The 72,089-nt window shown below is 42.0% G+C and overlaps 1 long non-coding RNA gene across 1 annotated transcript; it reads right to left on the bottom strand.

The window, feature by feature from the left end:
• Nucleotides 1-20,954: 20,954 nt before the first annotated feature.
• LOC132152346 (uncharacterized) lies at nt 20,955-47,223 on the bottom strand. Its single transcript, XR_009436492.1, has 3 exons — nt 47,146-47,223; nt 22,030-22,059; nt 20,955-21,041 (listed from the first exon to the last, which is right to left on the bottom strand). It is a non-coding gene; the product is annotated as an uncharacterized LOC132152346 (long non-coding RNA).
• Between the last annotated feature and the right edge of the window lie 24,866 nt (nt 47,224-72,089).

The following is a 72,089-nucleotide window of genomic DNA, read 5'->3' as shown; positions in this document are numbered from 1 at the left end:
AACATAGCTTGAGGCGCACTCCATTGAAAGTGTATATGCACTCAGTTGAAAGTGTATAGGTGGCGCTATCGAGACATTTTGCCACACCCAATGGAATATTGGCCTTCAGATCTGTTCAGGCCAGGACCCTTATCACACATGTGAAGTTTGGGCAAGATCGGACATTTTATGCCTGAGTTATACCATCTTTTATTCCCATGGCGACACATCAAACTTCGTCACGGCGCCATGGTCAAGCCTTTTAACGAAAAACTCAAGATCTTCACAACTAAACATCACACAGGTCTTTAGATTAGACTGACCACAAAAATAATATTGATGTCATAAAATTTCTAGGAGTAGTTTGTCGCAGTGTAAAATATTTCACTTCCTGTTGCCAATAGGTGGCGCTATGACTATAACTGAATATTGGCATGTAGATCTGTTCAGGTCAAGAGTCTTATCCAACATGTGAAGTTTGGGGCAGATTGGACATTGTATGTCTGAGTTACAGCAACTTCCATTTTCATGGCGAAACATCGAAATTTGTCAGGCCACCATGGACACGCCCTTTAACAAAACCTCAAGTCCTTCGCAATTTAACATCACAAATGGCTTTAGATTACACTGACCAAGTTTGGTGTTCATCTGGATAAATCTCTAGGAGGAGTTCGTTAAAGTACAACCCCTGAAAATGGCAAAAACAACACCAATTTTTCAGGGAAATTTCAAAATAACCGACTTCCTGTTGGGATTAGGATTTCGTACCAAGATACTTTTTTGTAGGTATTGGTGTGTTACATGTGTGTACCAATTCTTGTACATGTACATGAAACATAGCTCGAGGTGCACTCTGTTGAAAGTGTATAGGTGGCGCTATCGAGCCATTTTGCCACACCCGATGGAATATTGGCTTTCAGATCTGTTCAGGCAAGGACATTTATCACACATGTGAAGTTTGGGCAAGATCGGACATTTTATGCCTGATTTATAACATCTTTTATTCCCCTGGCGAGACTTTGAATTTTGTCACGGCGCCATGGACACGCCCCTTAATGAAAACTCAAGATCTTCACAATTTAACATTGCACAGGCCTTTAGATTAGACTGACCATAAAAAAGACATTGATGTCAAAAAATTTCTAGGAGTAGTCTGTCGAAGTGTAAAAATATGTCACTTCCTGTTGCCTATAGGTGGCGCTATGACTATAACTGAATATGGGCATGTAAATATGTTCAGGTCAGGAGTCTTATTAAACATGTGAAGTTTTGGGCACATTGGACATTGTATGTCTGAGTTATAGCAACTTCATTTTTCATGGCGAATCATCGAAATTCACCAGGCCGCCACGGACATGCCCTTTAACGAAAACTCAAAATCTTCGCAATTTAACATCGCAAAGGCCTTTAGATTAGGCATACCAAATTTGGTGTTGATCTGAATAAGTTTCTAGGAGGAGTTCGTTAAAATACAACTCATGAAAAATGGCAAAAATGACACAAAATTTGCTCATAATAATAAAAATAACTGACTTCCTGTTGGGTTTAGAATTTTGCTCTAAGAGACTTTTTTGTAGGTATTGGAGAGTTACATGTGTGTACCGATTTTCATACATGTACGTGAAACATAGCTCGAGGCGCACACCGTTGAACATGTATAGGTGGCGCTGTCGAGCCATTTTGCCACACCCACTTCTGAAACCCATATCAGATGTACATTTTCGCTGGTTCTGAGGTGTGTGCAAAGTTTCATGACTTTTTGAGTATGTTTAGGCCCTCAAAAATGCGATTCATCCTGGAGAAGAAGATTAATAATAATTAAAGCTGCAAGCAGTGATGAACGGGCCCTCGCACCCGGGCTCACTGGCAGCGAGTGGCTTTAGTAAATAGGTGAACGGTGAGAAATATGCGTTTAAACTCATAAATATAAGTAGAATATATCAATGTTTATTCCATATATGTGCCAATCTTCCTGTTGCCAGCAGGTGGCGCTATCATTATAATGGAATATTGGCCTTCAGATGTGTGGGGAAGATCAAACATTTTATGCCTGAGTTACAACAACTTCTCTTGCTGTGGCGAGACATCAAATTTTGTCATGGCGCCATGGACACGCCCTTTAACAAAAACTGAAGATCTCCACAATTTAACATTGCACAGGCCTTTAGATTAGACTGACCACAAAAAATACATTAATGTCAAAAGATTTCTAGGAGTAGTTTGTCGCAGCGTAAAACATGTCACTTCCTGTTGCCATCAGGTGGCGCTATGACTATAACTGAATATGGGCATGTAGATCTGTTAAGGGCAGAAGTCTTATCTAACATGTGTAGTTTGGGGCAGATTGGACATTGTATGTCTGAGTTACAGCAACTGCCTTTTTCATGGCGAAACATCGAAATTTGTCAAGCCGCCATGGACACGCCCTTTAACGAAACCTCAAGATCTTCGCAATTTAACATCGCAAAGGCCTTTAGAATTAACTGACCAAGTTTGGAGTTGATCTAAATAAATCTCTAGGAGGAGTTTGTTAAAGTACAACCCCTGAAAATGGCAAAAACAACGCCAATTTTGCAGAGAAAATTCTAAATAACCGACTTCCTGTTGGGAGTCGGATTTCGTACCAAGAGACTTTTTTGTAGGTATTGGTGTGTTACATGTGTGTACCGATTTTTGTACATGTACGTGAAACATAGCTTGAGGCGCACTCCGTTGAAAGTGTATATGCACTCAGTTGAAAATGTATAGGTGGCGCTATCGAGCCATTTTGTCACACCCAATGGAATATTGGCCTTCAGATCTGTTCAGGCCAGGACCCTTGTCACGCATGTGAAGTTTGGGCAAGATCGGACATTTTATGCCTGAGTTATAACATCTTTTATTCCCATGGCGACACATCGAACTTCGTCACGGCGCCATGAACACGCCTTTTAACGACAACTCAAGATCTTCACAACTAAACATCACACAGGTCTTTAGATTAGACTGACCACAAAAATAACATTGATGTCATAAAATTTCTAGGAGTAGTTTGTCGCAGTGTAAAATATTTAACTTCCTTTTGCCAATAGGTGGCGCTATGACTATAACTGAATATTGGCATTTAGATCTGTTCAGGTCAAAAGTCTTATCCAACATGTGAAGTTTGGGGCAGATTGGACATTGTATGTCTAAGTTACAACAACTTCCTTTTTCATGGTGAAACATCGAAATTTGTCAGGCTGCCATGGACATGCACTTTAACGAAACCTCAAGATCTTCACAATTTAACATTGCAAAGGCCTTTAGATTTAACTGGCCAAGTTGGATGTTGATCTGAATACATCTCTAGGAGGAGTTTGTTAAAGTACAACCCCTGAAAATGGCAAAAACAACGCCAACTTTGCAGAGAAAATTCTAAATAACCGACTTCCTGTTGGGATTCGGATTTCGTACCAAGAGACTTTTTTGTAGATATTGGTGTGGTACATGTGTGTGCCGATTTTTGTACATGTACGTGAAACATAGCTCGAGGTGCACTCCGTTGAATGTGTATAAGCACTCAGTTGAAAGTCTATAGGTGGCGCTATCGAGCCATTTTGCCACACCCAATGGAATATTGTCTTTCAGATCTGTTCAGGCCAGGACCCTTATCACACATGTGAAGTTTGGGCAAGATCGGACATTTTATGCCTGAGTTATAACATCTTTTATTCCCATGGCGACACATCAAACTTCGTCACGGCGCCATGGACACGCCTTTTAACGAAAACTCAAGATCTTCACAACTAATCATCACACAGGTCTTTAGATTAGACTGACCACAAAAATAACATTGATATCATAAAGTTTCTAGGAGTAGTTTGTCGCAGTGTAAAATATTTCACTTCCTGTTGCCAATAGGTGGCACTATGACTATAACTGAATATGGGCAAGTAAATATGTTCAAGTCAGGAGTCTTAATAAACATGTGAAGTTTTGGGCACATTGGACATTGTATGTCTGAGTTATAGCAACTTCCTTTTTCATGGCAAAACATCGAAATTTGTCAGGCCGCCATGGACACGCCCTTTAACGAAACCTCAAGTCCTTCGCAATTTAACATCGCAAAGGCCTTTAGATTAGGCATACCAACTTTGGTGTTGATCTGAATGAATCTCTAGGAGGAGTTCGTTAAAATACAACGCATGGAAATGACAAAAATGACACAAAATTTGCTCATAAAATTAAAAATAACCGACTTTCTGTTGGGTTTCGGATTTCGTACCAAGAGACTTTTTTGTAGGTATTGGTGTGTTACATGTGTGTACCAATTTTTGTACATGTACGTGAAACATATATCGAGGCGCACTCCGTTGAACATGTATAGGTGGCGCTATCGAGCCATTTTGCCACACCCGATGGAATATTGGCCTTCAGATCTGTTCAGGCCAGGACTTTTATCAAACATGTGAAGTTTGGGGAAGATCTGACATTTTATGCCTGAGTTATAACATCTTTTATTCCCATGGCGAGACTTTGAATTTTGTCACGGCGCCATGGACACGCCCCTTAACGAAAACTCAAGATCTTCACAACTTAACATCGCACAGGCCTTTAGATTAGACTGACCACAAAAAAGACATTGATGTCATAAAATTTCTAGGAGTAGTTAGTCGCAGTGTAAAATATGTCACTTCCTGTAGCCTATAGGTGGCGCTATGACTATAACTGAATATGTGCATGTCAATCTGTTCAGGTCAGGATTCTTATTAAACATGTGAAGTTTGGGGCAGATTGGACATTGTATGTCCGAGTTATAGCAACTTCATTTTTCATGGCGAATCATCGAAATTCGCCAGGCCGCCACGGACACGCCCTTTAACGAAAACTCAAAATCTTCGCAATTTAACATCGCAAAGGCCTTTAGATTAGGCATACCAACTTTGGTGTTGATCTGAATTAATCTCTAGGAGGAGTTCGTTAAAATACGACGCGTGGAAATGACAAAAATGACACAAAATTTGCTCATATAATTAAAAATAACCGACTTCCTGTTGGGTTTCGGATTTTGCTCCAAGAGACTTTTTTGTAGGTATTGGAGAGATACATGTGTATACCAATTTTCATACATGTACGTGAAACGTAGCTCGAGGCGCACACCGTTGGACGTGTATAGGTAGCGCTGTCGAGCCATTTTGCCACACCCACTTCTGAAACCCATATCAGACGTAAATTTTCGCCAGTTCTGAGGTGTGTGCAAAGTTTCATGACTTTTCGAGCATGTTTAGGCTCTCAAAAATGCGATTCATCTTAGAGAAGAAGAATAATAATAATAATAATAATAATAATAATAATAATAATAATAATAATAAACGGAGCAATTCCAAGAGGGTCCTCACACCATCGGTGCTCGGGCCCTAATAATTAAAGCTGCAAGCAGCGATGAACGGGCCCTCGCACCCGGGCTCACCGGCAGCGAGTGGCTTTAGTAAATAGGTGAACGGTGAGAAATATGCATTTAAACTCATAAATATAAGTGGAATATATCAAAGTTTATTCCATATATGTGCCAATCTTTCTGTTGCCAGCAGGTGGCGCTATCATTATAATGGAATATTGGCCTTCAGATGTGTTCAGGGCTGCACTCTTATCGAACATGTGAAGTTTGGGGAAGATCAAACATTTTATGCCTAAGTTACAACAACTTCTCTTGCTGTGGCGAGACATCAAATTTTGTCATTTTTGACATGGGCACGCTCTTTAACAAAAACTCAAGATTACCACAATTTAACATTACACAGGCCTTTAGATTAGACTGACCACAAACAAATACATTAATGTCAAAAGATTTCTAGGAGTAGTTTGTCGCAGCGTAAAACATGTCACTTCCTGTTGCCAGCAGGTGGCACTATGACTATAACTGAATATGGGCATGTAGATCTGTTAAGGGCAGAAGTCTTATCTAACATGTGAAGTTTGGGGCAGATTGGACATTGTATGTCTGAGTTACAGCAACTTCCTTTTCATGGCGAAACATCGAAAATTGCCAGGCCGCCATGGACACGCCCTTTAACGAAACCTCAAGATCTTCGCAATTTAACATCGCAAAGGCCTTTAGATTTAACTGACCAAGTTTGGTGTTGATCTGAATAAATCTCTAGGAGGAGTTTGTTAAAGTACAACCCCTGAAAATGGCAAAAACAACGCCAATTTTGCAGAGAAAATTCTAAATAACCGACTTCCTGTTGGGATTCGGATTTCATACCAAGAGACTTTTTTGTAGGTATTGGTGTGTTACATGTATGTACCGATTTTTGTACATGAACGTGATACATAGCTTGAGGCGCACTCCGTTGAAAGTGTATATGCACTCAGTTGAAAGTGTATATGTGGCGCTATCGAGCCATTTTGACACACCCAATGGAATATTGGCCTTCAGATCTGTTCAGGCCAGGACCCTTATCACACATGTGAAGTTTGGGCAAGATCGGACATTTTATGCCTGAGTTATAACATCTTTTATTCCCCTGGCGAGACTTTGAATTTTGTCACGGCGCCATGGACACGCCCCTTAACGAAAACTCAAGATCTTCACAACTTAACATCGCACAGGCCTTTAGATTAGATTGACCACAAAAAAGACATTGATGTCAAAAAATTTCTAGGAGTAGTGTGTCGAAGTGTAAAATATGTCACTTCCTGTTGCCTATAGGTGGCGCTATGACTATAACTAAATATGGGCATGTAAATATGTTCAGGGTCGGAGTCTCATCAAACATGTGAAGTGTGGGGCAGATTGGACATTGTATGTCTGAGTTATAGCAACTTCATTTTTCATGGCGAATCATCGAAATTCGCCAGGCCGCCACGGACACGCCCTTTAACAAAAACTCAAAATCTTCACAATTTAACATCGCAAAGGCCTTTAGATTAGGCATACCAACTTTGGTGTTGATCTGAATGAATCTCTAGGAGGAGTTCGTTAAAATACAACGCATGGAAATGACAAAAATGACACAAAATTTGCTCATAGAATTAAAAATAACCGACTTCCTGTTGGGTTTCGGATTTTGCTCCAAGAGACTTTTTTGTAGGTATTGGAGAGATACATGTGTATACTGATTTTCATACATGTACATGAAACGTAGCTCGAGGCGCACACCGTTGAAAGTGTATAGGTAGCGCTATCGAGCCATTTTGCCACACCCGATGGAATATTGGCCTACAGATCTGTTCAGGCCAGGACTTTTATCAAACATGTGAAGTTTGGGGAAGATCGGACATTTTATGCCTGAGTTATATCATCTTTTATTCCCCTGGCGAGACTTTGAATTTTGTCACGGCGCCATGGACACGCCCCTTAACGAAAACTCAAGATCTTCACATCTTAACATCGCACAGGCCTTTAGATTAGACTGACCACAAAAAAGACATTGATGTCAAAAAATTTCTAGGAGTAGTCTGTCGAAGTGTAAAATATGTCACTTCCTGTTGCCTATAGGTGGCGCTATGACTATAACTAAATATGGGCATCTAAATATGTTCAGGGTCGGAGTCTCATCAAACATGTGAAGTGTGGGGCAGATTGGACATTGTATGTCTGAGTTATAGCAACTTCATTTTTCATGGCGAATCATCGAAATTCGCCAGGCCGCCACGGACACGCCCTTTAACGAAAACTCAAAATCTTCGCAATTTAACATCGCAAAGGCCTTTAGATTAGGCATACCAACTTTGGTGTTGATCTGAATTAATCTCTAGGAGGAGTTCGTTAAAATACAACGCATGGAAATGACGAAAATGACACAAAATTTGCTCATAAAATTAAAAATAACTGACTTCCTGTTGGGTTTCGGATTTTGCTCCAAGAGACTTTTTTGTAGGTATTGGAGAGATACATGTGTATACCAATTTTCATACATATACGTGAAACGTAGCTCGAGGCGCACACGGTTGAACGTGTATAGGTGGCGCTGTCGAGCCATTTTGCCACACCCACTTCTGAAACCCATATCAGACGTAAATTTTCGCCAGTTCTGAGGTGTGTGCAAAGTTTCATGACTTTTCGAGCATGTTTAGGCTCTCAAAAATGCGATTCATCTTAGAGAATAATAATAATAATAATAATAATAATAATAATAATAATAATAATAATAATAATAATAATAATAATAATAATAATAATAAACGGAGCAATTCCAAGAGGGTCCTCACACCATCGGTGCTCGGGCCCTAATTAAAGCTGCAAGCAGCGATGAACGGGCCCTCGCACCCGGGCTCACCGGCAGCGAGTGGCTTTAGTAAATAGGTGAACGCTGAGAAATATGCATTTAAACTCATAAATATATGTAGAATATATCAATGTTTATTCTATATATGTTCCAATCTTCCTGTTGCCAGCAGGTGGCGCTATCATTATAATGGAATATTGGCCTTCAGATGTGTTCAGGGCTGCACTCTTATCGAACATGTGAAGTTTGGGGAAGATCAAACATTTTATGCCTGAGTTACAACAACTTCTCTTGTTGTGGCGAGACATCAAATTTTGTCATTTTTGCCATGGACACGCTCTTTAACAAACACTCAAGATTGCCACAATTTAACATTACACAGGCCTTTATATTAGACTGACCACAAAAATAAATTAATGTCAAAAAATCTCTAGGAGTAGTTTATCTCAGCGTAAAATATGTCACTTCCTGTTGCCAGCAGGTGGCGCTATGACTATAAATGAATATGGGCATGTAGATCTGTTAAGGGCAGAAGTCTTATCTAACATGTGAAGTTTGGGGCAGATTGGACATTGTATGTCTGAGTTACAGCAACTTCCTTTTCATGGCGAAACATCGAAATTTGCCAGGCCGCCATGGACACGCCCTTTAACGAAACCTCAAGATCTTCGCAATTTAACATCGCAAAGGCCTTTAGATTTAACTGACCAAGTTTGGTGTTGATCTGAATAAATCTCTAGGAGGAGTTTGTTAAAGTACAACCCCTGAAAATGGCAAAAACAACGCCAATTTTGCAGAGAAAATTCTAAATAACCGACTTCTTGTTGGGATTCGGATTTCATACCAATAGACTTTTTTGTAGGTATTGGTGTGTTACATGTGTGTACCGATTTTTGTACATGTACATGCCTGAGTTATAACATCTTTTATTCCCATGGCGACACATCAAAATTCGTCACGGCGCCATGGCCACGCCTTTTAACGAAAACTCAAGATCTTCACAACTTAACATCACACAGGTCTTTAGATTAGACTGACCACAAAAATAACATTGATGACATAAAATTTCTAGGAGTAGTTTGTCGCAGTGTAAAACATTTCACTTCCTGTTGCCAATAGGTGGCGCTATGACTATAACTGAATATTGGCATGTAGATCTTTTCAGGTCAAAAATCTTATCCAACATGTGAAGTTTGGGGCAGATTGGACATTGTATGTCTGAGTTACAGCAACTTCCTTTTTCATGGCGAAATGTTGAAATTTGTCAGGCCACCATGGACACGCCCTTTAACGAAACCTCAAGTCCTTCGCAATTTAACATCGCAAATGGCTTTAGATTACACTGACCAAGTTTGGTGTTCATCTGAATAAATCTCTAGGAGGAGTTCGTTAAAGTACAACCCCTGAAAATGGCAAAAACAACACCAATTTTGCAGGGAAAATTCAAAATAACCGACTTCCTGTTGGGATTAGGATTTCGTACCAAGAGACTTTTTTGTAGGTATTGGTGTGTTACATGTATGTACCAATTTTTGTACATGTACGTGAAACATAGCTCGAGGTGCACTCTGTTGAAAGTGTATAGGTGGCGCTATCGAGCCATTTTGCCACACCCGATGGAATATTGGCCTTCAGATCTGTTCAGGCCAGGACTTTTATCACACATGTGAAGTTTGGGGAAGATCGGACATTTTATGCCTGAGTTATAACATCTTTTATTCCCATGGCGAGACTTTGAATATTGTCACGGCGCCATGGACACGCCCCTTAACGAAAACTCAAGATCTTCACAATTTAACATTGCACAGGCCTTTAGATTATACTGACCATAAAAAAGACATTAATGTCAAAAAATTTCTAAGAGTAGTCTGTCGAAGTGTAATAATAATTACACGGGCCCTAATAATAATAATAATAATAATAATAATAATAATAATAATAATAATAATAAACAAAGCAGATACAAGAGGGTCCTCGCACCTCGGTGCTCGGGCCCTAAATAAAGCTGCAAGCAGCCATGAACGGGCCCTCGCACCCGGGCTCACCGGCAGCGAGTGGCTTTAGTAAATAGGTGAACGGTGAGAAATATGCATTTAAACTCATAAATTTAAGTAGAATATATCAATGTTTATTCCATATATCTTCCTGTTGCCAGCAGGTGGCGCTATCATTATAATGGAATATTGGCCTTCAGATGTGTTCAGGGCTGCACTCTTATCTAACATGTGAAGTTTGGGGAAGATCAAACATTTTATGCCTGAGTTACAACAACTTCTCTTGCTGTGGCGAGACATCAAATTTTGTCATGGCGCCATGGACACGCCCTTTAACAACAACTGAAGATCTCCGCAATTTAACATTGCACAGGCCTTTAGATTAGACTGACCACAAAAAAATACATTCATGTCAAAAGATTTCTAGGAGTAGTTTGTCGCAGCGTAAAACATGTCACTTCCTGTTGCCAGCAGGTGGCGCTATGACTATAAATGAATATGGGCATGTAGATCTGTTAAGGGCAGAAGTCTTATCTAACATGTGAAGTTTGGGGCAGATTGGACATTGTATGTCTGAGTTACAGCAACTTCCTTTTCATGGCGAAACATCGAAATTTGCCAGGCCGCCATGGACACGCCCTTTAACGAAATCTCAAGATCTTCGCAATTTAACATCGCAAAGGCCTTTAGATTTAACTGACCAAGTTTGATGCTGATCTGAATAAATCTCTAAGAGGAGTTCGTTAAAGTACAACCCCTGAAAATGCCAAAAACAACACCAATTTTGCAGAGAACATTCTAAATAACTGACTTCCTGTTTGGATTCGGATTTCGTACCAAGAGACTTTTTCGTAGATATTGGTGTGTTACATGTGTGTACCGATTTTTGTACATGTACGTGAAACATAGCTTGAGGCGCACTCCATTGAAAGTGTATATGCACTCCATTGAAAGTGTATAGGTGGCGCTATCGAGCCATTTTGCCACACCCAATGGAATATTGGCCTTCAGATCTGTTCAGGCCAGGACCCTTATCACACATGTGAAGTTTGGGCAAGATCGGACATTTTATGCCTGAGTTATAACATCTTTTATTCCCATGGCGACACATCGAACTTCGTCACGGCGCCATGGACACGCCTTTTAACGAACACTCAAGATCTTCACAACTAAACATCACACAGGTCTTTAGATTACACTGACCACAAAAATAACATTGATGTCATAAAATTTCAAGGAGTAGTTTGTCGCAGCGTAAAACTTGTCACTTCCTGTTGCCAGCAGGTGGCGCTATGACTATAACTGAATATGGGCATGTAGATCTGTTAAGGGCAGAAGTCTTATCTAACATGTGAAGTTTGGGGCAGATTGGACATTGTATGTCTGAGTTACAGCAACTTCCTTTTTCATGGCGAAACATCGAAATTTGTCAGGCCGCTATGGACACGCCCTTTAACGAAAACTCAAAATCTTCGCAATTTAACATCGCAAAGGCCTTTAGATTAGGCATTCCAACTTTGGTGTTGATCTGAATGAATCTCTAGGAGGAGTTCTTTAAAATACAATGCATGGAAATGACAAAAATGACACAAAATTTGCTAATTAAATTAAAAAGAACCGACTTCCTGTTGGGTTTCGGATTTTGCTCCAAGAGACTTTTTTGTAGGTATTGGAGAGATACATGTGTATACTGATTTTCATACATGTACATGAAACGTAGCTCGAGGCGCACACCGTTGAAAGTGTATAGGTGGCGCTATTGAGCCATTTTGCCACACCCGATGGAATATTGGCCTACAGATCTGTTCAGGCCAGGACTTTTATCAAACATGTGAAGTTTGGGGAAGATCGGACATTTTATGCCTGAGTTATAACATCTTTTATTCCCATGGCGAGACTTTGAATTTTGTCACGGCGCCATGGACACGCCCCTTAACGAAAACTCAAGATCTTCACAACTTAACATCGCACAGGCCTTTAGATTAGACTGACCACAAAAAAGACATTGATCTCAAAAAATTTCTAGGAGTAGTGTGTCGAAGTGTAAAATATGTCACTTCCTGTTGCCTATAGGTGGCGCTATGACTATAACTGAATATGGGCATGTAAATATGTTCAGGTTCGGAGTCTCATCAAACATGTGAAGTGTGGGGCAGATTGGACATTGTATGTCTGAGTTATAGCAACTTCATTTTTCATGGCGAATCATCGAAATTCGCCAGGCCGCCACGGACACGCCCTTTAACGAAAACTCAAAATCTTCGCAATTTAACATCGCAAAGGCCTTTAGATTAGGCATACCAACTTTGATGTTGATCTGAATTAATCTCTAGGAGAAGTTCGTTAAAATACAACGCATGGAAATGACAAAAATGACACAAAATTTGCTCATAAAATTAAAAATAACTGACTTCCTGTTGGGTTTCGGATTTTGCTCCAAGAGACTTTTTTGTAGGTATTGGAGAGATACATGTGTATAACAATTTTCATACATGTACGTGAAACGTAGCTCGAGGCGCACACCGTTGAACATGTATAGGTGGCGCTGTCGAGCCATTTTGCCACACCCACTTCTAAAACCCATATCAGACGTAAATTTTCGCCAGTTCTGAGGTGTGTGCAAAGTTTCATGACTTTTCGAGCATGTTTAGGCTCTCAAAAATGCGATTCATCTTAGAGAATAATAATAATAATAATAATAATAATAATAATAATAATAATAGTAATAATAATAATAATAATAATAAACGGAGCAATTCCAAGAGGGTCCTCACACCATCGGTGCTCGGGCCCTAATAATAATTAAAGCTGGAAGCAGCGATGAACGGGCCCTCGCACCCGGGCTCACCGGCAGCGAGTGGCTTTAGTAAATAGGTGAACGATGAGAAATATGCATGTAAACTCATAAATATAAGTAGAATATATCAATGTTTATTCCATATATGTTCCATCTTCCTGTTGCCAGCAGGTGGCGCTATCATTATAATGGAATATTGGCCTTCAGATGCGTTCAGGGCTGCACTCTTATCGAACATGTGAAGTTTGGGGAAGATCAAACATTTTATTCCTGAGTTACAACAACTTCTCTTGCTGTGGCGAGACATCAAATTTTGTCATTTTTGCCATGGACACACTCTTTAACAAAAACTCAAGATTGCCACAATTTAACATTACACAGGCCTTTAGATTAGACTGACCACAAAAATACATTAATGTCAAAAAATCTCTAGGAGTAGTTTGTCTCAGCGTAAAATATGTCACTTCCTGTTGCCAGCAGGTGGCGCTATGACTATAATTGAATATGTGCATGTAGATCTGTTAAGGGCAGAAGTCTTATCTAACATCTGAAGTTTGGGGCAGATTGGACATTGTATGTCTGAGTTACAGCAACTTCCTTTTTCATGGCGAAACATCGAAATTTGTCAGGCCGCAATGGACACTCCCTTTAACGAAATCTCAAGATCTTCCCAATTTAACATCGCAAAGGCCTTTAGATTTAACTGACCAAGTTTGATGCTGATCTGAATAAATCTCTAGGAGGAGTTCGTTAAAGTACAACCCCTGAAAATGCCAAAAACAACACCAATTTTGCAGAGAACATTTTAAATAACTGACTTCCTGTTTGGATTCGGATTTCGTACCAAGAGACTTTTTCGTAGATATTGGTGTGTTACATGTGTGTACCGATTTTTGTACATGTACGTGAACTATAGCTTGAGGCGCACTCCATTGAAAGTGTATATGCACTCAGTTGAAAGTGTATAGGTGGCGCTATCGAGACATTTTGCCACACCCAATGGAATATTGGCCTTCAGATCTGTTCAGGCCAGGACCCTTATCACACATGTGAAGTTTGGGCAAGATCGGACATTTTATGCCTGAGTTATAACATCTTTTATTCCTATGGCGACACATCAAACTTCGTCATGGCGCCATGGTCAAGCCTTTTAACGAAAAACTCAAGATCTTCACAACTAAACATCACACAGGTCTTTAGATTAGACTGACCACAAAAATAATATTGATGTCATAAAATTTCTAGGAGTAGTTTGTCGCAGTGTAAAATATTTCACTTCCTGTTGCCAATAGGTGGGGCTATGACTATAACTGAATATTGGCATGTAGATCTGTTCAGGTCAAGAGTCTTATCCAACATGTGAAGTTTGGGGCAGATTGGACATTGTATGTCTGAGTTACAGCAACTTCCATTTTCATGGCGAAACATCGAAATTTGTCAGGCCACCATGGACACGCCCTTTAACAAAACCTCAAGTCCTTCGCAATTTAACATCGCAAAGGCCTTTAGATTACACTGACCAAGTTTGGTGTTCATCTGAATAAATCTCTAGGAGGAGTTTGTTAAAGTACAACCCCTGAAAATGGCAAAAACAACACCAATTTTGCAGGGAAAATTCAAAATAACCGACTTCCTGTTGGGATTAGGATTTCGTACCAAGATACTTTTTTGTAGGTATTGGTGTGTTACATGTGTGTACCAATTCTTGTACATGTACATGAAACATAGCTCGAGGTGCACTCTGTTGAAAGTGTATAGGTGGCGCTATCGAGCCATTTTGCCACACCCGATGGAATATTGGCTTTCAGATCTGTTCAGGCAAGGACATTTATCACACATGTGAAGTTTGGGCAAGATCGGACATTTTATGCCTGAGTTATAACATCTTTTATTCCCCTGGCGAGACTTTGAATTTTGTCACGGCGCCATGGACACGCCCCTTAACGAAAACTCAAGATCTTAACAATTTAACATTGCACAGGCCTTTAGATTAGACTGACCATAAAAAAGACATTGATGTCAAAAAATTTCTAGGAGTAGTCTGTCGAAGTGTAAAATATGTCACTTCCTGTTGCCTATAGGTGGCGCTATGACTATAACTGAATATGGGCATGTAAATATGTTCAGGTCAGGAGTCATATTAAACATGTGAAGTTTTGGGCACATTGGACATTGTATGTCTGAGTTATAGCAACTGCATTTTTCATGGCGAATCATCGAAATTCACCAGGCCGCCACGGACACGCCCTTTAACAAAAACTCAAAATCTTTGCAATTTAACATCGCAAAGGCCTTTAGATTAGGCATACCAAATTTGGTGTTGATCTGACACAAAATTTGCTCATAATAATAATAAAAATAACTGACTTCCTGTTGGGTTTAGAATTTTGCTCTTAGAGACTTTTTTGTAGGTATTGGAGAGTTACATGTGTGTACCGATTTTCATACATGTACGTGAAACATAGCTCGAGGCGCACACCGTTGAACATGTATAGGTGGCACACCCACTTCTGAAACCCATATCAGATGTACATTTTCACCGGTTCTGAGGTGTGTGCAAAGTTTCATGACTTTTTGAGTATGTTTAGGCCCTCAAAAATGCGATTCATCCTGGAGAAGAAGAATAATAATAATTAAAGCTGCAAGCAGCGATGAACGGGCCCTCGCACCCGGGCTCACCGGCAGCGAGTGGCTTTAGTAAATAGGTGAACGGTGAGAAATATGCGTTTAAACTCATAAATATAAGTAGAATATATCAATGTTTATTCCATATATGTGCCAATCTTCCTGTTGCCAGCAGGTGGCGCTATCATTATAATGGAATATTGGCCTTCAGATGTGTGGGGAAGATCAAACATTTTATGCCTGAGTTACAACAACTTCTCTTGCTGTGGCGAGACATCAAATTTTGTCATGGCGCCATGGACACGCCCTTTAACAAAAACTGAAGATCTCCACAATTTAACATTGCACAGGCCTTTAGATTAGACTGACCACAAAAAATACATTAATGTCAAAAGATTTCTAGGAGTAGTTTGTCGCAGCGTAAAACATGTCACTTCCTGTTGCCATCAGGTGGCGCTATGACTATAACTGAATATGGGCATGTAGATCTGTTAAGGGCAGAAGTCTTATCTAACATGTGTAGTTTGGGGCAGATTGGACATTGTATGTCTGAGTAAACAACGCCAATTTTGCAGAGAAAATTCTAAATAACCGACTTCCTGTTGGGATTCGGATTTCGTACCAAGAGACTTTTTTGTAGATATTGGTGTGGTACATGTGTGTGCCGATATTTGTACATGTACGTGAAACATAGCTCGAGGTGCACTCTGTTGAATGTGTATAAGCACTCAGTTGAAAGTCTATAGGTGGCGCTATCGAGCCATTTTGCCACACCCAATGGAATATTGTCTTTCAGATCTGTTCAGGCCAGGACCCTTATCACACATGTGAAGTTTGGGCAAGATCGGACATTTTATGCCTGAGTTATAACATCTTTTATTCCCATGGCGACACATCAAACTTCGTCACGGCGCCATGGACACGCCTTTTAACGAAAACTCAAGATCTTCACAACTAATCATCACACAGGTCTTTAGATTAGACTGACCACAAAAATAACATTGATATCATAAAGTTTCTAGGAGTAGTTTGTCGCAGTGTAAAATATTTCACTTCCTGTTGCCAATAGGTGGCGCTATGACTATAACTGAATATGGGCAAGTAAATATGTTCAAGTCAGGAGTCTTAATAAACATGTGAAGTTTTGGGCACATTGGACATTGTATGTCTGAGTTATAGCAACTTCCTTTTTCATGGCGAAACATCGAAATTTGTCAGGCCGCCATGGACACGCCCTTTAACGAAACCTCAAGTCCTTCGCAATTTAACATTGCAAAGGCCTTTAGATTAGGCATACCAACTTTGGTGTTGATCTGAATGAATCTCTAGGAGGAGTTTGTTAAAATACAACGCATGGAAATGACAAAAATGACACAAAATTTGCTCATAAAATTAAAAATAACCGACTTTCTGTTGGGTTTCGGATTTCGTACCAAGAGACTTTTTTGTAGGTATTGGTGTGTTACATGTGTGTACCAATTTTTGTACATGTACGTGAAACATAGATCGAGGCGCACTCCGTTGAAAGTGTATAGGTGGCGCTATCGAGCCATTTTGCCACACCCGATGGAATATTGGCCTTCAGATCTGTTCAGGCCAGGACTTTTATCAAACATGTGAAGTTTGGGGAAGATCTGACATTTTATGCCTGAGTTATAACATCTTTTATTCCCATGGCGAGACTTTGAATTTTGTCACGGCGCCATGGACACGCCCCTTAACGAAAACTCAAGATCTTCACAACTTAACATCGCACAGGCCTTTAGATTAGACTGACCACAAAAAAGACATTGATGTCATAAAATTTCTAGGAGTAGTTAGTCGCAGTGTAAAATATGTCACTTCCTGTTGCCAATAGGTGGCGCTATGACTATAACTGAATATGGGCATGTCAATCTGTTCAGGTTCGGAGTCTCATCAAACATGTGAAGTTTGGGGCAGATTGGACATTGTATGTCCGAGTTATAGCAACTTCATTTTTCATGGTGAATCATCGAAATTCGCCAGGCCGCCACGGACACGCCCTTTAACGAAAACTCAAAATCTTCGCAATTTAACATCGCAAAGGCCTTTAGATTAGGCATACCAACTTTGGTGTTGATCTGAATTAATCTCTAGGAGGGGTTCGTTAAAATACAATGCATGGAAATGAACAAAAATGACACAAAATTTGCTCATAAAATTAAAAATAACCGACTTCCTGTTGGGTTTCGGATTTTGCTCCAAGAGACTTTTTTGTAGGTATTGGAGAGATACATGTGTATACCAATTTTCATACATGTACGTGAAACGTAGCTCGAGGAGCACACCGTTGAACGTGTATAGGTGGCACTGTCGAGCCATTTTGCCACACCCACTTCTGAAACCCATATCAGACGTAAATTTTCGCCAGTTCTGAGGTGTGTGCAAAGTTTCATGACTTTTCGAGCTTGTTTAGGCTCTCAAAAATGCGATTCATCTTAGAGAAGAAGAATAATAATAATGCTATGTTGAAAGTGTATAGGTGGCGCTATCGAGCCATTTTGCCACACCCGATGGAATATTGGCCTACAGATGTGTTCAGGCCAGGACTCTTATCACACATGTGAAGTTTGGGGAAGATCGGACATTTTATGCCTGAGTTATAACATATTTTATTCCCTTGGCGAGACATCGAACTTCGTCATGGCGCCATGGACACGCCTTTTAACGAAAACTAAAGATCTTCACAATTTAACATCGCACAGGCCTTTAGATTAGACTGACCACAAAAAGACATTGATGTCATAAAATTTCTAGGAGTAGTTAGTCGCAGTGTAAAATATGTCACTTCCTGTAGCCTATAGGTGGCGCTATGACTATAACTGAATATGGGCATGTCAATCTGTTCAGGTCAGGAGTCTTATTAAACAATGTGTTTTAGACACATTGGACATTGTATGTCTGAGTTATAGCAACTTCATTTTTCATGGCGAATCATCGAAATTCGCCAGGCCGCCACGGACACGCCCTTTAACGAAAACTCAAAATCTTCCTCAACTTCCTGTTGGGTTTCGGATTTTGCTCCAAGAGACTTTTTTGTAGGTATTGGAGAGATACATGTGTATACTGATTTTCATACATGTACATGAAACGTAGCTCGAGGCGCACACCGTTGAAAGTGTATAGGTAGCGCTATTGAGCCATTTTGCCACACCCGATGGAATATTGGCCTACAGATCTGTTCAGGCCAGGACTTTTATCAAACATGTGAAGTTTGGGGAAGATCGGACATTTTATGCCTGAGTTATAACATCTTTTATTCCCCTGGCGAGACTTTGAATTTTGTCACGGCGCCATGGACAAGCCCCTTAACGAAAAATCAAGATCTTCACAACTTAACATCGCACAGGCCTTTAGATTAGACTGACCACAAAAAAGACATTGATGTCAAAAAATTTCTAGGAGTAGTCTGTCGAAGTGTAAAATATGTCACTTCCTGTTGCCTATAGGTGGCGCTATGACTATAACTAAATATGGGCATCTAAATATGTTCAGGGTCGGAGTCTCATCAAACATGTGAAGTGTGGGGCAGATTGGACATTGTATGTTATAGCAACTTCATTTTTCATGGCGAATCATCGAAATTCGCCAGGCCGCCACGGACACGCCCTTTAACGAAACCTCAAGTCCTTTGCAATTTAACATCGCAAAGGGCTTTAGATTACACTGACCAAGTTTGGTGTTCATCTGAATAAATCTCTAGGAGGAGTTCGTTAAAGTACAACCCCTGAAAATGGCAAAAACAACACCAATTTTGCAGGGAAAATTCAAAATAACCGACTTCCTGTTGGGATTAGGATTTCGTACCAAAAGACTTTTTTGTAGGTATTGGTGTGTTACATGTGTGTACCAATTTTTGTACATGTACATGAAACATAGCTCAAGGCGCACTCCGTTGAAAGTGTATAGGAGGCGCTATCGAGTCATTTTGCCACACCCGATGGAATATTGGCCTTCAGATCTGTTCAGGCCAGGACTTTTATGACACATGTGAAGTTTGGGGAAGATCGGACATTTTATGCCTGAGTTATAACATCTTTTATTCCCATGGCGAGACTTTGAATTTTGTCACGGCGCCATGGACACGCACCTTAACGAAAACTCAAGATCTTCACAATTTAACATTGCACAGGCCTTTAGATTAGACTGACCATAAAAAAGACATTGATGTCAAAAAATTTCTAGGAGTAGTCTGTCGAAGTGTAAAATATGTCACTTCCTGTTGCCTATAGGTGGCGCTATGACTATAACTGAATATGGGCATGTAAATATGTTCAGGTCAGGAGTCTTATTAAACATGTGAAGTTTTGGGCACATTGGACATTGTATGTCTGAGTTATAGCAACTTCATTTTTCATGGCGAATCATCGAAATTCACCAGGCCACCACGGACACGCCCTTTAACGAAAACTCAAAATCTTCGCAATTTAACATCGCAAAGGCCTTTAGATTAGGCATACCAACTTTGGTGTTGATCTGAATAAGTCTCTAGGAGGAGTTCGTTAAAATACAACTCATGGAAATGGCAAAAATGACACAAAATTTGCTCATAATATTAAAAATAACCGACTTCCTGTTGGGTTTAGAATTTTGCTCTAAGAGACTTTTTTGTAGGTATTGGAGAGTTACATGTGTGTACCGATTTTCATACATGTACATGAAACATAGCTCGAGGCGCACACCGTTGAACGTGTATAGGTGGCGCTGTCGAGCCATTTTGCCACACCCACTTCTGAAACCCATATCAGATGTAAATTTTCGCCGGTTCTGAGGTGTGTGCAAAGTTTCATGACCTTTGGAGTATGTTTAGGCCTCAAAAATGCGATTCATTTTGGAGAATAATAATAATAATAATAATAATAATAATAATAATAATAATAATAATAATAATAAACGGAGCAATTCCAAGAGGGTCCTCACACCATCGGTGCTCGGGCCCTAATAATAATAAACAAACAAGATACAAGAGGGTTCTCGCACCTCGGTGCTCGGGCCCTAATGACAAAAAAAAAATCACACATTGGTGGGTGAGACTGGTGTCTCTTCCAAAAAGGTGAGATTTTTTTTTATTATTATTCCCAACAGTTAAAAAGTTGTCCACAAAAAAAAAAAAGGCTGGCTGGGCCAGCTCTGGATTCCTTTATGATGAATTGGCCTAAATGTGGGCCGGATCTGGTCCAGTACCATTTTGGATCTGGCCAGCTCATGTATATATATATATATATATATAGCTACGAGAATACCCCCCCCCCCCCCAAAAAAAAAACAAATAAAACGACTTTATTAAACTAATTGTCTCCTTGATTTCACCATGGTGCTATTTTGGAGAGGATCCATGCACTGAACGTCCTCTGCAATGCTGTTTTTGAGGTAAATGTGAGCCCTCCGTCTGACTCCACAGCTTAAAGTCAGTTCCCTCCTTTTCTTTTTTGTCTCTAAAAAAACAAAGCAAAAAAACATGACATGTGGACAAAAATGTTATTGCCATATATACACACACATAAAGTCAAAAGTTTACATACAACTTGCAGAATCTACAAAATGTTGAACATTTTTGACAAAAGAGGGATCATACAAAATGCATCTTATTTTTTATTTAGTACTAGCCTGAATCAGATATTACACATAAAATATATTGTCCACAAGAGAAAAGAGTTACTTATAAAAGTTATATTAGTTACATTATATTAGTTACTTTATAAAAATGACCCCGTTCAATAATTTACATAGACTTGGTACTTAATAACGTGTTGTTAGCTGAATGATTCACAGCGGGGGTGTGGGGGGGGGTTGTGTCTGCCTGCTGTTCTTCAGAAAAACCCTTCAGCTCCCACAAATTCTGTGGTTTTTCTGCATTTGTGTATTTGAACTCTTTCCACTAGTGACTGTATGATATTGAGATCCATCTTTTCACACTGAGGACAACTGAAGGACTCAAACACTACCATACAGAAAGTTGAAACATTCACTGATGCTCCAGAAGGAAACACAATGCATTAAGGGGGTGAAAACTTTTTGAATTTGAAGTGAATTGGTGGGTTTTTGTCAAATGTAAGCCAAAATCATCACAATTAAAAGAACCAAAGACTTAAACTACTTCAGTTTGTGTGCACTGAATGTATTTAATACACAAGTTTAAAATCTGAGTTGAATTACTGAAATAAATGAACTTTTCCATGACATTCTAATTTATTGAGATGCACCTGTATATAGTTCAGGATGCTGAGTGTGAAGTTATTTAAAGGAGCATTTCTACAGAAAGCTGCAAACCACAATCGGTCCTAACAGACATTATGCTTTGAACAGCACTAGTTGTAACATTATCAGGCACTCAATATTATCAATACTCAATTATACATTGTAGCATTCAAATAGTTTTAATAACTTAACCTCCACTGAAATAGAAAAAAGGGGGACTCACCTTACTATTTGACAGTCCCTGCTCTGGAACCTGAACTTGAAACAGATAGTTATATAGTGTTGCTGGACAATTTCTCAATATATTTACTCAATAAAAATGGAGCATACTGTTAGTAGAAATAAAAGCATCTTTTGGCAAAGATTTTATAAATATAAAAATTAAAACATACCAAACAATATAATGTAATACATGTCCCTCTCTGTTTCTATCATTCAGGATGCCCCTGAGAACGTTCTGTCTGCTTAATAAGGGGACTGTCAAAAGTTTGGACACATTACTATTTTTAATATTTTTGAAATATGTCTCTTGCTTATCAAGCCAGCATTTATCTGATCAACTGTAATATTGTTCAAAAAAATTCAAATTCTAAATAATGGTTTTCTATCTTAACATACTTCAAAATATTATTTATTGCTTTGATCAGAGCTCGGTGTTGGAAACGTTGTGCTGCTTATTTTTTTATTAAATTTTTTCAATTATATATATTTTTGGGGGGGGGGGCATGTGATACTTTTTTTTAGGATTTATTGATGAATAAAAAGTTATTTATTCAGCTTTTCCATCACATAAATAATATTTTAATGAAAAATTTAAAAGACTTATCATCAGTTAAAATATTTATTTTCTTTGTGAATATATTGTGAAATGTTATTTATTTCTGTGATCAAATCTGTATTTTCAGCATCATTCCTCCAGTCTTCAGTGTCACATGATCTCAGAAATCATTCTAATATGCTGATTCGCTGCTCAAGAAACATTTCTGATTATTATTATCAATATTTAAAACAGTTATACTCTTTAATATATTCAAAAATCATGATATACGACCATTCAAATGTTTGATATGTGTGTTATTAAATAGAAATGACTGTTTTCATTCAGCATATAGCCATTAAATTGATAGAAGTAAAACATTTATAATCTTGCAAAAATATATTTAAAATAAATTATGTTCTTTTGAACGTTCTGTTCACCAAAGAATCATAAAAATGTTTCCAGGTTTTTCTTTTTTATAAGAACCATAATTGATAACTGAGTACCAAAATAAATCCAGCACTCAACCTGCATTTTGGAGTAATTTCTGAAGGATAATGCTCTGAAGACTCCAGTAATGATGCTGAAAATTTACAGGAACAAACTACATCTTAAAATACATTCAAACAGAAAATAATTATTTAACATTGTAATAATATTTCACAATATTACTTTTAACTTTATATTTGATCAAATAAATGCAAGCAGTCTTAACCCTCTGGAGTCTAAGGGTATTTTTGGGGCCTGGAGAAGTCTAATCTAAGTCTAATCTGTGACAGTGAAGGAAAGTCAGGAAACAGATGCGAGTTAACAGTTTTAATGAAGTGAGATGAACAATAAGACACAAAGGAACAATGAGGCTGAGAAGACGATACTCCGTGGTGGTGGTGAGTAGTCCGGATGATGAAGGTGAGAAGGCAGCAGGAGAGGATGGCACAGGAACTGCAGGGAATAGAGCCGAAGGTAAGTGTCCGTGGCTGAGTGGATGTGCGGAGAGTGGATGAGGTTCTGGGGAAAACACAGACATTCAACGCAGACAACACTAAAGCCAACAAACAGGGTACACGACATTAAACACGATCTCACAAACACAAGACGCGAGACAAGCCAATATATGGGGATGAGTAATGAGTGACAGCTGTTGCTGATGACAATTAATGGAGACGCCCACAAGCTAATCAGTGCAGACGCGAAACACACAAACTTCACCACAAAGTGCAAACACCCCGAGATCACGGTTTACCAACCGTGACATAATCTCACTGTAATCAGCACAAACTGGGCTATAATAATATGTGAGCAGCATGTATGTACATGATTGTGTTTTTGAGAAAAAAAATATTATGTGTGGTTAGTGAAAAACTAAAAATGTTAAAACACTTGAATAAGGCAAAAAAAAAAAAAAAAACCATAAAGAACATTGGTTCCCGGGATTTTTGAGACCTGGAGCTTGTAGCCTAGAATTTTGTCATCTTGTTTACTCACTCACAGAAAACAATATATTGATTTAAAATTTCTAAGACACTTTTTGTTGGTAAAAGTCATATGCGGGTAGGCGTCAACTATCATGAATATCATTGTGACTTACACCTGAGAAGACAAAGGCCTGCATAATGAGCTGCATAATGAGCCTCTCAGTCAGCTGTGTCACTGAGAGGAAGGAGTTACAAGAAAGAATGTGAAGACAAAATAAATCTATATAATCTATATAATTTAAGTTTGTAGTTTATTTAGAATATATTTAATTATCCCACAACATAATTTAATATCCACTAGGGGGAGCAGTTAAACAGTTTACCAGGAACAATCAAAGCTGACTTTCAAACAAATTGTTTGGCATGCTTACTCCAGTCACACAATCCTTCAGAAATACTTTTAACAATCTTATTTTTTACAAAAAAACATTTATTGTTATTATTATTATTATTATTATTATTATTATTATTATTATTATTACCATTATTATTATTATTATTAATATTGAAAAGAGCTGAGAATATTTTTCAGGTTTTTTAGGGGGGATAAATTGTAAGAACACCATTTTTTGTTACATTTGTTACAGTTACATTTATTTGTTACATTTATATTATCTGCATCAAGCTTTTGAATGGTATAGTATTGTATATTGTTATTGAAACTTCAAGCAAACAGTAAAATAAAAGAACTTGAAGAACAGTCTCGCTGCTTTTTCTTCTGTTACGGGCGTATTCAAGCCGCGCGCTTCAGTTTGAATCTGAATAGCGTGTTCAGCGCGGGGGCGTGGTCACATTAGAAGATAATGAAGAGAGACGTGAAAAACGGACATAGCGTTGTTTTCATATGGATTACTTTATCACAGAATATTTCGGCAGCAAAACAGCTTGTTTAGTTTAAAAGTAGACAGGTCAAGCTTTCTATAGATATCTCTCTCATGTATTTTCGTTGAGTATTCACGGAGTTCATTTTAATGACGTGTTTGTAAAAGAAGATCAGCGCAGACAAAGGCTGCAGACAGCACACCTTGTTTGTTATCTTTATTTTATAAGTGCACAAAGTTTTGTTGTTATTATGTCTGTATCCAAAAAAGTACACCCTTTACAGATTCGATTGATGTATTGCTCTTATCTGTACGATTAAAACTGAAAGTGTAATTTAAGTTATTTTCGGGGTTATCAGAAGAAAATGACTCATAACGCGTATCCACGTTAATCGACTCCAGAGGGATTAGCTCACTTCTAAATTAATGAACACATAATTTACTCCCTTTATTTATTGTCTGTCTTTCTTCAGTCAAAAAGAAATTAAGGTTTTTGAGGGAAACATTTCAGGGTTCTCTCTTTATAGTGGACTTCAGTGGGGTCCAAATTGAATCTTCAAAACATGATCCCAGACGAGTAAGAAGGGTCTTATCTAGCGAAATGATCGGTCATTTCCTAAAAAAAAAAAAAAAAGGAATGACAATTATATGGGTTTGTCCTCAAACGCTTGTCTTGCATAGCTCTGCACTATGGAAGCATATGGGTAGCAATATTCAATTTGGGATGTAATATGCAAAATGACAATGCAATATGTAAAATGACAATGCATTTACATTTACATTTATTCATTTAGCAGACGCTTTTATCCAAAGCGACTTACAGATGAGGACAGTGGAAGCAATCAAAAACAACAAAAGAGCAATGATATATAAGTGCTATAACAAGTCTCAGTTAGGTTAACACAGTACATGTAACATGGGATTTTAAATAATATAATAAATAAAAAGAAAACAGAATAAAAAAAGAATAGAGCAAGATGGTGTTAGAGATCTTTTACACACACACACACACACACACACACACACACACACACACATACAATTGCATAATAAATGAAAAGAAAATAGAATACAAAAAGATTGGAAAGGTAGTTATATATATATATATATATATATATATATATATATATATATATATATATATATATATATATATATAGAATAGAATTAGAATAGTGAGTGTTAAAGTTAGAGGGTCAAATAAAGATGGAAGAGATGTGTTTTAAGCTGATTCTTGAAGATGGCTAAGGACTCAGCTGCTCGGATTGAGTTGGGGAGGTCATTCCACCATTAGGGAACATTTAATTTACAATTCCGTAAAAGTGATTTTGTGCTTCTTTGGGATGGCACAATAAAGCGACGTTCAATTGCAGAACGCAAGCTTCTAGAGGGCACATAAGTCTGAAGTAACAAATTTAGGTAAATGGGTGCAGAGCCAGTGGTAGTTTTGGAGGCAAACATCAATGCCTTGAATTTTATACGAGCAGCTATTGGAAGCCAGTGCAAATTGATAAACAGAAGTGTGACGTGTATTCTTTTCTGTATTTCTGTATTTGTACGTGTATTTACATTTCTGTATTTACATTTACATTTTCCAGACTTACCTTCCCAAAAAATCCTATTTAATTTTATTTCATAAATGTAACTATATTTATTTCCACCTCACTGTTATCCAAGGAGACAGAACTGTTTGCACTGTTTTTATCAGTGGGACAATATTTATACAATGCTATAATCTAGAAATAATTTGCAGGTCGCAGCAGCACGAATTATGTGCCCAGCTACATCTGATTCAAATATTATTCTAATTAACAGTGAGCGGTGGTTTCAGACATTACAGTGCTTCACTCGCACTGACTCTTATTCTGCCTGAAAGAATGAAAAGACCGAGCTGAAGGTGGAGCGATTCGACCAATCAGATGAAAGCAGCATTTCAGCTCCGCCCACAAGTGCGATTAAAATATTGAAGCCATAAACCGAAATGATCAAAACGTACACGGACCAAATGTCTTGTCCATGTTCTCTCACTTGAATCCTCTTCTTGAGATTTGAGTCTCTGACCTTCTGCAAGCCCCGCCTTGTTCACGCAGTGATTGACATGATGGGAGGGGGCGCACACGTGATCGGCTCGGAATGCATTTTCAATGTGCACATTGAATTTTGCTACATTCATTGCGGGACATTGAATGAAAATGCAATCGTAAGTGTCTTGACTGGGAGTGTTAATGCATTATAGAAAAATAGCATTTAAATGATCATTTTGCCACAGTTCTCTTTCATCATCTCGTGTTCGAGATCCACCTATGGGAAGGGCATCCGTACCTGACCTCTGCAGAAGCATCCAATTGCACAAAGTCTGGCTAGACAGACAGAAGCGCACAGCCAATGCCAGGTAAGGCCCCGCCCCCTTACCTAGGGGTATAATAATGGCTGCAGCGCTGCTATTCCCCAGTTGACATTCGCTTCTCGTGATCTCTGCATTGACACAGTTCGGTTGGATTATGCTGCTCACCTTCGTGTCTTCAGGAGGACATATCGATTGATCAGCCTCCGCCAGACGTGACTGTCTTCTTCTCAGCCTTCTGCTGTGTTCTGTATTCAGGGCCGCTCGCACACTCGTCGTTTCACCTGCTCCCACAGCTGTCCGCCACGGATTTTTCCGATTTCTTCTCCGGTATGTCGCTTTCTATACCTTCTGCTTCTCCGGGGAATAGCATATGGCCGCGTGTGGAGCACTCATCGCTGCTAAGGATCTTCACCCGTTCTGCGTGGTTTGCTTGGGCCTTAAACACGCTCAAGAAACCTTGGAGAAAACGGAAAATTGCAGTCATTGCCTTATGCTGCCCAAAAAGTTTTTACGACACCGTCTTAAAGTTGCAGCGACCCAGTGCGCCGAGCTCGGCTTTGCTGACTCAGATGGGGGACACGGTGACGACGACGCGCTACCGGGGGACTCCTGGGGCTCCTCCTCATTTGTTTGGGCTGACCAGCCCAATCCTACATTCCCCGAAGAGGACATCTTCGCGGGCAACCTCATGCTCGCCGACGAACCGGCCGGTTCCGGTGATGAGGATGATGTGGCCCTTCTCGGGGTCTCAGAGGATGATGTGGCCCTTCTCGGGGTCTCAGAGGATGAGGAAGCCATCCCGCCCTCTGGCGTTCCCCAGGCTAGCGGCCACGCAGCTCTGCCTCAGTCAATCCTTCTGGAAGTTTGTGAGCGAGCGGCCGCTCGCCTCAACATTGAGTGGCCGGCTCCACAGAGCGCCACCGACCAGGAGAGGGATATTTACGACGGAAAAGTGTTGGGACCTCCTCCTGGTCCGGGGAAACTAACCCTAACCAGGCAGAGATTTTGGACGACTTAGGGCAACAGCTAAAAAAGGGAACTCTTTCGCTACACTTGTGGAAGGAGATCCTCACGGTGAACGACCTCTTCCTTCGTAATGCTCGGCAGGCCGTCTAAGCCTGTGGGCGCTCTATGGCGCTTTCTGTGGTGGGAGAGCGCGCGCTCTGGCTTAACCTGTCAGACCTTCCTGACAGTGAGAAGCGGCGCATCGCGGGCGCGTCGTTGGAGCACGGCCGGGCTCTCTTCGGCCCCGCCGTCGCATTGATGCAACAATGGAGTGACGACAAAAAGAAGGAGGATGAGGCCTTCAAGTTACGGCCGTGGCTGGAAGACCATCTAACCCTACCCCCATCGACTTGAAACGTAAGCGGCCTGCCTGATTTTCGATTGATGGGGGCATCGAGTCCGTGTTCACGGGCCACAAGCCCTTCGGACTCTCTCCCTGTCAGGGTCTCCCGCGGATGGATCGGTTCCTCTCCGTTCGAGGCTGCCCAGCCCATGTGTTTAATGAACGTTGTGTGTTCCCCCCTCACGTTCAGGGGGTCTGTTGTGAGGAAAAGTGCAAAGGCAGTGTCACCACACAGCATACACTCTGTTCCCCTCACCCAACCAATAAAGGTTTCGGCCCCAGTTTTTCCCCAACACAAAACACACAGAAAAACAAAAAACACATTAAAAAAAACGAATCAAATTAATTCGTTATGGAGAGAGGATCTCCGCTGCGGCTCGGGTGGGAACACTCGCAAGTCATGAATGGGCTTGGCAAACTGTTTCGGCTCACGAGTGGGTGATGCGTACTATATTGCAGGGATACAGACTGCAGTTTGCAATGAAACCCCTGCATTTCAACAGCGTTCTCTCTTCACACACGGAAGAGAACGCCTCACACATTCTGAAAGAGGAAATATTCTCCGTCCTAAACAAGGGAGCGATTCAGGTGGTGCCCCCCAGTCTGATGAATCAGGGATTTTATTCTCATTATTTCCTGGTCCCAAAAAAGGACGGCGCTCTCCGCCCTATTTTGGACCTTCGTGTGTTGAACAAACATTTGAGGAAATACAATTTCAGAATGCTGACTCATGGCTCGCTCGCTCGTGCCATAAAACCGAACGACTGGTTCACATCGGTCAACCTGAAAGATGCTTCCATATAAGCATTTATCCGCCACACAGGAAGTTTATTTGTTTCGCCTACCAAGGCACATGTTACGAAATCACAGTTCTGCCGTTTGGGCTCAGTCTAAGCCCCCTGTGTTTCTGTCTGTGCGCAGAGGCGGGTTTAGCGGGTTTAGAGAAAGTGTTGCAGGACACCTGCCATGTGCTCACGCACATCACATCTCTCGGGTTCAGAGTGAATGTGAGGAAGAGCAATTTTACACCCAGTCAGAATGTCATTTTCCTGGGTTTGGAGTTGAACTCAGTCTTCATGCGAGCGCGTCTCTCTCATGAGCGTGTTCTCTCTCTAATGAACTGTCTGTCACAGTTCAGAGAGGGGGTGAAAGTACAATATCGCACATGCCTCAGGCTGCAGGGTCTTATGGCTTCATCTATCCAGGTTGTACCGCTGGGACTCCTGAGAATGAGAGCGTTCATGAAATGGGTTTTGTTACTACATTTCAGCCCGAGGCGCGATCTTTGCCGCTCTGTAATAGTGACGCGCGCCTGCTCGGCAGCCTTGCGCCACTGGAAGAGCGCAGACTTTTATGCACAGGGAACCCCTTTGGGGACGGTTATGATGCGGAAAGTTGTGATGACAGATGCGTCCTTAACAGGCTGGGGTGCCACCCAGGAGGGCAGAATGGTGAACGGTCTGTGGCCGAACAGACTACGTTCAGTGCACATAAATTATTTAGAGCTTATGGCCTTATGGAAAGCTCTGAATCATTTTCTCCCTCTCCTGCAGGGACATCATGTGCTCATACACTGCGACAATACCATGGCAGTGTCTTATATCAACCATCAGGGTGGCGTGTGCTCGTCGAAACTTCACGCTCTAGCTTACAAGCTTTTAGTGTGGGGCAGACGGGTTTTCCTGTCGTTACGCGCGACTCATGTTCCGGGCCTTCTAAACAGAGAAGGGGAAACCCAATCTACGGAGATTGGCACCTTTACCCGCAGATAGTGGATATGTTATGGATGAGATTCGGACAGGCAACCGTAGATCTATTCGCCTTGTGCGAAAACTACCATTGTCCTATGTTCTTCTCGCTAAAGGACGTGGACGAACCCCTCGGGGTAGATGCACTGGCCCACCCGTGGCCCAGAGTGCTGCTGTATGCCTTTCCTCCCCTGTGCCTGATAATTCCTACACTGGCCAGGGTGAGAGAGCAGGGCCTGTCTCTCATTCTGATAGCACCCAGTTGGCCCAAAGCACCATGGCTGGCGGAGATAATCCCTCTGTTATATGCCGAGCCGTGGTGCCTCCCCCCCCGCACCGACCTATTGTCCCAAGCGAATGGGGAGATTTATCACCCGCACTCGGACAGGGTGGCTCTTTGGGCTTGGCCCGTGAGAGGACGAACCTAAGCGCACTGGGGCTTTCGCCGCGTGTGATTGCTACTATACAGAATGCCAGGGCCGTTTCTACGCAATTCTTGTATGGCAGTAAGTGGCAAGTGTTCGAAGGGTGGTGTGATGGGCATGGTCTCACATCTTATCAGTGCTCAGTTCCTGATATTTTGTGTTTCCTCCAAGACCTCTTGGAAAAAGGCAGGTCTTTTTCCACAATTAAGGTCTACTTGGCTGCGATTTCGGCCTGTTATGTGGGCTTTGAGGGCTCAACAGTCGGGCAGCATCCTCTAATCCGCATATTTATGAAGGGTGCCCGTCACCGCTTGCCAGTCATCAGGAGAACTGTTCTTGAGTGGGACCTATCCATGGTGTTGGAGGCTCTGCCTCAATATCCTTTTGAACCTCTTGGAAGTATTTCCCTAAAGCTGCTGTCCTTCAAGACAGCTTTTCTCTTGGCCTTGGCATCAGCCAAACGTGTCAGTGAGCTACATGCACTTTCGGTTCATCCCTCGTGCACTAATTCTCTCTTAGTGGAGATATGGTTTCCCTTAAGCCTAATCCGGCCTTCATCCCGAAGTGCTTCCCTGCGTTCACTTCGGAGGTGTTGGAGCTGTCCGCTTTTCACCCTCCACCTTTTCCTCCCCGGAGGATGAGAGGCTAAATGCTCTGTGTCCCGTCCGTACTTTACGGACATATATGCACAGGACCAGTGCTTTCCGGAAGAGCGACCAGCTCTTTATTTCATGGGCACCCCCTCATGGAGGGAATCCTATTTCTAAGCATCGGCTCTCACATTGGCTTGTGAATGCTATAGCTTTGGCTTTTGAATCAAAGGGAATGCAGCCACCAGGGGACATCAGAGCTCATTCCACGAGGGGCATTGCCATCTCTTGAGCTTTGTTTAGGGGAATGTCGCTTAAGGACATCTGCTCCGCTGCCAGTTGGGCTTCTCCTCATACCTTTGTGCATTATTACCGGCTGGATGTCACCAGTATCTCGGTAGCACATTCGGTTTTAGGGGTGGGGTCTTCTTAGCCCTTCCCTGCAACCCCGCTGGAAGAGGTGAAGAAGGAGTGAATGGGCCGGCTGGCCATGCACATCCCTGTCACTAAGCATGTTTTTACATTCCTTTTCTGGGTGTATTTATATGCACATTGGTTATCATGTGTGTGATGCTAACATTTTTTCATGTGCTGCATATGCACAGCAGTCACGATTGTGCATCAGTATTGCAGGTTCATGAGTATGGGACGTGTCAGGCACCGCCTCACTGGGGCGACCGTCCTTCTCTGGCTTTCAGAACCACACTGTGAGTGTATTGGGCAATCGGGGAGCTGTCCATGTCTCTCCCATAGGTGGATCTCGAACACGAGATGATGAAAGAGAACAATAGGTTACTGTCGTAACCCCGGTTCTCTGAAACATCGAGTGGAGCGAATATAGTTACTAGGGAATAGCAGCGCTGCAGCCATTATTATACCCCTAGGTAAGGAGGCGGGGCCTTACCTGGCATTTGGCTGCGTGCTTCTGTCTGTCTAGCCAGACTTGGTGCAATTGGATGCTTCTGCATAGGTCAGGTACGGATGCCCTTCCCATAGGTGGATCTCTCCACTCGATGTTTCAGAGAACCGGGGTTACGACAATAACCTATTGTTTTTGCTTGAACATGTTAGACATATCTAATCATTTCTGTAATACATTTTAATTTTGCAACTTATAAAGCGTTAAAATTAGTATTAATTTTACATATTAAAACTGGTGTATGAAAAGGCAAACGAAAATTATGTAATTTTCATTTTCATTTTCATTCTACCAGAAAGACTCGGGAGATAAAACGTACGAAGCATACATTTATTGACAACTCAGCAAGCATAATTATAAATTTCTTTGGCGGAAGGACCCATCCATGGTTCGTAATCCGAGGGTAGCGGACCTGCATTTCCTGCCTGAAGATGAAGGCAGGGGCGCAGCCGACCCCCCCTGGAAGGTAAGGACAGGACCATTCTGGTGGTGGTGGGGAGGGTGGAGGTTGTTATCACGTCGGCATCTGTGAACTCAAACATGTGTAAGTACGATCTTTTATACCAAAGTATAAAGACGTGATTGGATAATGAGGAAGGTAATTAGTGACAAAGTAATTGAGTCTTCCTGGCAGAACTTAGGCTAAAGCTTTCATTTCTACCAGAAAGACTCGGGAGATAAAACGTACGAAGCATACATTTATTGACAACTCAGCAAGCATAATTATAAATTTCTTTGGTGGAAGGCCCCGTCCATGGTTCGTAATCCGAGGGTAGCGGACCTGCATTTCCTGCTTGAAGACGAAGGCAGGGGCGCAGCCGACCCCCAAAAATAGGTGGATTATGAAACCACCAGACGGGGCGGCCTTCCCCCCAAAATAAATAGATGAAAGTATACAAACCAGTTGTGAATCCTAAGGTTCCTGGAAGATATAAAGAGACAGTTAGCATGATCAGTATGATAACGTTAGATTAAACTCATATGCCTGTGTTTAAATGACATTTTTTTTAATATTATATATAAGTTTTATTTCAGACATGTACAGGCCTTGATAGACCATACAGACATAGCCACAATAGGCAGACACAGACAGTCCTCGATAGACCATACAAAAAAATAGCCATGATAGCCAGACACGTACAGGCCTCAATAGACCGTACAGAAATAGCCACGATAGGCCAGACGCAGACAGACACGATAGGCAGACACGGACAGGCCTCGATAGACCGTACAGAAATAGCCACGATAGGCCAGACGCAGACAGCCACGATAGACCATACAGAAATAGCCACGATAGGCCAGACGCAGACAGCCACGATAGGCAGACTCAGACAGGCCTCGATAGACCGTACAGATATAGCCACGATAGGCCAGACGCAGACAGCCACGATAGGCAGACATAGACAGGCCTCGATAGACCATACAGATATAGCCACGATAGGCCAGACGCAGACAGCCACGATAGGCAGACACGGACAGGCCTCGATAGACCGTACAGAAATAGCCATGATAGCCAGACACAGACAGGCCTCGATAGACCATACAGAAATTGCCACAATAGGCCAGACGCAGACAGCCACGATAGGCAGATGCAGACAGGCCTCGATAGACCGTACAGATATAGCCACGATAGGCCAGACGCAGACAGCCACGATAGACCATAAAGAAATAGCCACGATAGGCCAGACGCAGACAGCCACGATAGGCAGACACGGACAGGCCTCGATAGACCGTACAGAAAAATAGCCATGATAGCCAGACACGGACAGGCCTCGATAGACCATACAGAAATAGCCACGATAGACCAGACGCAGACAGCCATGATAGGCAGACACGGACAGGCCTCAATAGACCGTACAGAAATAGCCACGATAGGCCAGACGCAAACAGCCACGATAGGCAGACACGGACAGGCCTCAATAGACCGTACAGAAATAGCCACGATAGGCAGACACGGACAGGCCTCGATAGACCGTACAGAAAAATAGCCATGATAGCCAGACACGGACAGGCCTCGATAGACCATACAGAAATAGCCACGATAGGCCAGACGCAGACAGCCACGATAGGCAGACACGGACAGGCCTCAATAGACCGTACAGAAATAGCCATGATAGCCAGACACAGACAGGCCTCGATAGACCATACAGAAATAGCCAAGATAGGCCAGACACAGACAGCCACGATAGGCAGACGCAGACAGGCCTCGATAGACCGTACAGAAAAATAGCCATGATAGCCAGACACGGACAGGCCTCGATAGACCATACAGAAATAGCCACGATAGGCCAGACGCAGACAGCCATGGTAGGCAGACACGGACAGGCCTCAATAGACCATACAGAAATAGCCACGATAGGCCAGACGCAGACAGCCACGATAGGCAGACACGGACAGGCCTCAATAGACCGTACAGAAATAGCCACGATAGGCCAGACGCAGACAGCCACGATAGGCAGACACGGACAGGCCTCAATAGACCGTACAGAAATAGCCACAATAGGCAGACACGGACAGGCCTCGATAGACCGTACAGAAAAATAGCCATGATAGCCAGACACGGACAGGCCTCGATAGACCATACAGAAATAGCCACGATAGGCCAGACGCAGACAGCCACGATAGGCAGACACGGACAGGCCTCAATAGACCATACAGAATCAGCCATGATAGCCAGACACAGACAGGCCTCGATAGACCATACAGAAATAGCCACGATAGGCCAGACGCAGACAGCCACGATAGGCAGACGCAGACAGGCCTCGATAGACCGTACCGATATAGCCACGATAGGCCAGACGCAGACAGCCACGATAGGCAGACATAGACAGGCCTCGATAGACCATACAGATATAGCCACGATAGGCCAGACGTAGACAGCCACGATAGGCAGACACGGACAGGCCTCGATAGACCGTACAGAAATAGCCACGATAGGCCAGACGCAAACAGCCACGATAGGCAGACATGGACAGGCCTCGATAGACCGTACAGAAATAGGCATAATAGCCAGACACAGACAGGCCTCGATAGACCATACAGAAATAGCCACGATAGGCCAGACGCAGACAGCCACGATAGGCAGACACGGACAGGCCTCAATAGACCGTACAGAAATAGCCATGATAGCCAGACACGGACAGGCCTCGATAGACCATACAGAAATAGCCACGATAGGCCAGACGCAGACAGCCACGATAGGCAGACACGGACAGGCCTCAATAGACCGTACAGAAATAGCCATGATAGCCAGACACAGACAGGCCTCGATAGACCATACAGAAATAGCCACGATAGGCCAGACGCAGACAGCCACGATAGGCAGACGCAGACAGGCCTCGATAGACCGTACAGATATAGCCACGATAGGCCAGACGCAGACAGCCACGATAGGCAGACACAGACAGGCCTCGATAGACCATACAGATATAGCCACGATAGGCCAGACGCAGACAGCCACGATAGGCAGACACGGACAGGCCTCGATAGATTGTACAGAAATAGCCACGATAGGCCAGACGCAGACAGCCACGATAGGCAGACACGGACAGGCCTCGATAGACCGTACAGAAATAGCCATGATAGCCAGACACAGACAGGCCTCGATAGACCATACAGAAATAGCCACGATAGGCCAGACGCAGACAGCCACGATAGGCAGACACGGACAGGCCTCGATATACCGTACAGAAATAGCCATGATAGGCCAGACGCAGACAGCCACGATAGGCAGACACGGACAGGCCTCGATAGACCGAACAGAAAAATAGCCATGATAGCCAGACACAGACAGGCCTCGATAGACCGTACAGAAATAGCCATGATAGCCAGACACGGACAGGCCTCGATAGACCATACAGAAATAGCCACGATAGGCCAGACGCAGACAGCCACGATAGGCAGACACGGACAGGCCTCAATAGACCGTACAGAAATAGCCATGATAGCCAGACACAGACAGGCCTCGATAGACCATACAGAAATAGCCACGATAGGCCAGACGCAGACAGCCACGATAGGCAGACGCAGACAGGCCTCGATAGACCGTACAGATATAGCCACGATAGGCCAGACGCAGACAGCCACGATAGGCAGACACAGACAGGCCTCGATAGACCATACAGATATAGCCACGATAGGCCAGACGCAGACAGCCACGATAGGCAGACACGGACAGGCCTCGATAGATTGTACAGAAATAGCCACGATAGGCCAGACGCAGACAGCCACGATAGGCAGACACGGACAGGCCTCGATAGACCGTACAGAAATAGCCATGATAGCCAGACACAGACAGGCCTCGATAGACCATACAGAAATAGCCACGATAGGCCAGACGCAGAGAGCCACGATAGGCAGACACGGACAGGCCTCGATATACCGTACAGAATTAGCCATGATAGGCCAGACGCAGACAGCCACGATAGGCAGACACGGACAGGCCTCAATAGACCGTACAGAAATAGCCATGATAGCCAGACACAGACAGGCCTCGATAGACCATACAGAAATAGCCACGATGGGCCAGACGCAGACAGCCACGATAGGCAGATGCAGACTGGCCTCGATAGACCGTACAGATATAGCCACGATAGTCCAGACGCAGACAGCCACGATAGACCATACAGAAATAGCCACGATAGGCCAGACGCAGACAGCCACGATAGGCAGACACGGACAGGCCTCGATAGACCGTACAGAAAAATAGCCATGATAGCCAGACACGGACAGGCCTCGATAGACCATACAGAAATAGCCACGATAGGCCAGACGCAGACAGCCATGATAGGCAGACACGGACAGGCCTCAATAGACCATACAGAAATAGCCACGATAGGCCAGACGCAGACAGCCACGATAGGCAGACACGGACAGGCCTCAATAGACCGTACAGAAATAGCCACGATAGGCAGACACGGACAGGCCTCAATAGACCGTACAGAAATAGCCACAATAGGCAGACACGGACAGGCCTCGATAGACCGTAGGGAAAAATAGCCATGATAGCCAGACACGGACAGGCCTTGATAGACCATACAGAAATAGCCACGATAGGCTAGACGCAGACAGCCACGATAGGCAGACACGGACAGGCCTCAATAGACCGTACAGAAATAGCCACGATAGGCAGACACGGACAGGCCTCAATAGACCGTACAGAAATAGCCACAATAGGCAGACACGGACAGGCCTCGATAGACCGTAGGGAAAAATAGCCATGAAAGCCAGACACGGACAGGCCTTGATAGACCATACAGAAATAGCCACGATAGGCTAGACGCAGACAGCCACGATAGGCAGACACGGACAGGCCTCAATAGACCATACAGAATCAGCCATGATAGCCAGACACAGACAGCCACGATAGACCATACAGAAATAGCCACGATAGGCCAGACGCAGACAGCCACGATAAGCAGACATAGACAGGCCTCGATAGACCATACAGATATAGCCACGATAGGCCAGACGCAGACAGCCACGATAGGCAGATGCAGACAGGCCTCGATAGACCGTACAGATATAGCCACGATAGGCCAGACGCAGACAGCCACGATAGACCATACAGAAATAGCCACGATAGGCCAGACGCAGACAGCCACGATAGGCAGACACGGACAGGCCGCGATAGACCGTACAGAAAAATAGCCATGATAGCCAGACACGGACAGGCCTTGATAGACCATACAGAAATAGCCACGATAGGCCAGACGCAGACAGCCACGATAGGCAGACACGGACAGGCCTCAATAGACCGTACAGAAATAGCCATGATAGCCAGACACAGACATGCCTCGATAGACCATACAGAAATAGCCACGATAGGCCAGACACAGACAGCCACGATAGGCAGACGCAGACAGGCCTCGATAGACCGTACAGAAATAGCCACGATAGGCCAGACGCAGACAGCCACGATAGGCAGACATGGACAGGCCTCGATAGACCGTACAGAAAAATAGCCATGATAGCCAGACACGGACAGGCCTCGATAGACCATACAGAAATAGCCACGATAGGCCAGACGCAGACAGCCACGATAGGCAGACACGGACAGGCCTCAATAGACCATACAGAAATAGCCACGATAGGCCAGACGCAGACAGCCACGATAGGCAGACACGGACAGGCCTCAATAGACCGTACAGAAATAGCCACGATAGGCCAGAAGCAGACAGCCACGATAGGCAGACACGGACAGGCCTCAATAGACCGTACAGAAATAGCCACAATAGGCAGACACGGACAGGCCTCGATAGACCGTACAGAAAAATAGCCATGATAGCCAGACAAGGACAGGCCTCGATAGACCATACAGAAATAGGCACGATAGGCCAGACGCAGACAGCCACGATAGGCAGACACGGACAGGCCTCAATAGACCATACAGAATCAGCCATGATAGCCAGACACAGACAGGCCTCGATAGACCATACAGAAATAGCCACGATAGGCCAGACGCAGACAGCCACGATAGGCAGACGCAGACAGGCCTCGATAGACCGTACAGATATAGCCACGATAGGCCAGACGCAGACAGCCACGATAGGCAGACATAGACAGGCCTCGATAGACCATACAGATATAGCCACGATAGGCCAGACGCAGACAGCCACGATAGGCAGACACGGACAGGCCTCGATAGACCGTACAGAAATAGCTACGATAGGCCAGACGCAGACAGCCACGATAGGCAGACACGGACAGGCCTCGATAGACCGTACAGAAATAGCCATGATAGCCAGACACAGACAGGCCTCGATAGACCATACAGAAATAGCCACGATAGGCCAGACGCAGACAGCCACGATAGGCAGATGCAGACAGGCCCGATAGACCGTACAGATATAGCAACGATAGGCCAGACGCAGACAGCCACGATAGACCATACAGAAATAGCCACAATAGGCCAGACGCAGACAGCCACGATAGGCAGACACGGACAGGCCTCGATAGACCGTACAGAAAAATAGCCATGATAGCCAGACACGGACAGGCCTCGATAGACCATACAGAAATAGCCACGATAGGCCAGACGCAGACAGCCATGATAGGCAGACACGGACAGGCCTCAATAGACCGTACAGAAATAGCCATATAGGCCAGACGCAAAAAGCCACGATAGGCAGACACGGACAGGCCTCAAAAGACCGTACAGAAATAGCCACGATAGCCAGACACGGACAGGCCTCGATAGACCGTACAGAAAAATAGCCATGATAGCCAGACATGGACAGGCCTCGATAGACCATACAGAAATAGCCACGATAGGCCAGACGCAGACAGCCACGATAGGCAGACACGGACAGGCCTCAATAGACCGTACAGAAATAGCCATGATAGCCAGACACAGACAGGCCTCGATAGACCGTACAGAAAAATAGCCATGATAGCCAGACACGGACAGGCCTCGATAGACCATACAGAAATAGCCACGATAGGCCAGACGCAGACAGCCATGATAGGCAGACACGGACAGGCCTCAATAGACCGTACAGAAATAGCCATATAGGCCAGACGCAAAAAGCCACGATAGGCAGACACGGACAGGCCTCAATAGACCGTACAGAAATAGCCACGATAGCCAGACACGGACAGGCCTCGATAGACCGTACAGAAAAATAGCCATGATAGCCAGACACGGACAGGCCTCGATAGACCATACAGAAATAGCCACGATAGGCCAGACGCAGACAGCCACGATAGGCAGACACGGACAGGCCTCAATAGACCGTACAGAAATAGCCATGATAGCCAGACACAGACAGGCCTCGATAGACCATACAGAAATAGCCACGATAGGCAGACGCGGACAGGCCTCGATAGACCGTACAGAAATAGCCACGATAGGCCAGACGCAGACAGCCACGATAGGCAGACACGGACAGGCCTCGATAGACCGTACAGAAAAATAGCCATGATAGCCAGACACGGACAGGCCTCGATAGACCATACAGAAATAGCCACGATAGGCCAGACGCAGACAGCCATGATAGGCAGACACAGACAGGCCTCAATAGACCATACAGAAATAGCCACGATAGGCCAGACGCAGACAGCCACGATAGGCAGACACCGACAGGCCTCGATAGACCGTACAGAAATAGCCACGATAGGCCAGACGCAGACAGCCACGATAGGCAGACACGGACAGGCCTCAAATAGACCGTACAGAAATAGCCACGATAGGCAGACACGGACAGGCCTCGATAGACCGTACAGAAAAATAGCCATGATAGCCAGACACGGACAGGCCTCGATAGACCATACAGAAATAGCCACGATAGGCCAGACGCAGACAGCTACGATAGGCAGACACGGACAGGCCTCAATAGACCGTACAGAAATAGCCATGATAGCCAGACACACACAGGCCTCGATAGACCATACAGAAATAGCCACGATAGGCCAGACGCAGACAGCCACGATAGGCAGACACGGACAGGCCTCGATAGACCGTACAGAAATAGCCACGATAGGCCAGACGCAGACAGCCACGATAGGCAGACACGGACAGGCCTCGATAGACCGTACAGAAATAGCCATGATAGCCAGACACAGACAGGCCTCGATAGACCATACAGAAATAGCCACGATAGGCCAGACGCAGATAGCCACGATAGGCAGACACGGACAGGCCTCGATATACCGTACAGAAATAGCCACGATAGGCCAGACGCAGACAGCCACGATAGGCAGACACGGACAGGCCTCAATAGACCGTACAGAAATAGCCATGATAGCCAGACACAGAAAGGCCTCGATAGACCATACAGAAATAGCCACGATAGGCCAGACGCAGACAGCCACGATAGGCAGATGCAGACAGGCCTCGATAGACCGTACAGATATAGCCACGATAGGCCAGACGCAGACAGCCACGATAGACCATACAGATATAGCCACGATAGGCCAGACGCAGACAGCCACGATAGGCAGACACGGACAGGCCTTGATAGACCGTACAGAAAAATAGCCATGATAGCCAGACACGGACAGGCCTCGATAGACCATACAGAAATAGCCACGATAGGCCAGACGCAGACAGCCATGATAGGCAGACACGGACAGGCCTCAATAGACCATACAGAAATAGCCACGATAGGCCAGACGCAGACAGCCACGATAGGCAGACACGAACAGGCCTCAATAGACCGTACAGAAATAGCCACGATAGGCCAGACGCAGACAGCCACGATAGGCAGACACGGACAGGCCTCGATAGACCGTACAGAAATAGCCACAATAGGCAGACACGGACAGGCCTCGATAGACCGTACAGAAAAATAGCCATGATAGCCAGACATGGACAGGCCTCGATAGACCATACAGAAATGGCCACGATAGGCCAGACGCAGACAGCCACGATAGGCAGACACGGACAGGCCTCAATAGACCGTACAGAAATGGCCATGATAGCCAGACACAGACAGGCCTCGATAGACCATACAGAAATAGCCACGATAGGCCAGACGCAGACAGCCACGATAGGCAGACGCAGACAGGCCTAGATAGACCGTACAGATATAGCCACGATAGGCCAGACGCAGACAGCCACGATAGGCAGACATAGACAGGCCTCGATAGACCATACAGATATAGCCACGATAGGCCAGACGCAGACAGCCACGATAGGCAGACATGGACAGGCCTCGATAGACCGTACAGAAATAGCCACGATAGGCCAGACGCAGACAGCCACGATAGGCAGACACGGACAGGCCTCGATAGACCGTACAGAAATAGCCATGATAGCCAGACACAGACAGGCCTCGATAGACCATACAGAAATAGCCACGATAGGCAAGACGCAGACAGCCACGATAGGCAGATGCAGACAGGCCTCGATAGACCGTACATATATAGCCACGATAGGCCAGACGCAGACAGCCACGATAGACCATACAGAAATAGCCACGATAGGCCAGATGCAGACAGCCACGATAGGCAGACACGGACAGGCCTCGATAGACCGTACAGAAAAATAGCCATGATAGCCAGACACGGACAGGCCTCGATAGACCATACAGAAATAGCCACGATAGGCCAGACGCAGACAGCCATGATAGGCAGACACGGACAGGCCTCAATAGACCGTACAGAAATTGCCACGATAGGCCAGACGCAAACAGCCACGATAGGCAGACACGGACAGGCCTCAATAGACCGTACAGAAATAGCCACGATAGGAAGACACGGACAGGCCTCGATAGACCGTACAGAAAAATAGCCATGATAGCCAGACACGGACAGGCCTCGATAGACCATACAGAAATAGCCACGATAGGCCAGACGCAGACAGCCACGATAGGCAGACACGGACAGGCCTCAATAGACCGTACAGAAATAGCCATGATAGCCAGTCACAGACAGGCCTCGATAGACCATACAGAAATAGCCACGATAGGCCAGACACAGACAGCCACGATAGGCAGACGCAGACAGGCCTCGATAGACCGTACAGAAATAGCCACGATAGGCCAGACGCAGACAGCCACGATAGGCAGACACGGACTGGCCTCGATAGACCGTACAGAAAAATAGCCATGATAGCCAGACACGGACAGGCCTCGTTAGACCATACAGAAATAGCCACGATAGGCCAGACGCAGACAGCCATGATAGGCAGACACAGACAGGCCTCAATAGACCATACAGAAATAGCCACGATAGGCCAGACGCAGACAGCCACGATAGGCAGACACCGACAGGCTTCGATAGACCGTACAGAAATAGCCACGATAGGCCAGACGCAGACAGCCACGATAGGCAGACACGGACAGGCCTCAAATAGACCGTACAGAAATAGCCACGATAGGCAGACACGGACAGGCCTCGATAGACCGTACAGAAAAATAGCCATGATAGCCAGACACGCACAGGCATCGATAGACCATACAGAAATAGCCACGATAGGCCAGACGCAGACAGCCACGATAGGCAGACACGGACAGGCCTCAATAGACCGTACAGAAATAGCCATGATAGCTAGACACAGATAGGCCTCGATAGACCATACAGAAATAGCCACGATAGGCCAGACGCAGACAGCCACGATAGGCAGACGCACACAGGCCTCGATAGACCGTACAGATATAGCCACGATAGGCCAGATGCAGACAGCCACGATAGGCAGACACAGACAGGCCTCGATAGACCATACAGATATAGCCACGATAGGCCAGACGTAGACAGCCACGATAGGCAGACACGGACAGGCCTCGATAGACCGTACAGAAATAGCCACGATAGGCCAGACGCAGACAGCCACGATAGGCAGACACGGACAGGCCTCGATAGACCGTACAGAAATAGCCATGATAGCCAGACACAGACAGGCCTCGATAGACCATACAGAAATAGCCACGATAGGCCAGACGCAGACAGCCACAATAGGCAGACACGGACAGGCCTCGATAGACCGTACAGAAATAGCCACGATAGGCCAGACGCAGACAGCCACGATAGGCAGACACAGACAGGCCTCGATAGACCGAACAGAAAAATAGCCATGATAGCCAGACACAGACAGGCCTCGATAGACCATACAGAAATAGCCATGATAGGCCAGACGCAGACAGGCCTCAATAGACCATACAGATAGTGTTTTTGTTTTTTTTATAAATACCGCTAGCAACACCACCACCAGTAATTGCATGAATTTACCTGATTTCTAACAGGAGAGCTTGCTGAGCTTCGAGAATGGTCTGGTCTGATGTATGATTTGAACACTGAGGAAGACCATCTGCCCATGATCTTAATAGCTGACGTAGAGATTTCTCATTCAGCTGCTGAAGTAGCTGGCCCAATTCTGAATAATGGCTGGTATAGAGAGAGGGGGATAGACTGCAGCCTGAGAACAGCGGTTAAGTGAGTTCTAAACAGGCCTTGGAAACGGGTGCTCCGTTAGGTAGAGTAAAGAGCGGTGCGTTTTTAGAAGTTCTAGCCCGGATTTTAAGGAATTTCACCGTGGCTGAGAAGGGACAGAAATTATTGATTTTTGAAATTGTTAAGGTAGCACCAGAACCTTGCGCATCGGTTTGGAGTGCTTAAGGAAGAGTGTGAAGAATTTTGGTCCGAATCGTAGATCGGAAAAGGAATGCCACGAGCAGGATCGAATTAATTAGTTCCTGAAGTGAATTCCCCTGGACGCATAGACCCGTAGAAGGCAGATGAACACTGCCTCGAGAAGAATATTGAGGTACTTAGAAAGAAGGCCATAGCTGATGGAAGTAATCAATTTTTGCAATATTGCATGGTAATAGCAGATGTTTGTCTTTAATTTTGTTGGGAGATTTAGCTAACCCCTTAAGTAGTAATCGAACGGAATATCCAGGAAAGGCTTTGAAAAATAAGATTTATAAAATTTAGCGTAGAATTGGATGCCGGCAAGGAGACTGCGAATAGAGAAATTTTAAGATTGCGATTTTTAAAATTAAAGACGAGAAAGAGCAAACGGTCGAAATTAGAAAAGGTAAAACGGAAATTTGGAAGGAAAAACATTAGAAAGCGGACCATGCAGACGTGTAGCTTTGAGTGTAGAGGGAGCGACGCCTTTAGAAATGTGATTTCTAGCTGACGTAAGCAGGTCGTTTAGTTTAGTATTATGTCTGCTAACGGAGGGCAGATTGAAGGATCCGGGTTGGCTGAGGGGCACAGCTGTCTGAAAGTGTAATGTGAAGGCCGCAACAGCCGAGTAAGACTGAAGTCGATGGTATGAGAGACAGAATGAACCAACACCAGTAGATGCGCGAAATAAGCCTAGATTGCAGCTTAAAGTCCGCATAAAATCGAAATTGACTTAAACTTACTAGCACACATTGCTAATCTTGATGTAACAATTAATCATTGTTTGTCTTCGTAATCTTTATCGAAATCTGAACATTCCACTCTGTAATGCATAGTTTTTCTGATGACGTCAGGTTGACAGCATGTGCAGAACCTCCTTAACACACCCCTCCAGCCGTTAGTTTGCTATGAGTGAGACGGAGACCAGGAGCGCAAACAAACCATGCCCGCTAATTAATAATCGGTTTAAACTGGAGATATGTCACTACACTGAAATAAAGTCAGCAGCAACTCCGTGTCACATGGACTTAAGATGCCTACTGAGCATTGAGCCGAATCTTACCTACGACTCAAATGAAAGAGTCCAAATGCGCATCAGCTTGATAGATCCAGTGTTCATAATAGCGCTAGTCCGAGAGTAAGCCGTGTAAAGATGAGGTGAGAGCAGCGGTTCTCTGCATCTGCCGCCATAGAATCCTGTTCCAGAACGAAGCATCCAGGAATAGACGAAAATGAAACAATGACTGAATAAACAAAGATAGCATAGGATTAAAACAACAATCTTAAGTGTGCTAGACGAAGCATATTTTTTACAGAAATGCGAACAATCCTTATCAGTATAAAAGATTGTAGCTTTTATTACAAGCCTTAAAATGTCTCATTACGAAGGAGTTATTCAAAACATTGCATGCACTATGATCAACATCTTAATTATGCAGTGCGAGTCTGCTAGATAAACAAGCACGGAACGCCCAGTGCTTTATCTTGAACGTGTGAGTATAAAGCCTTGCAGAGAATAAAGTGAATGCCCGAACGCCACAAGTGCATAGAACAAAAAATGATACTTATAATGTTGTAGATTGATGAAGTAATGGAGGCGAGATGCCGAAAGAGACCGGCAGCCTTGATTCTGTCTGCTGGTCTGGAGAGACTTCATTCGTGCAGGTTCACGTGTACGACGGATGAAATATTTGTTGATTGAGACCAAAATCCTTTCAGGTGTTGAGACCCAAGCAGCACTGACGCGACATCTCGGAAAGCACCGGCGTTGCCAAGACCGGTGTTTTTTTTGTTTTTTTTTTTGCTGCGGGTTGCTATTCCGGTCCGGGGTTTGAGGTGACCCCAATAATGTCATACATAGCCCCTAGAATGTGAATTCTTTCGAGAAACCCCTTTTTGAACGCGATTGGGCTATTTTTAGTAGTAACTGACGGTTTTGAGAAAACCTGGCAACCCTGGAAAGCACGCGAAACTCCGCCAATGTTACACATCCTCTGCCGAGAAAAGCCAAAGCTTGTATATCATCCGACACGAACGACCGCAGATAATCACCGCGACATGGAGCAAAGCCAGCGATCTCGTGTACATCTTAGAGGAACGTCGAACTCGCTATATTTTGCAGGACACAAACTTAACTATAGCGAGTAAATCAATAAACGCGACAGCTTGAGCAAGGAACAATCGTGTCGGAATCTGCGGTTGTTATCACGTCGGCATCTGTGAACTCAAACATGTGTAAGTACGATCTTTTATACCAAAGTATAAAGACGTGATTGGATAATGGGGAAGGTAATTAGTGACAAAGTAATTGAGTCTTCCTGGCAGAACTTAGGCTAAAGCTTTCATTTTTGCACCAAACGTTGCACAAATGTATAGGAAAATGTAAATGTAAATACAGAAATGCATTGTCATTTTACATATTGCATTGTCATTTTGCATATTACATCCCAAATTGAATATTGCTACCCATATGATTCCATACTGCACTGCGCACGTGAACTCTGTGCAGTTCCGTTGGAAACAGATCAAAAATTCAATCATTTCCTCAGCTGATCACGTACAGCCCTTTGAAACTGCACTGGAGCTGCAATTTGGATCTTTTCCCTACTGAAACCCACTTAAGTCCAAAACTCTGGAATGTTTTCCTCAAAAATAAGGAAATTTTAATTCAGAAGTGAACAAACGTTAATCCTTTTTTAGAGTAAGCACTTAAACTTTGCTAGCTCACTATAATTACCACGCAGCGATCTTAAAAAAAAAGTTATAGAAGGAGTTAAAAGAACTTAAGTTTAAATTAAGTAATTAAGTTAAACATTTGTTAATTATGTATAATTGCAGACCTCTGGACGTTTTCTTCATGTTAGCAAGTCCTCTGATAACATAGGCCTTAGTGTTCGCCAACAATACAGTCTGAAACAGATCTAAGGATCAATAAAAATACCAAACCTTTAAGTTATCGAGTAAGTTACACTGCATAATAAGACATTGATTTATTAGTAGAACAGTTTGTTCGCCCGGTGTGTCATACCTTGGTGAGGTTTTTGAGGATAAAAAACCTCTGTCTGTATTTTCCTCGACCGTCTTGACGTTTTCTCCTGTTCTGAACTCCAGAAAAAAAAAACCGCGCGCTCGTTTCCACGGACACGGCCCGGATCCGCTCTGTGACTGTAGTTCCCGCCCACTGAAACCGAACCTGGGCTGGATCCGTGTTACAGCCCTGAAACGGATGTGACTGTAACGCGGATTTGCCGGTTTGAAAACGGATCCGGATCGGAGTCGTCTGCTGTCTGGGTATGCAGTTCTGATAGATGTTGCCTTGTTTTACTGATAGATGTTTAACATTTTCTTTTCACAGTGTGATGCTGATACTCCATACATTACCATACAGTTGATAGAACTGAGTGGAAAATGGCTTTCTCCAAGAGGGTTCAAGTCCTTGTCAAAGTGGATGTGTCACGGTGTCTGGTCTGTGTTTCCCTGGGTGTCCACTAGTGGTCTCACTTCCCCATAGGCACCCCACTGCAGGCACTACATTTCCCACTAGCCTTGTCCCTTCATCACAGTAATTACACACCGTTAATTGCACACAGCAACACACAGTTAATTGCACTCAGCTGTATTCACTTTCAGCGTCATCACCTGCCCATATAACCAGTCTGTTTTCATTCTGTTTCATGGAGTCCTTATTTTCTGTCACCTGGTTTTCTTCCTTGTGTTCTCTAGTTTCTAGTTTCCTGTTTGTTTTGTTTCTGGACTGATTTTATGGTTATTACCTCCTGCCTGTTTGGATACTGATTTTTGGATTACCCATTAAAAACACTGCTCTTGGATCTCTCGTCTTTTCAAAACTGTTTTTAGAAAATGTAGAATGTAGTAAAAAAAAATTGCTTCAAAATTAGATCTAGTGCTGTTTTGAAAAGTTAATTTACTTAATTCTTAACGTTTTATTACTTGGTAAAAAAAAAAATAATAATAATGAAATTGCATGTACTGATTTGGATTTATATATATATATATATATATTGTATATATATATTATTGCTGTTTACACTTTTATAAAACATTTTTAAAAATTTAAGTTTGTAATAAAATGTTAAGGATTTAAAGTTACAATTAATGAAATGTGTACTGTTGGAAAAAAAATGCTTTTTGATTATTGCTGTTTACAATTTTGAGTATAGGTTGTATTTTCTTTTTTTTGTGTGAAACTGCACAATATATGCGTTGTTATGACATTGTGATATAGCTGAAAACATTTATCCTGTAAAAAATGTGAGAATTTAATGGGTTTGAATGTTTAATAATTGTGATAAACAGCATTCTGGCCTTTTTAATGTGCTGTCTGGAGTACACATTTTCCATCACAAGGTACAAAAGGCTTGTCACTGGGGCAGTACCCTTAAAAGGATGAATTTGCACCTTTTTTTAAAGGTACATTATGGTACCATAGCACTAGTCAGCAGAGGTACGTATTTGCCTTTGAAAGGTACATCCAGCAAGGGTACAGATATGTACCCATGTGGTAGGGTACAGCGGGTGTACCCTTGAGGATACTGCCCCAGTGAAAAGCCATTGTACCCCTGAAGGTACAAATTTTACACATTTTTTTCTGACAGTGTAGTATTATAATACTTTTCAGCGTAATCAAAGATTATTAATAGTCTTTCTTGTTCTGTCCTATCGATCATATGTTTTTGCCTTTATTACTGTGTAATGTATATACTTGTTTTTACATTAATGTATGTTTCAACAATACAGAGAGCAATGTGTAACATTTTACCAGATTTTAGACTTACTCACTCTTACAGTATTTGTAAATAAAATATATCACTAGATCCAGATTATCACTAGATTTTTCTAGAGTATCTTTTGCTGCTGATTTATCCACTAACCTTGTTTATAATAGTATTTTTGTCATAGATTGTGTTTATATATTTTTTAATTTGTTATTTTTAATTCAAATGAAGTTGTCTATCTGTAGTAGATTGTGTTTAACAGACACACGCACACACACACACACACACACACACACACACAGAGTGACGATCAGGTCAACACAGAGAAGTATAGAAATTCTACATTGTTTAAAAAAACTGCGCTGGTATTGGATTGGATCGGTATCAGCAGATACTCCGAATTTTCGGTGTCCGATCAGAACGGTTCTGAAAAAATGGTGTTGCATCCCTACAACAAGCCCTGTGCTATCACAGTCTGTCAGTGAGTGCTGTAAGAGATGACGTCAATCTTGCGGGATTCCATAAATAAACTACACAGAACCCCACTATTTGGACAAATATACACAATGAAAAGATGATACAAAACTTAATACCTTGGAAAAGGGCATTTAATACTTTTTAATACTTATTAAGGGCCTTAATTTTCTCTAAATTGATTTATCAACTTTTACTACTTTTTAAGACCCCGTGGACACCCTGTAGAAAAGATATAGCAACCCAAGTCAGACAAGTCTGAAAGTCTGACCTGAGTTTGGTGGTTGTAGCTTTAAAAGTATAGGGGGGCATACATTTAAAAAATCTGGTCTCAGAAGAAGAAGAAAAAGAAGAAAAGAAGGTTTACATTTCAAGCCTACTTAATTAAAGTGCTGCAAACTTGTGCTTGAAACGGTAGGGGCAGAGCGCAAAACTCTCACTTACACTCACAGACTCTCTCTCTCTCTCTCTCTCTCTCTCTCTCACACACACACACACACACATACTAATAGCAGGCCTATTGGCCCCAAACATCCTGTATGTAATATAAATGTGTAGGGGGGTGCTGAACATTTGTCTGATATATGAAAATGAGCAGAAAATGTGCCAAGGCCAATGAGTCTGAAAAAATACTTAATCATATCACTTTTCTTTTGATAAGGGACGCTGAGACATTTTTGAGTGTGGTCCTAGAAGGAGGGCTTTGGCAACACTGGGGTGGTTTTTGCAGGATGCAGGGTGACATAAAAATAGAAGTGTGTAAAACGTTATTGGAAAATTTGGTCTCAGAAGAAGAAGAAAAAGAAGAAGTTTAAATCGGATTTAAGTAAGTTGGCTTTTTCAAGCCAACATAATTCAAGTGCTGCAAACTTGTGCAGGAAATGACAGGGGCAGAAACACAAAACTTTTTTTGTAAGGAACGCAAAGCCATTTTTTAGTGTGGTCCTAGAAGGAGGGATTTGGCAACACGGGGGTGGGTTTTGCAGGATGCAGGGGGAAAAAATAGGATTTAAAAATTCTTGGAATGGCTGGAACAAACTCTTTCTTTGAAATCTTGAATTATTTGAAGAAACAGAAAGAAGTGAGTAAGAGAAGTACTTTTTACATTTGCAGGATGCAGGGGGACAAAAAAAGGATGTAAAAATTCTTGGAATGGCTGGAACAAACTCTTTCTTTGAAATCTTGAATTATTTGAAGAAACAGAAAGAAGTGAGTAAGAGAAGTACTTTTTACACTATTTGTATATATTGTATATATGTAGTGCAACTTGTTACCAGGGTCTGTTCTAATGCTCACATATGTGTGGACGTGTCAAGGATATGCGTGTAGGTTGTGATAGGCGTATAATAAAACATTTTGAGACTATGCTCAAATTTTCCACAGAGGTTCACAAAGTGTCTGAAAAGAGAGCAGGCGGATAATAAGAAAGGCGATCGGCTGAATATTGTAGATGGTTAGTAAAGTACACTGTATTGGTCCATACCAGAGGCGTTTTTTCTTGATTGTGCATACATCACACTGTAAGTAATCAGATAACTATTGGACATTCTCTGCAAATGTATTTGTGTTTACATTTAATGTTGTTTACATGATTCTGAATATGATATTACTGTCATTACCAATTTATGTCTTTCGGTGATAGTATTAGGTAGGGGTTTACTAACACTAGCTAGCCTAGGCTGAAGCTTATAGGGGCCCATATGATCAGCTTTTTGCAAATATTTTCTCCAATATATTGCGTATGTTACTGGATGGATTTACTGAAATAACAGGCTACTGACGAGATGACCCCTGACAGATTACCCTCTATATCAGGGTTCCTCGAATCTGGACCTTGAGATCCACTTTCCTGCAGAGTTTAGATCTAACCCTAAATCAAACACACCTGAGCATGCTAATCAATGCCAATCAATGTCTTTGGGATCATAAGAAAAATCACAGGCAGGTGACTTTGATCAGGGTTGGAGCTAAACTCTGCAGCACTTTGGACCTCCAGGGCAAGATTTGAGGAAGGGGGCTCTATATCATAAAGATTTGGAATTTACAAATAGTGAATTAAATTATAATTATTTTTATTATTATGCTAATTTATTATTAAATTAATTCTACAATTAATTTGCCCCACAGTTATTTCATAGCTCATCCCCTGCAGATAAAGATTAGAGAGATTAGCTTACTCATTAAAAATGCTTTTAAAGCATATATCTCTTTTAAACAATAAATAATTGGCATATAATTAAAATTATATTTAAAAGCCTAGCCGATCACTGCAATCATCAGCTATCAATTGAAATAGTTTTCATGAGTTTCAAAAACAACTTGTTTAACAGTTCCTTCCTTATTTAACTACGAATGAACCACAAAAGAAATGGTAAGAGAATAAAGTAACACAAGGTATATACTGCTGTAACAAGGAATCGGAGGCGTTGGGATCCATATGCAGCATTTATTAAACAGAATGGTCATACAGGCAGAGATCAGGAATGGCGTCAGGTGTGTCAGGGATAACCAGAATCGTAACCAGAAACAAGCAGAGATCGGGACAGGCAGAGTCGGAATAAACAGTCCAAAGGTCAAAACACAGGAATAACAAACACAGGGAAAACGCTCGGAAATGTCAGACTGGCTAAACAAGACTTCGCAGTGAGTGAGAGTGCTGCTTTTATGTGTGTGTAAATGAGGTGCAGGTGTGGCAAGGAAATTGGCTGATGAATGAGGTGCAGGTGTGGCAGGGTGATTGTGATGCAGTGACTCATGGGTAATGTAGTTCGGGTGTGGTGCAACAGTTTGAGAGGTGCTAGTGTCCAAGTGACAACTGGTGGTGAATGGGTGGAATGGTCCTGACTGGAGTGCCCTCTACTGAAGCTCATGGGCACTCCATCTAATGATCGTGACAACTGCTCTCTCTGTGTTGAAGTAGATCCGTCTCTTGAGAGAATATACGCCGTTAATGCCGCATCAGATGCATAAAAGCTTGATCAGTTTTTACTTTCATTTTTTGCAGTTAAAAATAGTCTTCACCAGCACATACACATTCCTGATATAATAATAATGATTATTATTATTTTTATATATATATCCTATATCGCACAAAGAGTCAAAGATCTGATTACTTTCATGTGACTGATGATGTTGTTGATATGCTAAACAGCTATACATTTTTAATCACATACCGTATCAGAACAGCGGCTCTGCATATTTTGCATGTCTCTCTTGTTTAACAGCTCTTTAGAAGAGAGCTCCATGCATGAGCTGTGTTCTGATTGACAGGATCCCTACACAAAGTTCATTGACTCCTACACAGAGTTCATGAGCATGGGAAATGGGCTGATGTTTACTTCACTTCAGAATGTCTCGTGTTATGATGCACGTAACCATGAAGACGCTGCGTCAGTGAATCTCAACCTTTTGGAGTACCGGACCCCAGTCCAATTTAAAACCATCCTCTGGGACCCCCAGAACAAAATTGACTCATGTAGTATCATTTATGTCTTTGTGAGGATCTAATCGATTACTACTCGGATCTAATCTCTTTTTTTTATTAATATGTGAATATGATTTTTTTTTTAATGAAATGTCACTCTAAATATTAAAGTGCCAGTAGGTGGCAGAAAATGTCTTGATGAATAAGTAATTTATTCATTCATTCCATTCCTTCAAACGGCTGTGAATGGAGTAAACTGCTCTCTTTATGAATGGGCAATTGAATTATTGGTTTGCCCGATTCACTCAAAATTCAGATTCAGAAAAAGTGTTATTATTATGCTATTTTAGACGCACACCAATTCTGCTGTGACTTTAATAGATCATTTTTGCTTCTGGAAAACCGAGGAAAAACAGATTATTTTGTGTTTAAAATAGAACACAATAAACTTCTCATTTACTGAATTTTTAAATAAAATCCCTTTTGTAACATTTGCAACTCATTTGATATTGATCTTGCTGCTCATGTTGCTTATCATAAATATGATACACAAACACATATAGAGGGATTTTTGGCCCAATATCCTGAATTTTAGTGGCACATAACTGCATTTATAAACTAGTTGTTTATTATGTTTGTCAGCAGTCAACTGTAATATGTCTTGCAGGCGAGTTAAAATATTTTAATCGTGTTATTTTTTCCATAATTATGCAGACTTTTGAACAGGGGTCATTTCATTGTTTTCTTTGTTGCCATGTTCTGTTTTCTTATTGTGCGATACTGTTATAACTTACAGATATGAATGCCATAACAAATAAAAGAAACTTGGTTGATCACTCGTTTTCTTTAAAAAAAATGGAACATACAGTATTTTACCAATTGTCAAAGGGTATGCAAATTTTTGAGCACAACTGTATACAGGTGTATCTCAAATTAGAATGTCGTGGAAAAGTTAATTTATTTCAGTAATTCAACTCAAATTGTGAAACTTGTGTATTAAATAAAGTTTTTGTTTCTTTTAATTGTGAAGATTTTGGCTCACATTTAACAAAAACCCACCAATACATCTCAAGAAATTGGAATATGGTGACATGCTAACCAGCTAATCAACTCAAAAAACCTGCAAAGGTTTCCTGAGCCTTCAAAATGGTCTCTGAGTTTGGTTCACTGGGCTACACAATCATGAGGAAGACTGCTGATCTGACAGTTGTCCAGAAGACAATCTAAGGAGGCTGATGAGAGCAAGTTTTGTATTTCATTTGGAAACCAAGGTCCTAGAGTCTGGAGGAAGGCTGGAGAAGCTCATAGCTCAAGTTGCTTGAAGTCCAGAGTTAAGTTTCCACAGTCTGTGATGATTTAGGGTGAAATGTCATCTGCTGGTGTTGGTCCATTGTGTTTTTTGAAAACCAAAGCCACTGCACCCATTTACCAAGAAATCTTGGAGCACTTCATGCTTCCTTCTGCTGAACAGCTATTTGAAGATACTGATTTCATTTTCCAGCAGGATTTGGCACCTGCCCACACTGACAAAAGCACCAAAAGTTAGTTAAATGATCATGGTGTTGGTGTGCTTGACTGGCCAGCAAACTCACCAGACCTGAACCCCAGAGAGAATCTATGGGCTATTGTCAAGAGGAAGATGAGAAACAAGAGACCAAACAATGGACCTACCAAGTATTGAGTACATGTACAATAAATGAACATACTTTCTAGAAGACCAACAATTCACTAAAATGTTTATATATATTTATATATATATATATTTTTTTTTTTTTTTTTTAATTTTTTTTATTGGTCTTATGAAGTATTCTAATTTGTTGAGATTGTGAATTGGTGGGTTTTTGTTAAATGTGAGCCAAAATCATCACAATTAAAAGAACCAAAGACTAAAACTACTTCAGTCTGTGTGCACTGAATTTATTTAATACACAAGTTTCACAATTTGAGTTGAATTACTGAAATAACCTTTCCACGACATTCTAATTTATTGAGATGTCTTACTTGGCAAAATCACGGCGACCATATATGTATGTATGTACACATATATGAAGCATCACACAATGTTTTGTCCATTTTAATATTTAAAGTATAAAACCTCAGTTGTGCAGCTCTTTGACAAAAAATGAAATAAATTGTTCAAATTTTAAAAGATACAATTTTGTGGTTTTATTTGGAGGGAATATTAATGTGGGGTAATCTACGTTAAGTAGGGCATGTATATTGAGAGAGAAAAAAACAAACAAAAAACAATTGGTTAAAGAACCAAAAACATTTGGTTAAATTGTTAAAGACTGCATGAAATGTATTGATTAAAATCCTTTTTAATCATTTATTTCTACAATGCAGAAACAACAACCATTGCTCATTGACACAATATTGACTGAACCAAGCTCCGAGAGCTCATCACAGACAGACTGCAACATATTAGAAATCCTCCAAGAGTCAACACCAAAGACAACTTTCTGGAAAACAACAGGACAACAGTAACAACAGAGCCACAGCCCCTCTCTACAGCATCACCAATTCTGAGCTCCGACAAAATGGAGGAACAGGTCCAAGCTGGAACCAAACTCTCCCACTCTAATACTGCAGGCCCCAAGATATCAACCAAAAAACATAGAGCGCCACAACCTCCATCTTGCACTCCCCCTCCTCTTGTGATAACTCTCCAGCCGCTGCCACGATGCCAGGGCCCACACCCTCGTCCATCTGCTGTAGGTGAACCACAAACACTATGATAACAGTAACTCCATCAAATGTTAACAGAACAAATGGGAACCCAGTGTGTGTAGTTTTCTCTATTTCTCAGCAACATAAAAAGTACCTGAAAAAATTAACTTGAGTAAAAGTACAGATACCTTTTAGCGAAAAATACTCCATAACACATTACAAATCACAGAGAATCTGATATTAACAGTACTTAAGTATTTTGACTTTTAATAAATATAGACTCAAAGATTCACGTCAGAGACATGCCAAGAGTAAACTGTAACTTGTGGAAAAGAAAATGGGCAGAGGCTATTATATAAGTGAAGGTACTTAGGGTAAAAACTAGAACAAAAAATAAACGAAAGGGAACAGAATAGATTAACAAACAGGCAACCATTACATTCAACAACTCACAAGAATCTAAAGGAATACTAGAGTTATGTATACACACGCTTAACAAGATAACAAGACACACCAGGGGAAATGAATCACGTATAAACAATGAACAAATGGATTACAAACTGGCTACAAACACCCAGAGAGACAGGCCACAGAGAACATGTAACAAAAACAGTTGATTTGTGAGGAGAGCAATCACATGTATTTTCTGAAGCCAAAATAAAACTGAGCACCTCAAAAAACACTCATAAAAATCTCAGGATAATTTAGAAGTTAGAAAACAAACAACAAAGATAGAGGGAGTTTCAGATACTACTCTGAATGATGGAGTTTCAAATACCACATACAGTTTATTACTTTGTTTAATTATGGTCTAAGCTAAAATAAGTACAATTTTAACAGAAAAACACATTTAGAACTTTACGTAATGTGTAAGGAGCACAGGCTATTTTGACTACCACTACAATGTTGTAGAATTACAACATAGACTTAACAAGCTCTAAATTAAATTTGATCATGTTTTCCAAAATAACTAAATATATATGTGTTCCAGACATTGTAATAACCACACAAAACATATGTAAGGAATACATTTGTCTTCACTGACTGTTTTGTTTGAAGAAAGCATTTTGAACATGGTAATAGTGATCTTTATTATATCATGGCAAATATCACTAGCAAAATGTTCAGAGGAGGTGTGCATCTGTGTCGTCCATTATTTGACACCTGATGACACACACAATCTCTGCGATTTTTGTTTGGGGCGAAGTGCATGCACGCGATGTCCTTGAGGGGACAATATGCGTGCATTGTGAGCATTTTCTGATGGAATTTTTTCTCTTCTGATTTTTGTTTCTCTTTTCGAGGGGCAGCCTTCTGCTTCCCGTGGTTCAGCCTTCTGCTTCCCGTGGTTCAGAACATGCCACTGCTGAGGCACGGAGGAGAATGAGCTCGTTGGGATTGCAGGCGGATCTGGCCAACGAGTTTAAAGAGGGGCTTTCCCTCTTGCGCTCGTCAGATATGGACGAGAGTGAGCCACTGGAGGATGATGTTATTTCCTTAACATTGTCTGATCCGGGTGCCAGTGCTCTATTGGGTTTGGCCCAGGAAGAGCAGGAGATGTCTGAGGATGGCAAAGAAGCTGAGGCTGAGCCTTCCCAGTTAGGGATGTCAATGATTAATCGATGATCGATTAATTGTTGATAAGAGATGCAATCGATTAAAGCTGTTGATGGTCGGTTAAACAATTTAATGTTGTGTTGTGTGCGGCTCGTGCGCACTCAACACGTGCGAGCAGCTGTGAGTTACGGTGACCATTTATAAATGCATTCACATTTAATTTCACAATGTTCAAATTAAGATTTTAATGTGACTTAAACTTTAAAAGTACATTAAAATAGAAACAACACAAAAGTTATTCAACATGGAAATCAATAGATATTTAGTAACTTCATTAGAGTAATTTGATCAGATAATTGTTCCATATTGTGTGCTTTGCAGGGCTACAGGACACAGGACAGAAAGGATGTTCTACTACAATTTGTTAATTCGTACCTACGACTTATTATAATTTGTGGCAACTGTCCATGTTTCATTAATTTTGTTCCATAAATGACCCATGATTTAACTGAAATAAAGGAACAAATTAATAAATCGAACAATTCCGGGATTGATCCCAGGTTGGGGACCTACTAAGATTGTTGTGTGAACAAAGCCCAGAACTAAAGCCGTAAAGAGTGTGTCGTAGTGATGACTCTTTTACCAGGTGTTCCACTTTTGTGGAAAAGTTTATTTTTTATTTTATTTTATTTTTTTGTGTCTCAATCTCAATTTTATGTTTTCAATCATGCCGGAGCCTGGCCCACATGTAGTCCAACAATTCAAACGTACATCGCAGTCTGTTCATTATCAAAATAAAATATTCAAAACATTTTGTACTGAATGAGACATGAGCAATAACCTCCAAATAAATCTAGCAAAAGCTGCGCTCGCTCGTTCTATTCATTTTATAATCCTGCTACTAGCATTTTATTCAGACTAAAACCCCTTTAATTCAAGTGAGAAAGCATTTTGTGTGTGTGTGTGTGTGTGTGTGTGGCTCTTCTGTCATGCCAGTGACTGCGTGACTGCTATAGACGAATTTAGGTTAACATTAAGAAGTAAGTTTAAGTTTAACGATTAATCAATTAATTGATCATTAATTTAAACGATGATCGATCATGGAAATTCTCGAAATTTGACATCCGTTATCCCAATCCTTCTGCTCTGCGTATGACAAGCTGTTGGAGGTTATGGATCGTGCCACAGTGAGACTGGACTTGCCGTGGAAGCGGGCTAAGAAAGTGACACCGCGAGGTAATCTCGATGAGCGTCATCTTTCTGGCCATAGCTCACTAGCTCAGATGAGCCTTCCATTTCTTCCTGATCTCCATACAGATATCGAGAAGGAATGGAAGAGGCCATTTCCCTTATGCATCCATAGATTCCAGCATATGAGTTATGCCAATATCGAGGAGATACTGCCAGTTGTTTTACTCCCTGACCGAGGGAACCCTTGGCATGGACGCTCTGGCACACAGCTGGCCGCTGGGCCTGTGCAAGTATGCGTTTCCCCCAGTGAGCCTTCTTGCACAGACGTTGTGCAAGATCAGGGAGGACAAGGAGCAGGTCCTTATGGTTGCACCTTTTTGGCCCGGCTGGACCTGGTTCCCTGGACTTGCACTCCTCGTGACAGCCCCTCCCTGGCCAATTCCTCTGAGGAAGGACCTTCTATCTCAGAGACAGGGCATCCTCTGGCACCCATGTCCCGATCTATGGAACCTATATGTGTGGGTTCTGGAAAGGTCACAGAAGGTTTAGGTACCTTGCCACCGCAGGTGGTAGCTACCATCACTTCAGCTAGAGCCGTGTCCACCAGACACGCCTATGCTTTGAAGTGGAACCTCTTCGTCACTTCGTCATGTTCTTCACTGCATGAGGACCCCTGGAAATGCCCAATCGGGGTCAGTGCCCAGGGGTTCCTGAGAGGAGCAAGGAGGCTCAATCCGCCTCGCCCTCAGCAAGTCCCCTCTTGGGACCTTGCAGTGGTTCTATCGGCACTGCAGAGGGCTCCCTTCGATCCCTTGCTCTCAGAAGAGCTAAAGTTTCTTTCTTTGAAAACTGTGCTCCTGACGGCTTTGGCTTCGGTGAGAGGGTCGGGGACCTGCAGGCATTTTCAGTTGACGAAGCGTGCCTGAAATTCGGGCCGGCTACCCTGGCCTGGGTACATGCCCAAAGTTCCCACCACTCCTTTTAGGGATCGGGTGGTGAGCTTGCAAGCGCTGGCCCTGGAGGAGGCAGACCCAGCCCTGGTGCTGCTCTGTCCAGTACGTGCACTCCACTCCTACGTAGACTGAACTCAGTGCCTTAGGACCTCAGACCAGCTCTTTGTCTGTTACGGAGGCCAGCAGAAGGGAAAGGTGTCTCCAAGCAGAGATAATCCCACTGGATAGTGGATGCTATTGTCCTGGCTTATCAGGCTCAAGATCTGCCATGACCCCTAGGGGTGAGAGCTCACTTAACTAGGAGTGTGTCTTCCTCCTACAAGCAGGCAGCCTGCTAGCATTCGTCCAGCTGGAATAAGCTACCCAGTGCATTCTCTGTAAGCTATAGGCCCTCACTCGTGCTGGCCTCAAGACAGGGTGCTATCACTCTCACGGGTCTCTGGAAGACGGCCATGTGGTGTTTTGTAAGGTGACCCCATTTGTCAGTCTCTTTCTGACGTAACGTAGAAAGTGACCGACTGAAAGGGAACATCTGAAGGAGGTAACGGAGATGTTTTGGATGTCTACCTACAGTAACCCTCATTGGGTTACACATCGCTGTTTCGCTGAATGGCCGGGTCACTGGCTCGGCTCCTCAGCGAAGACTTGAATGTGAGTTGCTTGCGCTGCTTCTTATTACCCGCTCTGCAGGGCGGAGCTCGCAATGCAAATTCTGCAGACCAAGGTACTCGCCGTAACTTTACCTCGTTTTATAACCACTCGAAGGTGATTGGGCTCTCGGGAGAGATCCCATTCGTCAATCTCTTTCTGACGTAACGTCTCCATTCCCTCATTCAGGGAATGAGGGTTACAGTAGGTAGACATCCAAAACGCCCCTTTTACTGCCACACGTACCCCCGCCGTGGCGTCTGTAAAATGCATTTGCAGATTTTGACCGCTGAGTGGCGCTTTAACCACAAGTTATCAAAGAAGCGCATCAAAGCACATTTTCGCAAATAGACATCAGTTTTGCCTCGCTGATGTGTTGCATTTGACCGCTTCAGTCAGGGAAAATGAAAGAAAAACACTTATTAAAATATTTAATATATTTAATATTTAATTAAAAGTGCGATAATTGTAACCTAATGTAAAACAAACATAAATTAATAATTCTCTCTCTCTCTCTCTTTCTCTCTCTCGCCTTCTCTCTCTCTTGCCGCCTTGGCTGAGCTGCCGCCCTAGGCGGCTGCCTAGTTCGCCTATAGGCACGCGCCGGCCCTGCTCTTTATTATTAAGCAGGAGTTTTGTACAGCTAATGCATGTGCGTGCGCCGCGCTCATTGTGGTGTGTGTGTGTGACTGAGATAAGATGTGCACGATAACATTATTAAGCAAAAATACATAGTACATTAATTTTTTCCCTTGTTCCAGTACCGAAAGCAGAACCGATAGCGTCAGATCTTACTGATACGGTCTTTCATAATTTAGCCCCAGGGCCAGTTTAATACCGGGTTTCGGTACACATCCCTGCTTATACCTGACTTATATTTTTTCCTCTCACAATTTATGATTTATTTTTTAGCGTGTTAAAAAAAAAAAAAACATGCAGCAAACAAAGAATAGGTGATGAATCCGTTAAAATGCAACTATAGACGACTTATATTTTTTTTCCTCTGACAAACTTAATTTATTTTTTAGCGTGTTTAAAAAAATAAAAAATAAAGAAGACATGCAGCAAATGAAAATAGGTGATTAATCCGTTAAAATGTTCTTCAATATACTTCAGAGCAGAGCCTGGGCCTAATATAGGCTATCCAGGGTTTTATTATTATTATTTTTTTTTTTTTGCATCTGAAAATGACTTCGTATTTGATATAAAGGTTGCTGTCCCATTTTATACAGGAATTGTTCATTTAAAAAAATCAAATTATATTGTTAGTTCTAATTATATTATTAACACAAGTTCATTTAGACTATTTAACATGCACTGTGACATTTTATCCTTTTTTACTTATAAACTCCTTGAGAATTTAAAGTTAGTTTAATAGTATTTAAATTCAAGTAAAAAAAAAAGCTTTTAATTGCTTAAATTATTTTTATTAATTAATAATATGTTACCATGTTTATTCTTGTAGAAAATACGGGTTTATTCTTTAAGAAAATAAGGGAAAAAATAAGGGACGATCCGAATATTTGTTTTGCTTCACCTATTTATGTAGGCTACAAATATTAAAATAATAATAATAATAATAAAATAATGTCATTAAAAAATACCATTGGCCTGAGTAATTTTGACCATTATAGAATTGTGACTTTAAAGGTTAGTGATTTAGGTGGTGAAAATACTGTGAAATTACAAATGGCATGGATTTTAGAGCATAACAACTGAAGGTTTATGAAACATTAGCCAATAAACCATTTTTTTAAACAACGGAACTTAAAGTTGTGAACTAAAATATTATTTCAAACATACAGCATGTGAAAAAATAAAATGCATAACGTTTCTGGTGTTTGGATTTGTACTTCAATATAATGAGCTCCAAGTTTAAGAATAGCCCTAGACTAGTTTCTCTCTCTCTCTCTCTCTCTCTCTCTCTTTAACAGCATTAGCTCAATGAAATACGTCTTCCTTCCGTTAGAATTAATGTTTTCCTGATTGCTAAATGTTGGGCTCATGATCAATAAGTTGTATTCACCTCAATCTGATTCAGTAAAGTCATACCGCAGACAGTGAAGCCTCGAGACCCGTGCGCTGTGAGGCGGGAACAGAGGATTCCGCTTGGTCTTAAAGCCTTCCGCAAACATCCACGATCACAAATAACAATGATTTTTGTAAAATAAGGATTAATTATTAATTGATGATTTGTTATTATCATTATGGTCTTGTGAAAATAATAATATGGGCTGCGAGAATATAATGAATACAAAGAGTAGTGCTGCCGAGTGCAGGCATGTTTCAGCTGAGTAACACACCGTTCCTCAGAGCCAAAACACAGACCGAATTCTGTTCAGCTGGAGGGGGTTGGGTTTTGGGTAGTTATGCATGACTTGTGGGGGTCGAGATAAAGGTGTGAATCTCTTTCTCTTTCATAAGGACAGTGTCTTCTGAGGCTTTCACTTGCTGAACTGGTTTATATAGGACTGTTGTTTTGGTTATAGACTTAAAAATGGTCTGCCCCCACGTAAGATTTTTCTAGTTCTAGTCGTTCGTTTGTTATATTCAAATAATCAGAGGTTTATATTAAATTTACATAATCAAATCTTAATATATTCCGCGCAAAAGCACATGCATTAAGTTTGCAACAAAGCACATGCAGAAGTAGCCTAATAATTGTGAAAAATGAGACATTTTAATTATTTATTAATGAACAAATGTTTTCTTGTCTGCTGCAAGATGAAATTCACAGTGCTGGCTCTCTTCGACAGAGAAATGCAACATTCACAAATTGCACAATTCGTTTTCGTTTAAAAAACATTTCAAGCTTTCTGTAGATGTTTTAATGTCAATGTCACCTTTATTTATATAGCGCTTTAAACAAAATACATTGCGTCAAAGCAACTGAACAACATTCATTAGGAAAACAGTGTCAATAATGCAAAAATGATAGTTAAAGGCAGTTCATCATTGGATTCAGTTATGTCATCTCTGTTCAGTTAAATAGTGTCTGTGCATTTATTTGCAATCAAGTCAACGATATCGCTGTAGATGAAGTGTCCCCAACTAAGCAAGCCAGAGGCGACAGCGGCAAGGAACCGAAACTCCATCGGTGACAGAATGGAGAAAAAAACCTTGGGAGAAACCAGGCTCAGTTGGGGGGCCAGTTCTCCTCTGACCAGACGAAACCAGCAGTTCAATTCCAGGCTGCAGCAAAGTCAGATTGTGCAGAAGAATCATCTGTTTCCTGTGGTGTGGTCCTGGTGGTCCTCTGAGACAAGGTCTTTACAGGGGATCTGTATCTGGGGCTTTAGTTGTCCTGGTCTCCGCTGTCTTTCAGGGATGTAGAGGTCCTTTCTAGGTGCTGATCCAGCATCTGGTCTGGATACGTACTGGATCCGGGTGACTGCAGTGACCCTCTGATCTGGACACAGACTGGATCTGGTGGCCACGGTGACCTCGGAACAAGAGAGAAACAGACAAATATTAGCGTAGATGCCATTCTTCTAATGATGTAGCAAGTACATAGGTTGTTATGGGAAGTGTTTCCGGTTTACCTAATTAATGCAGCCTAAAAATCCTTTAACGGATTTGGATAATAAAAGCATATTAGTATGTTATGTGTATGCCAGGTTAAAGAGATGGGTCTTTAATCTAGATTTAAACTGCAAGAGTGTGTCTGCCTCCCGAACAATGTTAGGTAGGTTATTCCAGAGTTTGGGCGCCAAATAGGAAAAGGATCTGCCGCCTGCAGTTGATTTTGATATTCTAGGTATTATCAAATTGCCTGAGTTTTGAGAACGTTGCGGACGTAGAGGATTATAATGTAAAAGGAGCTCATTCAAATACTGAGGTGCTAAACCATTCAGGGCTTTATAAGTAATAAGCAATATTTTAAAATCTATGCGATGCTTGATAGGGAGCCAGTGCAGTGTTGACAGGACCGGGCTAATATGGTCATACTTCCTGGTTCTAGTAAGAACTCTTGCTGCTGCATTTTGGACTAGCTGTAGTTTGTTTACTAAGCGTGCAGAACAACCACCCAATAAAGCATTACAATAATCTAACCTTGAGGTCATAAATGCATGGATTAACATTTCTGCATTTGACATTGAGAGCATAGGCCGTAATTTAGATATATTTTTGAGATGGAAAAATGCAGTTTTACAAATGCTAGAAACGTGGCTTTCTAAGGAAAGATTGCGATCAAGTAGCACACCTAGGTTCCTAACTGATGACGAAGAATTGACAAAGCAACCATCAAGTCTTAGACAGTGTTCTAGGTTATTACAAGCAGAGTTTTTAGGTCCTATAATTAACACCTCTGTTTTTTCAGAATTTAGCAGTAAGAAATTACTCGTCATCCAGTTTTTTATATCGACTATGCAATCCATTAGTTTTTCAAATTGGTGTGTTTCACCGGGCTGCGAAGAAATATAGAGCTGAGTATCATCAGCATAACAGTGAAAGCTAACACCATGTTTCCTGATGATATCTCCCAAGGGTAACATATAAAGCGTGAAGAGTAGCGGCCCTAGTACTGAGCCTTGAGGTACTCCATACTGCACTTGTGATCGATAGGATACATCTTCATTCACTGCTACGAACTGATGGCGGTCATATAAGTACGATTTAAACCATGCTAATGCACTTCCACTGATGCCAACAAAGTATTCAAGTCTATGCAAAAGAATGTTGTGGTCAATTGTGTCAAACACAGCACTAAGATCCAATAAAACTAATAGAGAGATACACCCACGATCAGATGATAAGAGCAGATCATTTGTAACTCTAAGAAGAGCAGTCTCAGTACTATGATACGGTCTAAATCCTGACTGGAAATCCTCACATATACCATTTTTCTCTAAGAAGGAATATAATTGTGTGGATACCACCTTTTCTAGTATCTTGGACAGAAAAGGGAGATTCGAGATTGGTCTATAATTAACTAGTTCTTTGGGGTCAAGTTGTGGTTTTTTGATGAGAGGCTTAATAACAGCCAGTTTGAAGGTTTTGGGGACATGTCCTAATGACAGTGAGGAATTAATAATAGTCAGAAGAGGATCTATGACTTCTGGAAGCACCTCTTTCAGGAGCTTAGATGGTATAGGGTCTAACATACATGTTGTTGGTTTAGATGATTTAACAAGTTTATACAATTCTTCCTCTCCTATGGTAGAGAATGAGTGGAACTGTTCCTCAGGGGGTCACTGTCTGATGTGATACTGTAGCTGACGGCTGAATGGTTGCAATTTTATCTCTAATAGTATCGATTTTAGAAGTAAAGTAGTTCATAAAGTCATTACTGCTGTGGTGTTGGGAAATGTCAACACTTGTTGATGCTTTATTTTTCGTTAATTTAGCCACTGTATTGAATAAATACCTGGGGTTATGTTTGTTTTCTTCTAAAAGAGAAAGAAAAGTAATCGGATCTAGCAGTTTTTAATGCTTTTCTGTAGGATATGTTACTTTCCCGCCAAGCAATACGAAATACCTCTAGTTTTGTTTTCCTCCAGCTGCGCTCCATTTTTCGGGCTGCTCTCTTTAGGGTGCGAGTATGCTCATTATACCATGGTGTCAAACTGTTTTCCTTAACCTTCCTTAAGCGTAAAGGAGCAACTTAATTTAAAGTGCTAGAAAAGAGAGAGTCCATAGTTTCTGTTACATCATCAAGTTGTTCTGAGGTTTTGGATATGCTAAGGAATTTGGATACATCAGGAAGATAACTTAAAAAGCAGTCTTTTGTGTTAGAAGTGATGGTTCTTCCATACTTGTAACAAGAAGTAGAATTTACAATTTTGGCTATATGAATTTTGCAAAGAACTAAATAATGATCTGAGATATCATCACTTGGCTGAATAATTTCAACACCATCAGCATCAATTCCATGTGACAGTATTAAATCTAGAGTATGATTTCGACAATGAGTAGGTCCTGAAACGTGTTGTCTAACACCAATAGAGTTCAGAATGTCTATAAATGCTGATCCCAATGCATCGTTTTCATTATCAACATGGATATTAAAATCACCAACTATTAAAACTTTATCTGCAGCCAGAACTAACTCAGATGTAAAATCACCAAACTCTTTAATAAAGTCTGTATGGTGCCCTGGTGGCCTGTATACAGTAGCCAGTACAAACATAACAGGGGATTTATCATTAACATTTGTTTCTTTGGATAATGTTATATGAAGTACCATTACTTCAAACGAGTTATACTTGTAGCCTGCCCTCTGAGAAATCCTGAAAACGTTGTTATAAATTGAAGCAACACCTCCACCTTTGCCTTTTAGACGTGGCTCATGTTTATAACAGTAATCTTGGGGGGTGGACTCATTTAAAATAATGTAATCATCAGGTTTTAGCCAGGTTTCTGTCAAACAGAGTACATCTATATTATGATCAGTGATCATATTATTTACAAAAAGTGTTTTCGTAGAAAGGGATCTGATATTCAATAAGCCAAGCTTTATCATTTGTTTATCCATATTGCTTCTGTTTTTTATTTGTTGAAGCTCAATTAAATTGTTAATCTTAACCAGGTTTGGACGTTTTTTGTTTTTACTAGTTCGGGGAACAGACACAGTCTCTATAGTGTGATATCTAGGTGAAAGAGTCTCTATGTGCTGAGAATTAACTGACCTCTGTGACGTGAGGCAGCTAGCAGACGGTCGGTTTAGCCAGTCTGTCTGCTTCCTGACCTGGGCCCCAGTTAGTCAAGTATAAACACTAAGACTATTTGCCATATTTCTAGAGAGAAGAGTGGCGCCACCCCAGGAGGGATGAAGACCATCTCTTTTAAACAGGTCAGGTCTGCCCCAAAAGCTCGTCCAATTGTCTATGAAACCTATGTTATGTTGTGGGCACCACTTAGACATCCAGCCATTGAGTGATGACAATCTGCTATGCATCTCATCACCACGGTAAGCAGGGAGGGGACCAGAGCATATTACAGTGTCTGACATCGTGCTTGCAAGTTCACACACCTCTTTAATGTTATTTTTAGTGATCTCCGACTGGCGAAGTCGAACATCATTAGCGCCGGCATGAATAACAATCTTACTGTATTTACGTTTAGCATTAGCCAGCACTTTTAAATTTGCCAAGATGTCAGGCGCTCTGGCTCCCGGTAAACATTTGACTATGGTGGCTGGTGTCTCTATATTCACGTTCCGTACAATAGAATCACCAATAACTAGAGCACTTTCATCAGGTTTCTCAGTGGGTGCATCACTGAGTGGGGAGAACCTGTTTAATGTTTTGATCGGAACAGAAGAGCGGTGTTTTGACCCACGACTACGCTGCCTCACCGTCACCCAGTTGCCCTGCTGCAAGGGCTCTGTTTCCGGAACCGAACAATGTACAGGAATCCCTGAGCTAGACGCATCCAAAGCCGTATCTAGAGCCCTAACATTCTTACTGTCCTCAATTAAAGTTTGGATGCGTGTCTCTAATTCTGAAATTTTCTCTGTCAGCCTAACTATTTCCCTGCATTTATCACATGTGAATCCCTCATCAGCGACAGAGATAGATAAACTGTACATGTGGCAAGAGGTGCAAGAAACAATGATAGGAGAAGCCATTACTCACCGTGCTTGATGAAAATTCTTACTGCGGTTGTTTGATGAACTTGTGAAAAACTGGAGCGAGGGAGAGGAGAAAAGAAAACAGCGATAGGTTCGAATGAAGACGCTAATGACAAGCTAACGAGTGCTAACGCTTTGCAGGTGTACTGCACTCACGGAAATAAAATAAAAGTGAACGATCAAAGTTAATCTGATAAGATTGATCGATAATATCAGAAATATGTTGTGAATTAAGTTATATTTTACCACTTTAAAAAACAGAGAGTGATAGTAAGATAAAGATTCTAGAGAAAAAAAATTAAATAAAAACAGCTACACGGAGCTACAATTTGCTACAGAAGGCCAACAGGAAGTAGAGAAAACCAAAAACGAATGTATGTGATATTATGTTAATGAAAAAAATTATAAATTCATTATCAGGAAAAAAAATAAAGTGATGAGGCGGCACCTCCCTGTCATTAATGCGCATTAATAATTTTTGCACAAACACTTGAATATGAGCGTCGTGGTTTTCACCCGCTCCAAGAGCGCTCCATCACGAGTACAATTCATGCCAACAGCCATATAACTGCATATTCAGCAAGAATTCATGTTAAACATATTTAGCTATAGCTTGATCAGAAGGTTACAATGACTGCAAGAGTCGAGCAGGATGTTAAGAGTTTGTCTGTTTCTTTTACTGATTATTTTCGGGTTAAAGCATGATATACACAGATTCACACGCAATCGCTTTCGCAATAATGCGTTCAAACAAATGTAATCTTACAGTGCTACTACATTATCAGCATTCTATCTGATTTTGAAATCTTGAAGAAGTTAATCGATCTGTTAAGATAAAATAACTGACAAAAATGTACTGTTTTTAAATAAGTTTACACACAATAGCTTAAGCCGCTTTGAAACTCTCCTGTTGTTTATTTACTTGTTTTTTATTATTATTATTTTATATGCTATGTTATGAACATAACATTTCAAACATACTGAAATATCAAACAGGGCTGTAAAATAAAACAATAAAAAAACGCACGCCAGGCCTACACTGGACACAAGTGGAACGATCCAACAAAAGACAGCAGAACCCAGTGATGGATGCACTGGACTCGATCCCCATCAGTGAACTGATGCTCGTTCTGTTTATGATGAAATGTTTTGACACTGTGTTCAGATGATTTTGACACTATAGTGTGATGTCATCAAGTTTAGACACACTTTTAGCAGTGGGGCACAGATGACAACTCGTGTCTGGTGTAGACACAGACAGTGACTGCTCTATTTACAAATAAGTTCTATAAGAAAAAAAAAAAAAAAAAAAAAAAGTAAACCAGCGGCATAACGAGATGGAAATATAAACTAGAAAAAATATTAACAGGTCCTCAGTCCATGACACTGACTCACTGCGGAGCTGGCAGTTTTAATCTGAACAGCTCTTAAAGCTGAGTGGATGGTTAGATGCATGATGGGCTAGCATTAAAAAAAATAGCATCTTTCCAGCATTAAGGTAATAACAGTACTGTTTTTTTAATCATCTTGTTGCAGTTATAAATTTGACTGCTAAATTAATGATAAAGGACTATGTTAAAACTTGTCTTGTAAAATTTCCTCGTCATTTGAATATTGATTTAAAAATCGGTTTAAATCATAAATCAGATTTTTTTTTTTCTAAAAAAATCTGGGATTTAAAAAAAAAAAATTTAGGCTATATGATATTACCCTACTTTAAAAGCAAGTAAAGAAGGCTCCCTTTAAAATCACTTAAGTTGTCAATTACTAAAGCTCCTTTTTACATCTTGTGTATTTTGTTGATTATAATGAGAGAACTTGAGTTTAATCGTGAGGACAGTTTATTAATCCGTCCATTTTTTAGAGTTTCAAAGATTTAATCATGCAGGTTTAATTTTATTCGTTTCTTGTTTTAGGCTAATTAGGCATAAATAATTGGAACGAAATTATACAGAGCTTCACATTTAAACATGCAACAATTTCTTAATCAGTTTACAGACAAATGTTTTTTTCCCAATAAGTTAAAGGACAGGTAATGAATAACAAAAATGCATGTTGTTTTATTAAAGAAAAAAATATATTTATATTGAAAATATAAATTAAAATATAGGCATAATATATGAAAATATTGACATTTTGCATATTAATCCATGTAGCCTACCCCCCTAAAATAGGCTACCACTTTTAATGCTCCGATGCAAAGTAAACCACAATTTCTTTTGAATAATATAACGGATAATTAATATAATATAAATAATACTGCACACCTTTTAAATGTGTCAAATCTAAAATATGGTTTAATACCATGTAGCTTAGAAAATATAAGCACAGGCACAGGCTTGACATTTATCCTGCTTGAATTCGTTCTAAGAAATGCACATAACTTCATAAGTACCAAACTTTTGTCTGTGGATATTAAATATTAAATATTGTCACAGTGTCTGGGTTGTGTCCCTGGGTTTCCACTAGATGTCCTCCTTTCCCACGGTGTCTGTCACCTTATTAACTGTCTGTTCCCTTATTTGGTCACCTTCCTCCTTGTTTGAGTTAATTGATTATTCCCCACCTGTCTCCAGTTCCCTCATTCATCTTCTGTGTATTTATACCCGGTCTGTCTGTGTATGTGTCACGGAGTCCTTGTTGAATGTTTAATTCATGTCCGTCAGCTCTTGTCCTTGCCTTGTGTTCGTGTCTTGTTTATGTTTGGATGGATGTTTTGGTCTCGACCCCTGCCTGGACTGTTTACTCTATTTGGATTACCAGTGAACCCTCCAGAGTCAGGGCTAGTCACCGATGACCCTCCAGAGTCAGGGCTAGTCACCGATGACCCTCCAGAGTCAGGGCTAGTCACCGATGACCCTCCAGAGTCAGGGCTAGTCACCGATGACCCTCCAGAGTCATGGACTTTCCAGAGACTAGGCTGGACACCGTTGACCTTTCAGAGTCAAGTCAAGTCACTGGTGATTTTCAAGGACTGAGTCAAGTCACTGGTGATGTTCAAGGACTGAGTCAAGTCACCGGTGATTTTCAAGGATTGAGTCAAGTCACCGGTGATCTTCATGAACAAGGGCAAGTCACCATTGATCTTCATGAGCAAATGCAAGTCACCAATGATCTTCATGTACAAATGCAAGTCACCAATGATCTTCATGAGCAGTGTCAGGCCAGCACCAATCTTCTGGAGTCCAGTAAGGACACCAGGGGATTACCAGAGTTTCGTCGTCCCGTTGGTCCAGCCGCACAGAGGTCTGCTCCGCCTTGGGGGGCTCTGGTCCTGACCACATGGCTGTGGTGGTCTTCCGCTGTGCCCTGGGGGCCTTCTGCCCTGACCACATGGTTGTGGTGGCCTTCCGCTCCGCCCTGGAGGACTCTGGCTTCGTCCACAAGGACGTGGTGGTCTTCTGCTCCACCCTGGGGGGCTTCCGTCCTGACCACACAGTTGTGGTGGTCTTCTGCCCCGCCCTGGGGGGCTTCCGCCCTGACCTCTGGGTTGTGGTGGTCTTCTGCCCCGCCCTGGAGGACTCTGGCCTCGACCCCAAGGATGTGGTGGTCCTCTGCTCCGCCCTGGGGGGCTTCTGTCCTGACCACACGGTTGTGGTGGTCTTCTGCTCCGCCCTGGGGGGCTTCCGCCCTGACCACACGGTTGTGGTGGTCCTCTGCTCCGCCCTGGGGGACTCCAGTCTCCAACACACGGACGTGGTGGTCTTCTGCCCCGCCCTGGAGGGGCTTCATGTTGTTTTTTGTTTTTGTGTTCACTCCTGTCCCTGTTCTTCTCTGTCAGTCTTGCCCTCCGTCCCTCCCCCTGAATCTCCTCTGGTCCTCCTCCCTCCTGGTCTCCCTGTTTGGTGTTCACACTTCTGGTGTCTGTTCCCCATGTTTTTCTTTTCTGGCCCTCCGTCCCTCCCCCTGAGCCTCCACCTGTCCGCCTCCCTCCTGGTCTCTGTTTTGTGTCTGTCGTGGAGCGTCTGGGAGCCGCTCCGTAGAGGGGGGGTACTGTCACAGTGTCTGGGTTGTGTCCCTGGGTTTCCACTAGATGTCCTCCTTTCCCACAGTGTCTGTCACCTTATTAACTGTCTGTTCCCTTATTTGGTCACCTTCCTCCTTGTTTGAGTTAATTGATTATTCCCCACCTGTCTCCAGTTCCCTCATTCACCTTCTGTGTATTTATACCCGGTCTGTCTGTGTATGTGTCACGGAGTCCTTGTTGAATGTTTAATTCATGTCCGTCAGCTCTTGTCCTTGTCTTGTGTTCGTGTCTTGTTTATGTTTGGATGGATGTTTTGGTCTCGACCCCTGCCTGGACTGTTTACTCTATTTGGATTACCCTTTAATAAAAGACTTACCTGCAATTGGTTCCCTCTCCCGTGGTTCTTTGTAACACCGATCGTGACAAATATTTTAACTACAGTGTTTTTCTTTCATTTTCCCTGACTGAAGCCATCAAATCTAACACATCAGTGAGGCAAAACTGACGTCTATTAGCAAAAATGTGCTTTGATGCGCTTTTTTGATAACTTGTGGTTAAAGCGCCACTCAGCGGTCAAAGGCTGCAAATGCA

Source organism: Carassius carassius, chromosome 11 (assembly GCF_963082965.1).
Source record: "Carassius carassius chromosome 11, fCarCar2.1, whole genome shotgun sequence".
Classification (NCBI taxonomy): domain Eukaryota; kingdom Metazoa; phylum Chordata; class Actinopteri; order Cypriniformes; family Cyprinidae; genus Carassius; species Carassius carassius.
Note: the sequence above shows the minus strand (reverse complement) of the source record. Positions and strands in the feature narration are given on the sequence as shown.